Raw genomic sequence first — 72089 nt, 5'->3', positions numbered from 1 at the left:
TCATCCTGACATTAATGCGCCAGATTATGAAATCAAAGGACAAATTCTACACATGGTAACTAATCAATGCCAATTTAGTGGTGCGCCGAAGGAAGATCCAAATGAACATCTTCGTACCTTTAATAGGATCTGCACACTATTTAAAATAAGAGAAGTTGAGGATGAACAGATATATTTCATGTTATTTCCCTGGACTTTAAACGGAGAAGCCAAAGATTGGTTGGAATCGTTACCTGAAGGGGCGATTGATACATGGGACGTTTTAGTTGAAAAATTTCTTAAACAATTCTTTCCGGCATCTAAAGCCGTAAGACTTCAAGGAGAAATTGTTACGTTCACACAGAAACCGAATGAAACTCTATATGAGGCGTGGACAAGATTTAGAAAGTTATTAAGAGGATGTCCGTAACATGGTTTAGACACTTGTTAAATAGTACAAATATTCTACCAACGATGCGACATCACTACAAGGAAAGATATCGATATAGCAGCTGGTGGTTCTATTATGAAGAAAACAGAAACTGATGCTTACAAAATTATTGATAACACTGCTTCCCACTCACATGAGTGGCACCAAGAAAAAGATATCGTTAGATCATCTAAAGCAGCTAGAGCCGATTCTAGCCATGACTTAGATTCCATTTCCGCAAAGATAGATGCTGTCGAGAGAAGAATAGAAAAGATGACTAAAGATATTCACTCAATATGAATTAGTTGTGAGCAGTGTGGAGGATCACATTTGACAAAAGATTTTCTCAGTATTGAACTAACAATGGAACAAAGAGAGAATATTTCATACATAAACCAAAGGCCTGGAAATAATTATCAGAATAATTATCAACTGCCAAGACCGATTTACAATCAAAACCAGAATTATAATCGAAATGTTCCATACAACAACCAACAAGGTCCTAGTAATCAACAAGTATCCAACAATATTTACAACCAGCAAAGACCTAATTTTCAAAACAAACCACCACAAACCGATGATAAAAAGCCGAATTTAGAAGATATGATGACGAAGCTAGTTGAAACTCAAACACAGTTTTTCACATCTCAGAAACAAACCAATGAACAAAATGCTCAAGCATTTAGAAATCAACAAGCTTCTATTTAAAATCTGGAACAAGAAGTAAGTAACCTAGCAAGGTTAATAGGTGAAAGAAAACCGGGAAGTCTACCTAGTGATACAAATGCTAACCCCCGAAATGAAACAGCTAAAGCCATTACCACAAGAAGTGGTACAACACTTAAACCACCTGAAATACCTGTAATTTCTGATGAAGCTATTCCTACTCCACAAGAACCACAACCTGAACAAGATAAGGAAAAAGAACCGGTAGTTGAAAAGGTTAATGAAGATAACACAGTTAAGGCAAAACCTTATGTTAAACCATACCAACCACCACTTCCTTACCCGAGTAAAATGAAAAAAGAGAAACTTGAAGCCGAGCAATCCAAATTCTTGGATATGTTTAAACAGATAAATGTAAATCTTCCTTTTATTGATGTGATTTCAGGAATGCCTAGATATGCTAAATTTCAGAAAGATCTAATCATAAATAGAAAGAAAATGGAAGAACTCTCGGCCGTTACTATGAATGCTAATTGTTCAGCAGTGCTGTTGAATAAGATACCAGAAAAACTATCCGATCCAGGAAGTTTCACAATTCCATGTTTTCTGGATAGTCTTAGTTCAATAGAAGCATTGGCAGACTTAGGTGCTAGTATAAATCTAATGCCGTATTCACTATACGCTAAACTAGACCTTGGAGAATTGAAACCAACAAGAATAAGCATACAACTAGCCGATCGATCAATAAAATTTCCTAGAGGGATAATGGAGAACATGCTAGTTAAAGTTGGTACTTTAGTATTTCCAGTAGATTTTGTTGTGCTGGACATGGAAGAAGATTCACAAGTTCCTCTCATATTAGGAAGATCATTCTTAAACACGGCTAAAGCAATGATATACGTGTTTGGTAAGAAACTGACCCTAAGTATAGAGGATGAGAGTGTTACTTTTTCAGTTGATTGAGCTATGCAACAACCAGAATCTGCAGATGATACATGTTATTATAATCAAACTATAGATTCACATGCAGAATTATTAGAAGAATTTCCAGAATTACAAGGAACATGAGAATGTTCTTTAGGAGAAGGAACTGAACCAATTGATGAAACTGAAATGTTAGCTACACTTATTGCTAATGGATATGAACCAACAACAGAAGAAATTCAAATGCTAAACGAAGAAGACAGATATCGATATAAATCATCGATAGAAGAACCACCGATATTAGAGTTAAAGCCACTTCTAAACCATTTGGAATATGCTTATTTACATGGTGAATCTGAATTACCTGTAATAATATCGTCTTCTCTTACTGAAAATGAGAAATCTCAACTCATTTCTGTGTTGAAAGCTCATAAACCAGCCATTGCATGGAAGATTCATGATATAAAAGGAATAAGTCCTTCGTATTGCACACATAAAATCCTTATGGAAGAAGGTCATAAAACGTATGTGCAACGCCAACGAAGACTAAATCCTAATATGCAAGATGTAGTTAAGAAAGAAATTATTAAACTGCTTGATGCAGGTTTAATTTATCCAATTTCTGATAGTCCATGGGTAAGCCCAGTTCAATGCGTGCCTAAGAAGGGTGGCATGACTGTCATTACAAATGAGAAAAATGAGCTTATTCCTACTAGGACTGTAACAGGATGGCGTGTTTGTATTGATTATAGAAAATTAAATGACGCCACCAGAAAAGATCACTTTCCCTTACCTTTCATTGATCAAATGTTAGAAAGATTAGCCGAAAACAGTTACTATTGTTTTCTAGATGGTTTTTCCGGATATTTTCAAATTCCAATAGCACCCGAAGACCAAGAGAAAACCACATTCACGTGCCCTTATGGTACTTTTGCTTACAAACGCATGCCATTTGGACTTTGCAACGCCCCTGCAACCTTTCAAAGGTGCATGATGGCGATTTTTCACGACATGATAGAAGAATGCATGGAAGTTTTCATGGATGACTTTTCAGTCTTCGGTGATACATTTGAATCATGTTTAGTTAATCTTGAACGAATGCTTATTAGATGCGAACAATCAAATCTAGTGCTTAATTGGGAGAAATGTCATTTCATGGTTAAAGAAGGCATCGTTCTTGGTCATAAAATTTCAAAGGAAGGAATTGAAGTGGATAGAGCTAAAGTAGATGTAATTGATAAACTTCCACATCCCACCAATGTTAGAGGAGTTAGGAGTTTTCTAGGGCATGCCGGTTTTTACCGACGTTTCATTAAAGATTTTTCTAAAATTGCCACTCCTATGAATAAACTCCTAGAAAAGGATGCTCCATTCATCTTTTCAGAGGAATGTATCAAATCTTTTAATATTCTTAAAGGGAAACTCACTAATGTGCCGATCATGATAACTCCAAATTGGAATTTACCGTTTGAACTTATGTGCGATGCAAGTGATTTTGCAATGGGAGCCGTTTTAGGACAAAGGATTGAAAAACGATTTCAACCTATTTATTATGCTAGTAAGACATTACAAGGAGCACAAACGAACTACACAACTACTGAAAAAGAACTCCTTGCTATTGTCTTTGCTTTTGACAAATTTCGTTCATATCTCGTTCTAGCAAAAACGGTGGTCTATACCGACCATTCTGCTCTTAGATACCTATTTTCGAAACAAGATGCTAAACCACGATTAATCTGTTGGATCTTACTCTTACAAGAGTTCGATATTGAAATCCGAGATAAAAGAGGAGCAGAAAATCTCGCCGCTGATCATCTTTCTCATCTTGAAAATCCCGAATTAGAAGTTCTAATTGAATCGGCCATACAAGACAACTTTCCTGATGAATATCTATTGAAGATAGATTATAATGAAATTCCATGGTTTGCAGACTATGCAAACTACTTAGTATGTGAATTCCTTGAAAAAGGATTGTCGTACCAAAAATGAAAGAAATTCTTTAGTGATATAAAACACTATTTTTGGGAAGATCCACATTTGTCTAAAAGTTGTCCAGATGGAATAATACGCCGATGTGTATTCGGAGATGAAGCTAGTAAAATTTTAAACCATTGTCACACAGGACCAACAGGAGGGCATTATGGGCCTCAATTCACAGCAAGAAAAGTTTATGATGCTGGATTCTATTGGCCTACAATTTACAAAGACGCACACTTTCTTTGCAAATCCTGTGATGCTTGTCAAAGGGCCAGAAAAATAAGTCAACGTGATGAAATGCCACAAAATGTCATTCAAGTATGTGAAGTATTTGACATTTGGGGTATTGACTTTATGGGTCCATTTCCAAAATCTCATAATAATCTCTACATTCTCGTAGCCATTGATTATGTATCTAAATGGGCGGAAGCACAAGCTCTCCCAACTAACGATGCACGAGTTGTAGTCAACTTTTTAAAACGTCTTTTTCAAGGTTTGGAACACCGAAAGCTTTAATAAGTGATCGGGGTACTCATTTTTGTAATAATCAACTTGAGAAAGTTCATAAAAGATATGGAGTAACTCATAAAATCTCAACCGCAAACCATCCACAAACAAGTGGACAAGTTGAAAATACCAACCGAGCTTTAAAACGTATTCTAGAGAAAATTGTAGGATCAAATCCGAAAGAATGGTCCATAAAATTGTAGAATGCACTCTGGGCTTTTAGAACAGCCTACAAAACTCCAATTGGAACCACACCTTTTAGACTCGTTTACGGAAAAGCATGTCATCTTCCAGTAGAAATTGAACACAAAGCATTTTGGGGTTTGAAGACATGTAATCTTGATTTACATGAAGCTGGACGTCTACGGTTAAGTCAACTAAACGAATTAGAAGAATTAAGACATGAAGCATACGAAAATTCGTTAATCTATAAGGAAAGAACGAAGAAATGGCATGATAAAAGACTCAGAAGTTCAAAAGAATTTAAAGAAGGAGACAGAGTTCTTCTTTTCAATTGACGATTCAAGCTATTTCCTGGAAAATTGAAATCAAGATGGTCTGGACCATTCATAGTCAAAAGAGTTTTCCCATACAGAACAGTAGAATTAATAAATTCAAATGGGATTGAATTTAAAGTTAATGGTCACAGAGTTAAACACTACATAGATAGTCCGATGGAAGTCGACAACGAAGTTAATCACAATTTCGATACCACAGCTAACTAAGTGTGGGGAGAATCAAGTCTTTTAAAGGATAATATGTATTTCTGTTAGAGTTAGATTTTCTGTTTTCGTGTAGTTCTCGAAAATGGAACCCGAATGGTCTTTCCCTAGCAGACCCTAAAGAACTAGTCTTCTCCCCCCCATTCTGAATTTTTATTTTTTTAGGTTTTACGAAATGAAGACTTCCTGTGAACCAAACCATGGTCTAATGCTACACGCTTTGATTACTAAACGTAATAATGACACACTACCGAATGAACTTGTATCAGTAATCAGAGAAAAATTGGACGGAGTAAGAAAAGAATCCAGATGCGAAAATAATAAGTTACAATTTGGTAAAGGAAAATCAAAATCCGCAGCGAAAAGAAGAGCACGACACCTTGAAAAATGTCACAAATGCGGAAAATGGTCACACGAAGGTAAATGTTCAAATAATCAAACCTATTCAAATACCGAATTTGTTACTTTATGCAGAGACGGACCGTTTATATGTTTAGAAGAAAAAACATTAAATGCTCGAGGTTACGCCTATGTAGCCATGGAAAACTAATTAGCCCGACTATCTTATGAGTGGACTAGAGCATATCACTAAGAAATATATTTCACAGGTATGTTTGTACAGTTTTTATTTTTATTTTTATTTTTATTTTTAACCTTTTGATAATAAACGCTAATTTGTTCGCTATAAAGTATTAAATTGGTATTCGATGAAATTAGGTCTTGCGACCGAAATTGTTGATATCATACAAAAATTTATTACATCACTGCAAAATTTAACGTTTATTCTTAAGGTATAAATATCTTTAATCAATCAACTCAAAAATATTTCAAAAATTCGTCATGAGTTAAATTAGGTCATGGAACCGAAATTACTTTACCTAAAAGAGGGGCGTATATTTTTGATAATATTTGATTGATTAAAGTGGGATAAAAGACCAAAAAGATTTTAAATTTTATTTTTACCATGTTTTTTTTTAAAATTAATATATAAATATTAATTTAATATTGTAAACTTATTTAAAATTGTAAATATTTGAAAAATTAATATAAGTTTGTATGTATAAAAACAAAAATATAATTTAAGTTTGGTGTGAATTTAAAAACAAAAATTTACTTTATTTTGCTAAGTTAAAAATATGATTTTTAAAAATTCGTCGTAAGTTGAAGACTAGGTCGTTGAACCGAAATTGCTTTACCCGAGGGAGGGATGAGAACTTTTATTATCATTATTTTTAATCTTATTGAATTAAAGTATGCCAAAAATATTAAAAAACCCATAAATCTTTGCTTTTAAAACCGCGCTTTATATTGACAAATTTTAAAATTTTGTCGAGGGACGGACTAGGACATTGATCCGAAACGACCTCGTTCTAAATAACAAGGGAAACAAATTTTTAAAATTAGTTAATATTTATTTTATAAGTTAAAGATTTAGAAAAAAAAAATAAGCTCCGCGACTCGCGGAGTATGAAGGAAAACACCACCGCGACTCACGGAGGTTGCGAAATCCAGAAAAAAATAAAAGGGATCGAACAGACCAGTTTCTTCCCAACCAAACTCAAATACTGCGAAAAACACACACGAAAACACACACAAATTCGCAATTTTTGGCCATTTTTCATCAAATCTTTCACAAAATCATGTTGAGAAGGATGCTATCAAGGAATTACTCAAGGAAAACGGTAAATTTCTACACCAAATCACCCTTTAATACGAAAAATTAGTGTTCTTGAGCAATTTTATACCCAATTCGATTTTGATGCTTTTTAGTGTAATTATACTTAAATTATTTATGTATTATGCTTGTATAACCTAGATTGATGCTATTTAACATGATTAGAAGCCTTAAACTTCAAATTTTGAGTAATCTAGGGTTTGTGTTCTTGCGCAATTTGGGGATTTTTGATATAAACAGGTTATGGCCGATTTTTGTCATGAATTATTGCTAAATTAAGTAATGTAACATGTTTAGGTAGTTAAATGATACAAACTTTGAGCCTAAACAAGATTTTTGAGAATTAAAGTGGACTTTTTCAAGTCTAAAATTCATGAACTTAATTTTTAAGAGATAATGCCATCTGAAACTTGTTTAATTGCTAATAATGATTATTTTGACATGTTATTTGAGTTGAATGCTTATGAACTTGGCGAACAATTTCGTATATGCTTATTTGAAAAAGTGTAGATTTGATAAAAATATGAAAAAAGCATAAGTTTGATATAAATTGAACATGTCATTGTAATTATTTTGATTGATGATTTTCCCAAGCTCGCATTGCTCCTCCTGAGAATGCGGAACAACAGGATGTTGATAACTATTACAAACACGATATACCTCATCCAGTTATGACATTTTCAGATATGCACGTGGAAGATTTGCACCCGAACTTGAGATTAGACAGACGTTGGATAGATTATCCAAAATACCAAAGGCACTTGCACACTCTTCATTCTAAAGCTGTTGAAGTACCTAGGGTAATAGAATGGGAATCGTTAGAAGCCGTAGGATTGGGCGAACGGATTAGAGAATTACTTACACAGAGGTATGGTAATTATACTTTTAACGATTGGGTATGATTATTCAACATGCGTAGACCTGTATATAAAGTATGGTGTGAAGAATTATTGTGTAGTATAGAAATAAATGATCGGGTAGCTAGTTTAACCGATCGAACTTTTATTAGATTTTTGTTAGGAGGTTCGATGCGCCACATTTCTCTACTAGACATGGCTCAGGCCTTATGTATATATACGCCTGAGGAGCTAGCATCAGCCGATTGTCGAGGGTTGATATTAAATGGTAGGAAGATTGATGAAAATTTTGATACGCATGGTGTATGGAGTCAAATGACTAGCCATCACCGATTTAAAGGGGGAAATTACTCTTATCTTGATATTGATAGAGCTGAATTAAGAGTAATCCATCGGTTTCTAGCGAACTCGATTACACAGCGAGGTAAAAATAAGGAAAAGGTAAATGAGCAAGATTTATTTTACCACATGTGTATTCGAGACCCACAAAGCGCTGTAAGTATACCTTATTGTGTGGGTTATTATTTATTGGCTATGGTTAGGGGGATGAGACCGCACAGTATAATAGGAGGTGGTATAGTTATTACATTAATTGCTGAGTATCTCGATGTGGATATAAGTCAGGGGGGATTATTAATCGAAGAACCAGAACCCCACGATACAATTGGTTTAAATGTATATCATGGTGCTAAGGTTTTAAAGAGGCGAAATAACGCCGCAGTACAATATAATGGAAGGCATCCACAGGTTGAAAGAAATCAACAGCCAGGTAATGTGGGAGGGGGAAATGAAATGACAGAAATGCAAAGGTTTATAGCTTCACAAGAGTATGAAAATGCTACACATCGAGCATTTGAAGATTAGCAAGTTCATCAAAACCACATCATAGCTCATTGCCAACATGTAGGTAGAAACTATATTCCTACTCCAAAGCCCGTATTTCCTCCCTGGTCTATAGAGATCCAACCACCGTATCCTACTTATAACGCAGCTGAAGCATTCTATAACACATATGGTTATGCATGGAACCCCTACTGGTATCAGTATCAACCCTAGTTTATTTAGTTTTATTTATTTTATTTTTGTAATGTTACTACATTTAGCACTTATGTTGATATTGTAATAGTTTTTATAATTTTCTAACTTTTATTATTAGATTTTAATAATTTTTGAATGTGGGGTAATATACCAAACTTCAAAAATATGTATATATGTTTGCAGTTTATCTTATGTACACAACAGGGTAAAACAACGCATTTTCAAATACTGGCATTAAGTTCAGCAAAAGCAACTAATTTTGACGACAAGATGAAAAATAAATGTGATGTAACAACAAGACGGAATGAACAAATGATATGCACCATTTACCATTCAACACAAACAACAATATGTTTGGAAACTTTGGTAAAATTTAACCATTTTTCTACGCTAATCACTCTCAATAATTTAAATTGTTACTGATTTCTTGCAAATGAGGGCATTGCAAGATCTTAAGTGTGGGAAGGGGTTAAATTCTTTCGGATTTTAAAAAATTTTTATTTAAACACTTGGTTACCATTAAAAATACTAGTAAAGCAGTAGTTGTATTAGAATCTAGTGCTCTCTGATAATAAAGAACAGCCCTAGTCTTATATACTGACTTCCCAATTCTAGTAAAATTTTTCAAAATTTTCAATTAAATGAACTCAAAATCATGTTTATACATATTTATGAACGATAAAACTAGGTGTTAACACCGAAATTATTGTTACCTTGGAAAGGACATAAATTGAGAAATAAACCAAAATGTTAGAATTCATTTAAAATGGAATAGAGGACAATAAAAAGGAAAATAAAAGCCAAGTGTGGGAAAATTTACCAAGTTATTTTAAACATATGTCACATATTTCTGTAACAAATAATTGAAGATACTTTTGCTTTGGACTAAACTAAACAGTTTTACCCAATTTACTGTAATATATTTGAAAGTAAAGATGGATCTACACGATGAATCAATTCCATCATTAAAAGGAAGTAAAGTCTTCCGAAAAAGAAATGCGCTTCTTGATTTAGGTCAAGAAGTTGTCGTCCAGACCAGCTGTAGGTTGATGAAAAATCTAGAAAAGTCATCACTAAAATCAGCAGGAAATCCACGGACCTCAGCATCAAACAGGGTCGCCAAGTGGTCAGACTTATCCTAACCATGAGAGGATCTGTCTTGTAAAATGGGGAGGACGCCGTGAAAATTAGCTTGATAAGACTAATGAATCAGATCCCCAGAAAGGATAATCTCCTTAAAGATCAAAAATCAGCTTTTAAGACTGATATTACTCAATCCTAGAGATTGACCTTAAAGATTGAGAATTACAAACTCATGGAATTCGATGATATCTAAACTCGAGCTTGAACGAGAAAATATTTTGATCAAAAATAAAACCGATTTGTTTTCTGAAAACCCATTTTCAATGCGTTCATTACCATTGAACGTAAAATCTTAGGAATTCACCTGGAATTCATTAGGTCACCTGAACTAAATCGGGTGTCAACTGTAAGAACGGTGGTTGCATAGCATGGTCAAAGACAGGACCTTGTGCCAGACCGGAAAATTATAAGGGTGAGCTTTAATATTGCTCCTACAAAGGATAGTAATTGCGTCCGACACGTTATAGACCATAATTAAAAGTATGTCAGGGGACATTGCCTTAACAGTTGCTTGTTCAACGCTTTCCTTTACAACCGGATGGTAGTTTACCGAAAGGTAATATACGGGGCAAGTATACTAGACGTGTTGCTTACCTAATACAAGGTTAGCAAGTGGGTGACACAAAACCACAAGTTTTGAGCTAAAATTTTCAAATCTGAAACCCACCAAACCCACAAAAATATTTTGCAAACACTGGTGAAGGGTTATTCCGGAAAAATTATCTAGGGTAAAAAACTAGATTGAATTTTCAAAAAGATCAAATGTTTTCATAAAGATCCAATTTCCTTAATGGATCTAAATTTTTATAGTCATGTAGGACTGTAAACCACATCGTTACTACCATTGTTTATACCGCCGTATAGAAATCACTGATGTACAAAGAGTGAAGAAAAAAGAAGTGATTCTAGTATTTCAAGACTATATTGCTTGAGGACAAGCAACGCTCAAGTGTGGGAATATTTGATAATGCTAAAAACGAACATATATTTCATAGCATTATCCCTCAAGAAAGACAAACTTTTAGTTGCAATTGTCCTATTTACAAGTGATATTCGTTTAAATAATAAAATGTGAAGACAAAAGACAGTTTCGACGAATTGAAGACGCAAACGACCAAAAAGCTCAAAAGTACAAAATACAATCAAAGAGGTTCCAATTATTGATAAGAAACGTCTCAGAATTACAAGAGTACAAGATTCAAAACGTAAAGCACAAGATATTAAATTGTACGCAAGGACGTTCGAAAATTCGGAACCGGGACCAGAGTCAACTCTCAACGCTCAACGCAACAGACTAAAAATTACAAGTTAACTATGTATATAAATATAATATAATATATAATTGATTATATAAATTATATATATATATATATATATATATATATATATATATATATATATATATATTATATTTATATATTAAAATCGTCGGCAAAGAAGATCCAAAAAGGGATGAGCTGTAAAAGCAAACTCCGCGACTTGCGGAGTTTGAAGGGCAAAAATACCGCAACTCGCGGAGCCCCAAATTTTGAAAATGCCTATAAAAGCTCGCGCATTCTGAACATTTTATCCATCCTTTAATCTCTCTATCTAAACGTACATATATATATATATATGTATATATATATATATATGTATATATATATGTATATATATATATATTTATTTATTTATATTTTAATTTTAATTTTAATTTTAATTTCTAATAATAAGGGTATGTTAGCGAATGTTGTAAGGGTGTAACTCGAAATTCTGTCCGTGTAACGCTACGCTATTTTTAATCATTGTAAGTTATGTTCAACCTTTTTACATTAACGTCTCGTAGCTAAATTATTATTATGCTTATTTAATCCGAAGTAATCATGATGTTGGGCTAAAAATACTAAAATTGGGTAATTGGGCTTTGTATCATAATTGGGGTTTGGACAAAAGAACGACACTTGTGGAAATTAGACTATGGGCTATTAATGGGTTTTATATTTGTTTAACTAAATGATAGTTTGTTAATTTTAATATAAAGATTTACAATTGGACGTCCCTATAAATAACCATATACACTCAATCGGACACGATGGGCGGGGTATTTATATGTACGAATAATCGTTCAATTAACCGGACACGGGAATGGATTAATAGTCTATGGAATTATTAAAACATGGGTGAAATTATGTACAAGGACACTTGGCATAATTGATAACAAAGTATTAAAACCTTGGGTTACACGTAGTCGATAACCTGGTGTAATTATTAAATAAAGTAATAAAACCTTGTTACAGTTTAAGTCCCCAATTAGTTGAAATATTTAACTTCGGGTATAAGGATAATTTGACTAGGACACTCGCACTTTATATTTATGACTGATGGACTGTTATGGACAAAAACCAGACGGACATATTAAATAATGCAGGACAAAGGACAATTAACCCATGGGCATAAAACTAAAATCAACACGTCAAACATCATGATTATGGAAGTTTAAATAAGCATAATTCAATTATTTCATATTTAATTTCCTTTATTTTATATTTAATTGCACTTCTAATTATCGTACTTTTATTTATTGTTATTGTATTTAATTGCACTTTTAATTATCGTACTTTTAAATTATCGCACTTTTATTTTATCGCACTTTCATTTATCGCAATTTCATTATCGTTATTTACTTTACGCTTTAAATTAAGTCTTGTATTTATTTTTAATATTTTACATTAGGTTTTAACTGCGACTAAAGTTTTAAAATCGACAAACCGGTCATTAAACGGTAAAAACCCCCCTTTTATAATAATAATATTACTTATATATATATTTGTATTTTTATAAATTAAACTAATATAGCATTAAGCTTTGTTTAAAGATTTTCCCTGTGGAATGAACCGGACTTACTAAAAACTACACTACTGTACGATTAGGTACACTGCCTATAAGTGTTGTAGCAAGGTTTAAGTATATCCATTCTATAAATAAATAAATATCTTGTGTAAAATTGTATCCGTATTTAATAGTTTTTCCTAGTAAAATATAAGGTATTTCATATACACCTCGCATAACATCAATAATCCCACATAGAATGTAATTTCAAGTACTTGTGTCTATTTTGTAAAACATTTACAAAACTGTTGTATTCTCATCCCAAAATATTAGATAGTAAAAATGGGACTATAACTCACTTTCACAGATTATCACTTCGTCGGAAAATAACACTTGGCCACTGGTCGATTCACGAACCTATAACAAATATGTATATATATATATATATATATATATATATATATATATATATATATATATATATATATATATATATATATATATATCAAAGTATGATCGAAATATAATTATACCATATTTTATTATGTTTTAACGATTTAAGTTTTTTAAGTTGATAGTCCAACGTTTGTAGTCCACAAATAATTGTCCACAGTTAGTAGTATAGAAATAAATCAATATATATTTTCTCGAATCAATCCACAACCCAGTGCATACAAGTCTCAGACTTGATCACAACTCAAAGTATATATATTATTTTGGAATCAACCTCAACCCTGTATAGCTAACTCGATCATTACCGCATATAGAGTGTCTATGGTTGTTCCAAATAATATATATAGATGACGTCAATATGATATGTCAAAACATTGCATACGTGTCTATGGTCTATCAAGGTTACATAATATGTTAGAGTACATGTATAATACAATATAAGTTAATTAAGTTATGGTTAGTATAGATTTGTTACAAATTTCACGTAGCTATAACAAGAAAAATTATCCAATTTTGTTTTACCCATAACTTCTTCGTTTTAAATCAGTTTTGAGTGATTCAATTTGATATGGTTTCATAATGAACTGAAATTTATGAAACTAAACAGAAAAAGTATAAGTTTATAGCCATAAATACAGGTTATAGGTCAATTTTGTAAGAGGTAGTCATTTCAGTCGAAAGAACGACGTCTTGATGACTATTTTGAAAAATATACTTCCACTTTGAGTTTAACCATGATTTTTGGATATAGTTTCATGTTCATAAGAAAAATCATTTTCTCAGAAGAACAACTTTTAAATCAAATTTCATCATTGTTTTTAATTATCTAACCCAAAACAGCCCCCTGGTTTCACTACGACGGCGTATGTCCGGTTTTACGGTGTTCTTCGTGTTTCCAGGTTTTAAATCATTAAGTTAGCATATCACATAGATATAGAACATGTGTTTTGTTGATTTTAAAAGTCAAGTTAGAAGGATTAACTTTGTTGGCGAATAAGTTTAGAATTAACTAAACTATGTTCTAGTGATTACAAGTTTAAATCTTCGAATAAGATACTTATATATATATGAATCGATTGATGTTATGAACATCATTACTACCTCAAGTTTAGTAGGTAAACCTACTTGAAATGATCAAAAATAAACTTGAGATTCAAAGGTTCTTCGATGGCTTGGAAGTTCTTGAAGTAGAATCATGACACGAAAACAAGTTCGAGTAAGATTTTCTACTCGAATTAAGTTAGTTATAGTTATAGAAATTGAATCAAAGTTTGAATATAAGTATTACCTTAAATTAGAATGATAACCTACTGTAAATAATAAAGGTTTCTTGATCTTAGATGATTACTTGGAATGGATTAGAAATCTTGGAAGTAGACATGCAAACTTGAAAGTATTCTTGATTTTATGAAGCTAGAACTTATAGAATTTATGAAGAACACTTAGAACTTGAAGATAGAACTTTAGAGAGATTAATTAGATGAATAAAATTGAAGAATTAAGGTGTTTATATGTGTTTTAGGTCGTGATATATGGATTAGATATAAAGGATGTGTAAGTTTGTTTTCTTGTAAATAAGTCATGAATGATTAACAATATTTTTGTAATCTTGCTAAATAATTCATAGTAGATTTTAAAGAATGGTTCCCACATGTTTGATGACTCATTAAGAGTTGCTAAGATCTGATCATTGAAGTGTAAATACCAATAGTATGTACATCTAGGAGCTGTGTATTGTACGAGTAAGAATACGGGTGCATACGAGTAGAATTGTTGATGAAAATGAATGAGAATGTAAATGTAAGCATTTTTGTTAAGTAGAAGTATTTTGATATGTGTCATGAAGTCTTTCAAAAGTATACTAATACATCTTAATATACTACATGTATATACATTTTAACTGAATCGTTAAGTCATCGTTAGTCGTTACATGTAAGTGTTGTTTTGAAACCTTTAAGTTAACGATCTCATTTAATGTTGTCAACCCAATGTTTATTATATCTAATGAGATGTTAAATTATTACATTATCATGATATTATGATGTATGAATATATCTTAATGTGATATATATACATTAAAATGTCGTTACAACGATAATCGTAACATATATGTCTCGTTTCGAAATTCTTAAGTTAGTAGTCTTGTTTTACATATGTAGTTCATTATTAACATACTTAATGATATATATAATTATCATTTTATCATGTTAAATATAGTGTAACAATATCTTAATATGATACATATGTATTTAGTAAGACGTTGTTATAACGATAATCGTTATATATACCGTTTCGAGTTTCTTAATTCAACAGTTTCATTCTCATGAATATATCTCATTGTTAATATACTTAATGAGATACTTACTTATCATAATTTCATGTTAACTAAATATATATCCATATATATATCATCATGTAGTTTTTTTCAAGTTTTAACGTTCGTGAATCGCCGGTCAACCTGGGTGGTCAATTGTCTACATGAAACTCATTTCAAATAATCAAGTCTTACCAAGTTTGATTTCTTAAAATGTTGGAAACATTTATTCATGTAAATATTAATCTCATATAATATATAATCATGAAAAAGTTCGGGTCACTACAATGATCCACTTGCTCTCATTGCTAAGAAGAAAAGTCACTCCTACACAACATCAAAATGTTTTTCATAGAAAGTGATTGTTAAAGATTCTACTAACTATGAAGATCTTGATCTTTCAAATGTGCATGATTCTCACCTTGAACTAGTCAAGATGGATGCAATGTTCACCAATGCCTTCAACAAGTACAAGTTCAAAGGAAAATCACGCAATCAACGTAAGAATTTCTCTTCCTCCTCTTACTACAAGAAACCTCAACCTAACAACCTGAATATTCCAAGAAGGAAGATTCACTCTGTTAAAATTGTGGTAAAGCTGGTCATTATTCCAGTGAATGCAAAATTCCAAAGAATAAGAATGCAATAAACTACAAAAAGAAGATGCTGATGGCAAAGTTTATGGAGACTGGGGAGATCTGAAACTTATGGATGATTCTTGGTTTAACTGAACGGATAATTCAGAATTTGAGGAGGAACATGGCAATGTTTGCAAGGCGACCAAGCTTATCAAAGCAAAGGAAGCCATGGAGAACTATGACTCCACATCTAATGATAATGATTTACAATTTACTGAAATCCCAACTGAGTTTGTGAACATGCAAAACACACTGACGAAGAATTTAGTCTCAATCACAAAAGAAGTAAAAGGTTTGAAAAATGAAAACCATTCCTTTAAAGATAAAATCAAACTAAATGAGATAAAATATTCTTCATCATCAACTTCACAATCGGAAGTGAATCATTTGAGAACACAACTTAGTACATTAGATACTTGCTAGCGGCTAAAAAGTCACGTTTTTACCCCGGTATTGAGGCCCGAAAACAATAAAGTTTCAAGCTTTATCACGAAAATACCCGCTTTATCGGAAGAAATTGAAGATCAAGTGATTACAAAATCGGTGCAAAAAGAATCAAGAGAATCGGAGCTAAAACGAAGATTCTAGAGCGAAAACGGTGAAAGACGAGAAACCAAGCTACGATCAAGGAAATCAAGTTACAATCCAGTGAAATCAGCAAACCAGAACAGGCCATACGGCTTGCCATACGGCCTGCCATACGGCCTGCCATACGGCCTGCTAGTAGGTAAAACGTCCTGCCATACGGCCAAACCAAACGGCTAGGAAAAACGGCATGCCAAAGCAAACGGCCATCAAGAACAGCCAGCCATACGGCTTGGCAGCCATATGCAGGCCAAATTCCAAGTCTATTTAAAGGGTACTTGTCATCCATTTTCACAAACACTTTGATATCGCTCCATTTATACATAATATTACTCGTGATATCTTGTTCTTTTTGGGTATAAAATGATGAAGATTGAAGACTATGGTTCGTGGATACGGTAAAAATGATGGTTTCAGCTTAATTAGTCTTCATGTGGTTGTTTTAGATGTATTCGGTAAGTTTTAGTATTAAAAAGAACAAGTTTAAGTGAAAAAGGCAAAGTAAAAGTCAAGCTGCTGTTTCTGAACACCTCGGGGTCGGAATTCATCTCAATGCGTTTGCAATTATAATCTCGCGCTCGTAATATGCTAACAAAAGTTCGAGAATAAAGTTCAGCAAAATATCACGGTCGCATTAACTGGAGATGCGGTCGCAATTCGACCTAATGCGGTCGCGAGAGCATCTAATGCGACCGCAAGTTTTAGGTCGGCCAGCCAGTGAATTTTTTCCTATAAATAGGCTTTTATCCCCATAACTTTGGGCAGTTTTTGTTTTACGAAAAAAATTGTTAGGGTTACGAGTTTTTGAGCTTTCTAAGGTATTTTGGAGCATCTAAACACTAGGATTTCAATTGTTAATCATTGGTAAACTCTTGTCTTTTATCTTAATCTTTACAATGGTTGATTATTGTTTATCTCTTTGCTTGTGTGCTTTGATTATCATTATGAGTAACTAAATTCTTAGTATTTGCTTAGATGATTGAACCAAGGTGAAGGATGTAACATCCCGCATTTTTCCGTTAATTCATTTTAACGCCCGTTTTTTTTTAAATAATATATTTTGTCATCTATATTCGTACTTTTCATTAACTAATGTTCTTGATATTCCCGTTATTGGATTATAACATCTTCCGTTTACTCTCGCGCGTTTAAATTAATTCATTTAGTTAATTCACGCACCCGTTTCCGAACACGAGGGACCGAAGTTGCCAATGGACCAAAGAAGTTGACTAGTTGAACTAGTCAAACTCCTCACCACCACTCATTCATTTTCACCTCCTCATTCATGTTTTCTTCCATCTTTTTCTCTCATTTCTTCAAACAAAGATCCATCATCTAAATCATTTCAAGGAAGCTTACAACAAAACGATTTGTACTTTTGGAATCCTCTCTTCATCCTCTACAACTTGATACCAATTTCATCTCGTTTGGGTAACATTTCTAAAACTCTAGATTTCATGTTCTTAGTGTTTTTGACTTGAAATGGTGTTAATTAGTGTCTATGGCTCAAGTCTAGGATGAATATGTGTTTGGTTTGTTCGATTTTGTTGTTTTGAGTAACTAGCATTGTGACAACCCGGAAATTTATAACCAAATTTAAACTTTAATCTTTATATGTTTCCGACACGATAAGCAATATTTGTTAAGTTAAATTGCAAGAATTTTAAACTATGTTCATACATTCATTCAACCTCGACCAAGTTCCAACGATTCATGAACCATTAAACGAATATGATTATATATGTATATGTGTATATATATTATAACTTGAAACGTAAACAAAATATTAGATTAAATACTTTATATGATTGTATCTGTTTCAGAATGTTTATCAATGGAATTAGAAGATAAGATCAAATGATTGAATTATCAGATATATTGAATTATGATTACAAGTCTCTGTTGAAAGGCCCACGTTGATTTGAGAAATCTTTCCATTTTAACAATATTCGGAAAATGGTAAAGTGATTTATAAATAAGAACAAATTTTCAATCATTGAGAACTAGACAAAGGATAGTGGAAGATTGAATCTCATAAAGACTCGATTGATCTATTTAGTTCAAACGTATAAAAACGTTTTTAGTTTAAAAAGAACTTTATTATTAAAACGTATATAACTTTTATAAATATCTATAACCACTTTTGACAACTCATTACTTAACTAGTATGATAAAGATAACGATATTTATATTTTATTTTATTAAATATATATAACGATTTAAATTAATATTATATATATTTATACGCGTATTATACGTACATAGTTTTATACTTTTACTATACTTAAACTTTACATTTACTTTATTTTTACTTTACTTTAACTTTAATAATTCACTTTAATAATTCATACTTTAATAATTCACTTTAATAATTCATACTTTAATAATTCACTTTAATAATTCATACTTTAATAATTCACTTTAATAATTCATACTTTAATAATTCACTTTAATAATTCAAAAATCTATTATAAATAGAATTCAATAGGTTTCATTATTTCATAGAAACTTGAAAATATTTTTCTCTAAACTCTCTCAATCGATTTACATATATATATTTACTCCGTATTATTTCAAGATATTATTAGTATACATAAAATATTACGACGGAGTGCTGTCCGAGTGATTTCGAAATTGTTTTTCGAGTAGGATAGGATTAAGGAAATTATGGGTTATAGCTATGGAGGTGATTGAGTATGGTTCATGGGTATGCTCGTGAGGTCAATATAGTGTTTATCATTTCCATTGCGTCTGCGTACCTTTCCTGCAATATTGAATCTCAATATTGATACGTGAGTACTCATAATTTAACTTTTACATACTAATAGTGTATCCCCGACTAGTGCTCGAGTATTTATGATTATGCATGCTTGTACTTTTGATATTGCCCTTAGACAGGTTAGGTTGAATATTGAATTAGTTACACTTGCGGTTGAGATAAGGTATAAGATATGCATGTCCTTGGAAAGCTAGCGAAAAATTAAGAACTTTTCCTTTAGATATCGAATGGTTTCGATGAACGGATTAGAAGTTATAATCAATTGAATTTTTGATATTTTTATTAAAAATGATTATTATTATCGTCGTTCTAGTTTTATCTTATTTTATCATTATTATTATCTTTATCAATAAAAGGGATTTATCATTAAAAATTGTTATTTTTTTTATTATTACTATCGTTATTATCGTTAAAGTTATAATTAGTATTATTATTATTATCCAATTATTATTATTATTATTATTATTATTATTATTATTATTATTATTATTATTATTATTATTATTATTATTATTATTATTATTATTATTATTATTATTATAATTATTATTAGTATTATTATTATTATTATCATTATTAATATATATATCATTATTTAAAAATGGTTATTGTTATTGTTATTATTATTATTATTACTATATTATCAGTAAGATAATTATTAGTATTATCGTTAATAATGTTATAGTAACTATCATTATTAATATTAGTGTAATTAAAAAAAATATTTGTAACACCTAATTATTTTGATTACTATTATTATCATTATTATGAACACGATATAAAAGACGATTAAAAGCTATTAAACGAAACGATTAGGAAATAATGAGTAAGAGTATAATGATGAAATTAAAATATTATAAGATATTGATTTAGATAAAATTATCGTTCTTATTATTTTTATCATTACTATTATTATTAAAAGTATCGTTAGTATTAAAACTATCATTTTAACAAAAATTATCATTTTAATAGAAATGTCATTGTTACTATAAAATATCATTATTATTATTATTTTAAATAGAATTATTATTTTAAAGATAATATTGAAAATTATCGTTAATATTAAAGTTATCATAATTAGAATTATCGTTTTATCATAATGTCATCTTAGTAATTATAAATATTGATATTTTTATAATAATAATTATTATTACAAAATAATACAACTTTTACTTACTATCATTATAGATATTATTTTATCAAATAAATATGTGATACAAACATATTTTACTACGTGTAATAACTTACTTTAATAATACCTATCATATTATCTTTATGATATTAAATGAACCCTATAAATTTTATTAGTTAATATATATAAAAGTATATTTTATTACATAAATTTAATATAAAATTTTATTTATTAATAAATAAATTATATTATTACTCTAATAAATCTTTTAAAATATTTAAAAATATAAAATGACGATATTTAAACTATATATTAATCATGTATAGATTTTTGGAAATTATTTCGAGTCAAATTTACTTTTGTTGACTTTTGCATATTAGTCTCGAGCATTAGGATTGTGGTACACTATGACTTGACCTAATTTGTTAGACAAATATTGACCAACACATAATTATTTATAATTAATTTAGGTTCGTGAATCCGAGGCCAACCTTTCACTTGTTCAATGACGTTATATGTATTTTTACTACGAAATACAGTATGGTGAGTTTCATTTGCCTTTTTACCCTTTATATTTTTGGGACTGAGAATACATGCGCTTTTATAAATGTTTGACGAAATAGACACAAGTAATTGAAACTACATTCTATGGTTGAATTATCGAAATCGAATATGCCCCTTTTTATTAAAGTCTGGTAATCTAAGAATTAGGGAACAGACACCCTAATTGACGCGAATCCTAAAGATAGATCTATTGGGCCTAACAAACCCCATCCAAAGTACCGGATGCTTTAGTACTTCGAAATTTATATCATGTCCGAAGGAGGATCCCGGAATGATAGGGGATATTCTTATATGTATCTAGTTAATGTCGGTTACCAGGTGTTCACCATATGAATGATTATTTTTGTCTCTATGCATGGGACGTATATTTATGAGAACTGGAAATGAAATTCTTGTGGTCTATTAAAATGATGGAAATAAATGATTATGATAAACTAATGAACTCACCAACCTTTTAGTTGACACTTTAAAGCATGTTTATTCTCAGGTATAAAAGAAATCTTCCGCTGTACATTTGCTTGTTTTAAAGATATTACTTGGAGTATTTCATGGCATATTTCGAAGAACGTTGCATTCGAGTCATTAAGTTCATCAAAGATTACTATTAAGTTAATTTATAATTGGATAGTGGATATTATGAAATGGTATGCATGCCTGTCAATTTTCGATGTAAAGAAAGTTTGTGTTTTAAAAACGAATGCAATGTTTGTAATATGTATCATATAGAGGTCAAATACCTCGCGATGTAATCAACTATTGTGAATCGTATATAATGTATATGAACGGGTCCTTTCAGTTGGTATCAGAGTGGTGGTCTTAGCGAACCATGTCTGCATTAGTGTGTCTAACTGATAAGTCGTTAGGATGCATTAGTGAGTCTGGACTTCGACCGTGTCTGCATGTCAAAAGTTTTGCTTATCATTTTTAGTCGGAAATCATCTGCTTATCATTCTTAGGAAATTACCTGCTTATCATTACTAGTCTAGACACGTCTTGCTACATTAATTGCATGAGTAGTGTATAGACAAAATTCATATCTTAGCGTATCTGCTAAATCATATCTTATCGTATCTGTTACTTTAAACTTTACCTGACATATCCCGCAAATTCCTTCGTAATCTACGAAATCTTTTGTTCTATATCTATGGATATTCTATGTAATTAGAATACCATCCGATAACCGAAAATCATTTCATATCGAAAAATCTTTATTCAATCGTACGAAATGGAATTCATCATTAATTCAAGTTCCTCGGATTCCGAAATGGAATCCCACTCCAGCTCTGAAAGCAGTGTGACCGGAATGGATCAACCAATCAGCCATCATCTATTCTGGATGAATTGGGGATGGGTCCGTAGCCTCCTCAATCATTGGAGACAAGAAGAACGTGATCCCTTCCATCCACCCCATTGCCCTCTTAACGAAGAACCTGAAGCACTTACCGGCGAACCAATCCGAAACACCATTTTCTCTCTCATTTCTAGAGTATCTCGTCACGATTATATACTACATCAAATTCTAGATTATATTTATCCGCTCGTCCGAACCGACAATCACCCCGGTATAATAGAGGAAGTCAACGAGCTTCGCGCTCGGGTAGTGGCTTTGGAGAATATGGTGCAAAGATTACAAACACCAGCAGCAGCACCAGCAGCATAACCAGTACCACCATCATCAATGCCAATAGTACCATTACCACCTCCAACCACAACCGTGTCGTAAACCTCAACTTCACAATCTGTCCCACGAGCATCAACGTCATACGCACCATAGATACCAAGGAGTACCAACAACAATAACTGACGAAGTATTAATTCATAACTTCATTGGAGAAACATTCCGCGGCGATTATGTAATCTCTAAAGTCTTAGAGATTATCTAATCTAGCCCTAACCATAAATCAGTTAAACGAACTAAAATGATAGAAGGAAGAGTAGAAACCCTGACAAAAATGGTGTGTGATTAACAAGCTAAACTTGCTTTACCAACAACATCAACAGTACCGTCAGCATTACCAGCATCGTCAGTACAGTCAACATCTGAATCAACAACACCGATAACATCACAAACTCCGTCAGTTCAAGAATCAATGTGGACATCATTACGAATCAATAACGTGTATATTGTATCAACGAGTTATGAATAATTAACTCATTCCTTCCGAAGAAATTATATGTATATTATATATATATATATATATATATATATATATATATATATATATATATATATATATATATATATATATATATATATATATATATATATTTGAAATAAATCTTTTCGTGCTAAGCTATTGTGTGTGAATCTTAACTACTCGGTTAATTCATATTACAAATATGCAATAATGTACGTCCTTCGACCGTAACTTAACCAGCGTTAACTACAATCTCTGTCGCAATTCAACAAATTTCAATTTATAATAAATCAAGTATATATTTGATTTTACACTTTCATCATCGATGTACCCGAAACTTTTCAGATAACATCATTCGTGCTTTGCGAAATTCACAAGAATTCCACGAACCGAACATCATACATCAACAAATAACGAAGTATTGGTTCATAATTTCAATGTCATTAAAGAAATACTGCGTAAAAGTTATGTACTTTTTAAAGCCTTTAGGGATTATTCAATTCTAGTTTCAACCGTAAATCAAATGAGTTTAATTTAACATTAACTCATTAAATCTATGTTACATCTGAAGAAAATATACATATATATATTTTCATAAAGACTGTAATAAAATTCTTTTGTACAAAATATTAATTGTGAAATTTTTTTTTAACGGGTAGGTAATACCCGAGAGATATATAAATTCACAATTAATATGTTACATTCTTCGAATCTGATTTAGCAAATCATCCATTATACTCCCCACTTTCACAATAATATAAATTCTTTTATAGAAATCAAAACAACCATACTCATTCAAAATTTAATTACATATTCTGAATTTGAAATCTCAAAATTCAACTTGAGATATGACCAAAATCATCACTCTTAGATCCTTACATCTTTCACAAGCTATATTTTGACTTCAAAACTGTGTTAGAACATCAAATGTATGTTAACGATTACAATCTGTGTTCAAACCCTTCGAAAATTTCTGAAGACACTTCGAATGATGAGCAATCGAGATGATGATCCAACCACATGTTACCCACAGTTATGTACCCGAAAAACTCTTGAAACCAAAGTAAAAGTTTAAACAACGTATCCGCGTCAGATTCTTTGGCATTTATTAGTAAAAATAACTTTGCGACTCCTATTCAAAGTAGCCAGTTTTGTCACAGCTCCAGCAAGTCAACTTCGACTTTTCAGTCAGACTAACCTTATTATAACCTTGAGATATACACCATCGTTACTAGGGAATCTTTTACATTCCACCATATTATTAGCAGATGTACCAACAACTTCATTACCCTTTGACTTTAGCCTCTCCAAAAAGTCATTATAATTATTCATTGAAACCCCATCATTTACTCATTCGCATCTTGTAATGAGAATTGTCATACGAATCATTGGGAATTAGCAATCAGTATTTTGAAATCTCGCAGGATGTCTACGCCAACAGATATATGTGTATATATAACGTCTATCTTCTGGACTTAATTTGAATGTTAAGTTTCTGAAAAACACTCCGAACTACGAATTGGTTCTCCGAAAATGGAAGAAAAAAAAATGCTGATGAAGCAGAAAAAACTATAAACGACTTTAAACGGTAAAAGCTGGATTATAATGATGAAGTGTGCTGGCAAAGCTCAGAAAAAGAGAAGTTTTGGAACTGGAAAACGGATTGAGCAAAGTAGGAAGGAGGCTGTGGACAAATTACAAAGACTGAACCTGACTTCAAAGGATCCAAATGATTCAGTACCTACTGAAGTCATTAACGAATACCTTGCTCCTGACTCTAAACCCCTGCGGACAATATTATTCATCATCCTTTGATATTAGAAATTCTAAAATATCATCATATCTTTCATTATAAATATCCTCCATATTTCTGAAGATATTTTCTTAATTATTCTTATCCGAAATCATTTACCTCTTCGCGCTATCTGTATTACATCATTAAAGAAACTATTTTAGTTTCTAAATTCTAAAACATTCGAGTTTAAAATAGGAATATTTTTTTTTTTTGAAGTAGTGTTGGGAGCTGAAGCATGAGTTAGTATAATATAATGACACTTGATCAACGTGATTATATTACAGTAAGTCATGCTGAGTTTCTAAATGGAACGTGATGATTCACAGATCATAACATCATCATGTGGCATGTTATACGACTCTTGTATTCTATTTAACCTCTAAAATATGAAGAAAATATTTCTTGATGATTCGGCCTTTTCCAAGGTATTCTAGTAATTTGACAAGTCAAGATCGTGCCATCACAATTTCCTTCCTATAATATTAACAATGTTCATTCCGTAATTCATATCTGTGAATTCTGGACCATTACAAGCGGTGCTTAATCGCAAGAAGAAGAAAAGAAAGGACAAAACTCCGAAATAGAAATTGGGGTATAAATTGCAGCAAATAAAAGAGAGCATTAACTGTGAATGATAATGATTATAGAAGACAGAAGCAGAGACTTTGAAATATAAGGGAACATATAAATCCCAACGACAACCCAGAAATTATAAACCATATATATCGATGCATATAGCAATATAAAGACACGGGAGAACTAGAAACACTATAAACCCAAGAGTATAGTAGAAGTAAATAGATTCTTCCGGCGGTAGATGAAAAAGAAGAATGACCGATATGAAAGTTAGAAGTATATCGAGAATCAGAACTGGATGGAGCATATTGATGAATACTTTAAAATATGAGTTGAGGGGGAAAGAATAGAAGGTGATGAAACATGACTAGGAACTTAGAAATCAACAGATTTAACTCACACAATGGCGGAATAAGTGAATCAAACCCTCTAGTGAATAGGTTAAGTTTTTTTTTTTTGATTAATTTAGTCAAACCACAACTAAATCAAGTGTGATTAGATCAACACCTAGAGCTATTATTCACCACCTGGGTGATTTGGACTGAGAGAGAATCAGAGGAGCTCACTAGATCTGAGTGTGTGTAACAAATGAGAGGCTTAACCTAAAATGAAGAATATAAGACTTTATATACCCCTACTGTTGACTCACCCATACGATTCATTCATCACACGTACGAGTTGGCTTCATCAGCCGTACGGGTGATCACTCACTAGTGTCTTCTCATTTAGGTTGTAATTGTGACTTAGCTCAGCATCAACCATGCGTATGAGCCTGTCAGCCGTACTAGTGAGGCTTCACTCGTACGTCTGACTAAGTCTAATATAGTTAAACATCTAAATCTCGTTCCTGCAGTTCCTGTAACCACATACAAACACGGATAGGATAATAACGAGCAATCATGGTGGCCTGTAAACTGTTGTACCTGCAATGGACGTGGGTAGATGTCTAGGGAGTTGCATAAAATGCATCAACAGAAGGTGTGAGTTGTAAGGAAACAAAGGAGGTGAATTTATAAGAAAATCTTCTACAGAACAATTAAAATGGACTATCGCATTTAAAGCGGATCCTAATTCCCTTGATTACCGAATAGTCAAATCTTATTAAGAAGATTTTCTTCAAATCCCTTAAAATCTGGGAATCAATCATATCTACGTCAAATGATAAGATGAATCTACACTTACTCATTTCACTCTTCTATGTTAGCTTCATTCGTACTCTTCATATAAATGGATTGTTTATCCAAATTATTCCCTGATGATAAAACTCTAATTTTCAGCCCGTATGCATCATGAAAAATACTTATTATCATTCACGACCTTTCCACTCAAATTTCGGGACGAAATTTCTTTAACGGGTAGGTACTGTGACAACCCGGAAATTTCTAACCAAATTTAAACTTTAATCTTTATATGTTTCCGACACGATAAGCAATATTTGTTAAGTTAAATTGCAAGAATTTTAAACTATGTTCATACATTCATTCAACCTCGACCAAGTTCCAACGATTCATGAACCATTAAACGAATATGATTATATATGTATATGTGTATATATATTATAACTTGAAACGTAAACAAAATATTAGATTAAATACTTTATATGATTGTATCTGTTTCAAAATGTTTATCAATGGAATTAGAAGATAAGATCAAATGATTGAATTATCAGATATATTGAATTATGATTACAAGTCTCTGTTGAAAGGCCCACGTTGATTTGAGAAATCTTTCCATTTTAACAATATTCGGAAAATGGTAAAGTGATTTATAAATAAGAACAAATTTTCAATCATTGAGAACTAGACAAAGGATAGTGGAAGATTGAATCTCATAAAGACTCGATTGATCTATTTAGTTCAAACGTATAAAAACGTTTTCAGTTTAAAAAGAACTTTATTATTAAAACGTATATAACTTTTATAAATATCTAGAACCACTTTTGACAACTCATTACTTAACTAGTATGATAAAGAGAACGATATTTATATTTTATTTTATTAAATATATATAACGATTTAAATTAATATTATATATATTTATACGCGTATTATACGTACATAGTTTTATACTTTTACTATACTTAAACTTTACATTTACTTTATTTTTACTTTACTTTAACTTTAATAATTCACTTTAATAATTCATACTTTAATAATTTACTTTAATAATTCATACTTTAATAATTCACTTTAATAATTCATACTTTAATAATTCACTTTAATAATTCATACTTTAATAATTCACTTTAATAATTCAAAAATCTATTATAAATAGAATTAAATAGGTTTCATTATTTCATAGAAACTTGAAAATATTTTTCTCTAAACTCTCTCAATCGATTTACATATATATATTTACTCCGTATTATTTCAAGATATTATTAGTATACATAAAATATTACGACGGAGTGCTGTCCGAGTGATTTCGAAATTGTTTTTCGAGTAGGATAGGATTAAGGAAATTATGGGTTATAGCTATGGAGGTGATTGAGTATGGTTCATGGGTATGCTCGTGAGGTCAATATAGTGTTTATCATTTCCGTTGCGTCTGCGTACCTTTCCTGCAATATTGAATCTCAATATTGATACGTGAGTACTCATAATTTAACTTTTACATACTAATAGTGTATCCCCGACTAGTGCTCGAGTATTTATGATTATGCATGCTTATACTTTTGATATTGCCCTTAGACAGGTTAGGTTGAATATTGAATTAGTTACACTTGCGGTTGAGATAAGGTATAAGATATGCATGTCCTTGGAAAGCTAGCGAAAAATTAAGAACTTTTCCTTTAGATATCGAATGGTTTCGATGAACGGATTAGAAGTTATAATCAACTGAATTTTCGATATTTTTATTAAAAATGATTATTATTATCGTCGTTTTTATCGTCGTTCTAGTTTTATCTTATTTTATCATTATTATTATCTTTATCAATAAAAGGGATTTATCATTAAAAATTGTTATTTTTTTTATTATTACTATCGTTATTATCGTTAAAGTTATAATTAGTATTATTATTATTATCTAATTATTATTATTATTATTATTATTATTATTATTATTATTATTATTATAATTATTATTAGTATTATTATTATTATTATCATTATTAATATATATATCATTATTTAAAAATGGTTATTGTTATTGTTATTATTATTATTATTACTATATTATCAGTAAGATAATTATTAGTATTATCGTTAATAATGTTATAGTAACTATCATTATTAATATTAGTGTAATTAAAAAAAATATTTGTAACACCTAATTATTTTGATTACTATTATTATCATTATTATGAACACGATATAAAAGACGATTAAAAGCTATTAAACGAAACGATTAGGAAATAATGAGTAAGAGTATAATGATGAAATTAAAATATTATAAGATATTGATTTAGATAAAATTATCGTTCTTATTATTTTTATCATTACTATTATTATTAAAAGTATCGTTAGTATTAAAACTATCATTTTAACAAAAATTATCATTTTAATAGAAATGTCATTGTTACTATAAAATATCATTATTATTATTATTTTAAATAGAATTATTATTTTAAAGATAATATTGAAAATTATCGTAAATATTAAAGTTATCATAATTAGAATTATCGTTTTATCATAATGTAATCTTAGTAATTATAAATATTGATATTTTTATAATAATAATTATTATTACAAAATAATACAACTTTTACTTACTATCATTATAGATATTATTTTATCAAATAAATATGTGATACAAACATATTTTACTACGTGTAATAACTTACTTTAATAATACCTATCATATTATCTTTATGATATTAAATGAACCCTATAAATTTTATTAGTTAATATATATAAAAGTATATTTTATTACATAAATTTAATATAAAATTTTATTTATTAATAAATAAATTATATTATTACTCTAATAAATCTTTTAAAATATTTAAAAATATAAAATGACGATATTTAAACTATATATTAATCATGTATAGATTTTTGGAAATTATTTCGAGTCAAATTTACTTTTGTTGACTTTTGCATATTAGTCTCGAGCATTAGGATTGTGGTACACTATGACTTGACCTAATTTGTTAGACAAATATTGACCAACACATAATTATTTATAATTAATTTAGGTTCGTGAATCCGAGGCCAACCTTTCACTTGTTCAATGACGTTATATGTATTTTTACTACGAAATACAGTATGGTGAGTTTCATTTGCCTTTTTACCCTTTATATTTTTGGGACTGAGAATACATGCGCTTTTATAAATGTTTGACGAAATAGACACAAGTAATTGAAACTACATTCTATGGTTGAATTATCGAAATCGAATATGCCCCTTTTTATTAAAGTCTGGTAATCTAAGAATTAGGGAACAGACACCCTAATTGACGCGAATCCTAAAGATAGATCTATTGGGCCTAACAAACCCCATCCAAAGTACCGGATGCTTTAGTACTTCGAAATTTATATCATGTCCGAAGGAGGATCCCGGAATGATAGGGGATATTCTTATATATATCTAGTTAATGTCGGTTACCAGGTGTTCACCATATGAATGATTATTTTTGTCTCTATGCATGGGACGTATATTTATGAGAACTGGAAATGAAATTCTTGTGGTCTATTAAAATGATGGAAATAAATGATTATGATAAACTAATGAACTCACCAACCTTTTGGTTGACACTATAAAGCATGTTTATTCTCAGGTATAAAAGAAATCTTCCGCTGTGCATTTGCTTGTTTTAAAGATATTACTTGGAGTATTTCATGGCATATTTCGAAGAACGTTGCATTCGAGTCATTAAGTTCATCAAAGATTACTATTAAGTTAATTTATAATTGGATAGTGGATATTATGAAATGGTATGCATGCCTGTCAATTTTCGATGTAAAGAAAGTTTGTGTTTTAAAAACGAATGCAATGTTTGTAATATGTATCATATAGAGGTCAAATACCTCGCGATGTAATCAACTATTGTGAATCGTTTATAATGTATATGAACGGGTCCTTTCAAGCATGAACACTTGAAATGGGTGTGCTTAATCTTGAGTTTTGGTTAATTAAATGTTGTTATTATGTTAAAGCTCATGTGTTAAAAGTGTTACTAGCATCATTAGCTTCTTTTTGGTATGTTGGTTGACTTAGAAAAACTTCATAAACAAAATTGATGAATTCATGATTCTTGGTTAGGGTTTGATGAACTTTAAAATGGATTTTTTGATGCATTGCACGCTATGTAATGTTGTTAGTAAGTGTTTAGTTGCAATGTATGTTTAATTACCTTCGAAATGGCATATCGTATGTGTAAATTAGATTTCCGAATCACCATTTGCATTTTTGAGCTTGAAACGTTAAATAATGACCTTTCGGCGAGATTCCGATTATTGTAAATGATGTTTTTGTTTAATGAAATGTATTTAGTTGTATTCGTTGTTAAATTACCTTTCCAACGATATAAGATACGTGTTTTGAATGTTTACGGTTCATAAGTTATGTTTGTTTGAAGTTTGGTTCGAGCATATACATGAAACAGCCCAGCATTTTTTTTAGTGTTAAGCTGCGGCGCGGCTCCTCTAGCCACGACACGGCTTAAAGAATGAAAATGGGGCTGTCCAAAATTATCAATTTTCCTAAAATTCTAACTATGCTACGCAACTCCGATTGACATGAAACTTGGCCAACATGCTTATATATGACTTCTAAGCTTAGAAAAATTGTCCGAGACCCGACCCGAGCACGTTGACTTTTTTTTGACTTTGATCAAAGTTTGACTTTTAGTCAAACTTAACCAAATACTTATGCAATCATTCTAATCTTCTTTTATACTTGATTTTTGCATGAAACTTGACAACGTGATTCACATACTATATATTCGAGTCTTAACGAGCCATAGGACTAATTGAACACATTTCACCCAACCTTGTGTCGTAACCAGTTAATTGATATAACTTACTTATTTAGGTCAAGGCTAAGCAACTTTCATGCATACATTTACTTTGTGAAGTACTTTTATACTGCACTCGAGGTGAGATCATAGTCCCATCTTTCAACAACTTTTATACTTTCAAATCATGGGATGAGAAACATATACAGATTTATACTACATACTTTTATACTTTGAACACAAGTACGAAGAAACAAACATTCCACAGCGAGTTTGAATAAAAATCCTAAATTCGATTATCATTAGTTACACTTGCCGGGTGTAAGCGAGAACTTATGTTGTATGGCCATACGGGTTTGACAAACCCTCATTCGAACGGTTCACTACCGTTGTGCGGATGAAATATATTTTCGAGAAATAGTGTATGTTCTAACACTATTGTGATGGGGTTCTATTGAAGGAAAGTTAAGTCTTGATAATTGGGTGCTCGCGAACATACTTTTGGAATGCAAACGATTTGGATAATCAACGTTATGGAAATACAAAATCTTGTGGTTCAAAAACAACATTTATTAATACACCTATGATTTCACCAACGTTTTTCGTTGACAGTTTTCTATATGTTTCTCAGGTTCATACTTGGCTACTTGATACATGCTTCCGCACACTTTGATTACTTGCTTGGGGTCAAGCATACATGCATACGCTAGTGATATCACCTTTGGATTTAAGCATACTGTTTACATACTTACGCTATTTATAGCAACCGTGATTTTTAACTCATATTATGTCGCAAGTTATTTCATTTATACTTTACTACTTTTGTAAACTTAACTTGTTGTCGAACCATTTGATAAACTAAACTTTGTAAGTCTTGTACGTTTCAAATGAATGCGACATAATTTTGGTCAAACGCGTCTCATATAGGGACTATGACCACGTAACGGGACCTAAGTTAACGGCGCCGTCAATGACGATTTTGTCTGGTCGTTACAGATGGTATCAGAGCGTTGGTTGTAGGGATCTAGGGTATGCATTAGTGTGTTTGACAGAGTCGTTAGGACGCATTAGTGAATCTTAACTACAATCGGATAGTTAACCATTGGATTCTGACTTGCATTTGCTATAGATAGCACTTACTTGACTACTTGTGCATTTACACTTGAATCTTCCTAGGTGAACTCCATAATGGTACCAAATTTCCATCATACGAACCTGTACTCTACCACTTTCTGGTAACACACATAAATTCATGATTCGTACGCGTAAGGATGACGACGACTTCATTAGTTATACTAGTTCGGGAACTCTGTCTCCCAGGTTGTTATTCACCACCGTCCCAGCTTACTATCCACAAGTACTATAAAGTTTCCACCTCTATGGCAATCACTAGCCACTACCGATGTTACACCGGTGTTCTTCACTATTTACCACTTCTTGTTACTACCACCAATACTCTAGGTGAGTATCGTCATCAATACTTATCACTACGGTTGCGTACTACTCGTTATCATGATTCGTTATTCGTTTCGTACCTAAAGACATTATTGTCTGACTTGAACCTCATTGACGTGAACAACCAGTTATACACTTTTTGTAATGACCCTGGATTTTCCAACGTTAATTTATTAATAATTATTATTATTAATACGTGTGATTAAACAAATGTATGTTATTACATTTACATGTTGCCATGATTGCCCGTACTTGACTTTAATTGCCCGAAACGTCTTTGTGACACCCAAGACTTACACGAATAATATTTTTAAATATTATTTACATTCATGATTGATTTTATTAATCATTTTAATTAACTAAGGTTATTAGTTAATTACTTGAGCTTTAATTAGTTTAACATGTGAATTAATGGAACTTGGGCTTGTTTAGTGTAATGGACTCATGAATTTAGATTTGCAAGCCCATCCTACATCTTCATGGACTTCATTAGCCCATGTCTTTCATATGTAAGTATCATTTTAAGATGTAACTAGTTGGTTAAGGCTTTTAGAATCTAGTTCTACCATAATCCCCATGCATGGCCATCTATTAACCACCTTTAAGGACAACTTCATGCTAGTAACCATAAAACAACTCATTCCCTCTCTTTTTTGCTGCTGCAGGCCGTGGCCTAGAAGGCCATGGTGGGAGTTTTTGGTTCATTTTTGTATTATCTCTTAACTTGTATTCTCTCATATTCAAAACACACACTACTTGCATTTCATTCTCTCTCACTTTTCTCTCTTTCTTGTAAGTGTTTTGAACAACTTGTTCTTCCTTTTTTCTTGATGAAAACCGTATGCCAAACACCCCATAATCATCATCATCTTTTGTTACTTGTTGTTGTTACTTTGTTACTTTGTTACTTACTTACATATACAAGAATCAAACTCATTAGTTTCATTCTTCATAATATCTTGAATTTTCAAGAACACAAGAACATAAACTTATTAGTTTATGATTCTACATTTATTGTTTCAAAAGTTTGTAAGTTCATGTGTTGTGAAAACATACTTGTAATTCATGTTAGTAAACCTTAAAGTTTACTTTACTTAAAGATCAAACCTTGGTTGAATCTTTAAAAGTATGAACAACCATGAACCTTTTACTTATTTACTTAGTTTATCTCTTTATATCATGCACTTTAATTTCATGTTTGTTAGTTAAATGGTCAAGTACTACAAGTTAGTCTTGATCTCATTAATCTTGAACTAAAAGTTTACTTGAAAGTTCAAGAACACATAAATAAGCTTTCTTTAACTATAACTTTGTACACTTATGCTTGAACTAGGCTTTTGAGTCTTGGATCTTCAAGATCTAACTAAGAACTATGTTCTACTACTTAAGATCTTGATTTCAAAAGTTTACTTCAAGTTTGTAACTTGTTTTTTTACTTTTAAAGTTCATGTAAGTGTTAGATCTAAGATCTTGATGTAACTTTGGTTCATCAACTTCATACAACTCTTAAGTGAGTTGATCTACATGTCTTAGACTCACACTTGTGTCATAATTGTCAAAACTTAGTTAGTATTACTTTTACATTTCATGTATGTGCTAAATCTAAGACTTTGATGAAACTTTGGTTCATCAAAACACTTGCAACACTTAAGTGAGTTGTGCTTCATGTCTTAGACTTGCACTTAGGTTATGATGGTCAAACCATGGTAAAGATGATGTAAACACATCAATGAGTTGTACACTTGAAGCTATATGCATCAATGATGAGAACCATGATGAACATCAAGCACCAAAACCCACCGGAACCCACTTATCTTTCTGTTTCTGTTTACAGCCTACTGTTCTGCTGTTTCTGTAACAGACCAGTAAAGCTGGGCTGCTGTAACCTTGATTTTCAAATATATCTGTTCGAGTAGATAACTTTTCATATAGGACTCGTCTTAATCGGAGTTACGGTTTAGGAATTATGGCCCTCTGATCGTCACTATGTCCTTTAACGATGTGCAGAAATTTTCTGACCTACTCGCACTTAGACCGTCGCCACGGTCAAACGAAGACGAGTTTGCTTCTGTAAATTTTACCACACTTAAAGGACTCATATACGGAGCCATGGCCACTGGTCTCACCTTATTTACATACTTTTAAACCTATTGAGATGATTTACTGACTTAGTACTATTTGACTTAGGTTGAGGACTCGTTGGACCTTTCGGACCGATTACTTGCACCTTTTCCCGACTCGACTTTTACCGCTACTTTATCATTGTGAGTTATAGCATTTCCTTTTAACTTTAACTTATTTTGGGAACTGAGAATACATGCAGATTTTATGTTTTACATACTAGGCACGAGTACTTAAACTTTATATATGTGTGGGTTATATAACGGCAGAAACATTCCCTTTAGCTCGATAACGTTTAATCATTGGTTTTTGAACCGGTGAACGTGAATCTTAGATATGGATCCATAGGGTTTGACATCCCCACTCGGGCTAGCAGCGCTAGCATTTAATGAGTGTTTAATACTTCGTAGACATACGCACTTGCCAAGTGTACTTTCAGGGGGTATAAACGTTAAGTTAGTTACCAAGTGCCCACGGTTAACATATACTTTATCATACTGTTTTGAAATGCTCTTTGTAGCACTGAAATCTCGTGGCCTACCTTACATACTGTTATACTTAAACTATAGCTCACCAACCTTTGTGTTGACGTTTTTAAGCATGTTTTTCTCAGGTGCTTGAGGTTAGCTTCCGCTGTGTACTAGTCGTGCTGTAGACACCTGCTGCTTAGAGTTGTCATCACATGAACTACTTTACCTTGCATTCAAACTTTAGTACTTTTGAACTATGACTTGTAATGACCATTGTGGTCACATACACTTATTATTTGCTTCTACTTAGTGAAGCATGCTTTTAGATTGTAAAATATTCGATGTTGGTTTAGACATCACTTTATTTATGAATGCAAACTCTTTTTGAAATCGCATATAGTACTTAACCTTGTAATGATCCTGTTGTTGATGATTCATACACGATGGTTTTGTACGGGGCATCACATTTGGTATCAGAGCATTGGTTGTAGGGAATTAGGTTGCATTAGTGAGTCTAAGACCGACCCGAGTAGGATTCACTAATAGGACTAATCTACAACTTGCTAGTTTACGGGTTTCTGCTGAACTTACTGCATGCTGCTGCTTACTTTCACTGCTATATGCCATATGCTACTACATGTTTTCACTACTGTATGATATTACTTGCTTCCGATTGCATACTACTTCTATACGATTCGTTATTATTGCCATGCTACTTATTGTTATACATGATTTAAGCTGTTGGCCTAATACGTGCTTGCTTTATGACTTACTGACATGGAAAATTTATTTTTCCTTGTTCAGATGTCGGATGTACCACCTGCTATCATTTTGGACAGTTTAGACTCTTCAGCTACTCCAACTACCACCGTTGTTGATCCACCGATCCCGATACGCACAAGTGACCCCGGCGCTTCATCTTCCGGGACTAGCAGCCAGCCGCCTGCACCAGTGACTACTTCTGATGGACACGTGGGCCCTACGGAGATTCCAGCTCCGTCTGCTCCCGGACCCTCGGGGTCAAAGCCCCGCATCGGTGGTGTTGTGATCCCCGCAGATTTCGGGGAAGGGCCATTCCGTAACCATATGAGCATGCCGTGCCGACGCGCTCTAGATGGACGTTTAGTGCCGATTCCACCAGGCCGATACAGATAGATGATGGCCGCTCATGGATGACCAGTTCATCCACCCGTGTCACCACCACATGATTCTGATGATCCTTCATCTGATGACTCCTCTACAGATGACTCCAGTGACTCCGACGAAGAGAACCTTGATGACGTGCCTATACAGGCACCCTCCACCCCGCCGAAGAAGCGGTACCATCCTGATGGCACCGTCATTCTAGGGGTGAATGGAGGTCGTGCTTTCACTGACGCTTTTGGTCGGCGTCGGAGGGTTACTGCCCGTAAGCGGCTTGTGCCGTACCCTGCCGACCCACTCATACGTAAGGCACCTCGTTACGTGCTGACTATTTCTGGAGCCGGGACATCTGCACCCCGTTTCGTGTGGTCTGCACCACTCGTTCCACCAGTACCATCCGCTCTACCGGCCCCACCTGCACCACCGGCACCGCCTGCCCCACCAACTCCCACTGTCGAGGAATTGACAAGGGAGGTAGAGATCCTCCGAGCTCGGGTAGCTGAGCTTGAGGAGCAGATGTCTCAGGTTATGGACATCCTTCACCCCTCTTCACCATAGGGCTTTTGTATTTAGATTTCATTATGTAATCTAGTTGTAGTTTATTGTATTACTCATGTATTGTACGAACTTATTCAGATGTATGAAACTTATTATTATTAATTCTTGCACGATGTTCTATTTACATTACTGTACGATGATTCTGTGGTATTTATATCTAGATGCGTTATTTAATAACATGTGATGTTTTGATTCCATGTGGGTTACTATATACTGTATTATTACTACTTGCATACTGGATTTTGACTTGAGTCAAAATTTTTGTTTAGAACATCATGGCTAACGGTCGATCCACACCTACTGCTGCTCAAATTGAAGAGATGATCCAAGAACGTGTAGCCGCAGCCCTTGCAGAAAGAAACCTCCAAGCTCCACCGCCACCACCATCGGTTATCCCACCCGTTCGAAATGGGTGTACTTACAAGGAATTCCAGAGCTGCAAACCACATAACTTCAGTGGAACCGAGGGACCGGTTGGTCTCACCAGATGGTTCGAGAAACTTGAATTAGTATTCTGAGTTAGCAACTGTTCGGAGGACAACAAGACCAAGTTTGCATCTTGCACGCTATCTGACGGCGCACTAACATGGTGGAACACGTTAGCTCAAGCGAAAGGCATTGATGAGGGGTATGCTACACCACGGGGGGAATTCAAAGCGGCAATGATTGATGAGTATTGTCCGAGAACCGAAATACAAAAGATGGAGATGGAATTCATGCAGTTAAAGGCCGTTGGGAATGACCTTGATGGTTACAACAGGAGATTTTTGGAACTAGCCCTGATGTGTCCGACCATGGTCACTCCGGAATTCAAGCGTACGGAGAGATACTTCTAGGGACTCCCTAAGTCCATCAAAGGAAACATCACCTCATCCAAGCCACCGAATGTTCCCGAAGAAATGCGCATGGCGCATACTCTCATGAACCAAATCATTATTGATGAGCCGGAGAAGGCTAAGTTTGAAGCTGGTAGTAGCGAAAAGCCAAAGTGGGATAACAACAACAACAACCACAACAACAGGGGGAGAACCTATGACCAGACCCCCACCAAGAGGCACAACAACGGTGTAAACCGTAACCCCAACAACAACACCAACACGAACCCGAACTACAAAGGAACCTTACCGCAATGCAAACGGTGCTACAAGCACCATACTGGATATTGTAATGTTGTTTGCGAAAAGTGCCAACGGACTGGGCATATCGAGAAAGACTGCAAGGTCTCCACTTTGAATGGGAAGCCCAACATCAATGGGCCGAAAAAGTGCTACGAATGTGAACAGATGGGCCATTTCAGAAATGCATGCCCAAACAAGCGAAAAGACGGCGGACCACCCCGTAGTAGAGCTTTCAACGTTAATGCAAGGGACGCCCGAGAAAAACCCGACTTGGTGATAGGTATATTCAAAATCAACAATCTTTTAGCTTCTGTCTTGTTTGATACTGGTACGGATAGAAGTTATGTATGTAGACATTTTTGCGATAAGATTAATTGGTCATTAGTCCCGTTAAAAGAGAGTATGCTTGTCGAGGTCGCCAATGGTAAACTTGAAAAAGTTGACCACATTAGTCGAGGAGCTATTATCAACATAGCTGGTGCAGATTTTGAAATTGATTTGATACCTATCAAACTGGGAAGTTTTGACGTGATCGTCGGTATGGATTGGTTGAGCAAGATAAAGGCCGATATTATCTGTGGAGATAAAGCACTTCGCATACCACAAGGAGATGGCGAACCACTGGTTATCTACGGAGAGAGATGTACCTCGAAGCTGAACCTCATTAGTTGCGTGAAAGCGCAAAAGATCATGAAGAAGGGACGTTTTGCTGTCCTAGCACATGTGAAAGCAGTAGAAACTGAGGTGAAGAGCGTGAACGACGTTCGAATTGTGAACGAATTTTCCGATGTCTTCCCAGAGGAATTGCCTGGATTGCCACCGCAAAGAGCAGTAGAGTTTCAGATTGATTTAGTGCCAGGAGCTGCACCTGTAGCTCGCGCACCTTATAGACTCGCACCTTCCGAGATGCAAGAATTACAGAGTCAACTACAAGAACTACTTGACCGTGGATTTATCTAACCAAGTTTCTCGCCTTGGGGCGCACCTGTGTTATTTGTAAAGAAGAAGGATGGATCCTTCCGTATGTGTATCGACTAACGTGAACTCAACAAATTGACTATCAAGAATCGGTATCCTCTTCCACGAGTTGATGATCTTTTTGATCAACTACAAGGATCAAGTGTTTACTCAAAGATCGATTTGCGATCCGGCTATCACCAGCTGAGTGTGAAAGAAAGTGACGTGATGAAAACTGCATTCAGGACCCGTTATGGTCATTATGTGTTTCTTGTGATGCCATTCGGGTTGACAAATGCACCTGCCGTGTTCATGGACCTCATGAATCGTGTCTGCAAGCCGTACTTGGATAAGTTTGTTATCGTCTTCATAGATGATATCCTCATCTACTCTAAGAGCGAAGAAGAACATGAGCAACACCTCCGACTTGTGCTAGAACTCTTGAGACAAGAGAAACTTTACACCAAATTCTCCAAGTGTGAATTTTGGTTGAAGGAAGTTCAATTTCTGGGTCATGTTGTGAGCGACCAGGGTATCAAAGTTGATCCCGCCAAGATTGAAGCCATTAGCAAGTGGGAGACCCCCACTACTCCGACTCATATTCGCCAATTCCTAGGTCTCGCCGGTTACTACCGAAGGTTCATTGAAGGATTTTCTTTGATTGCGCGTCCTTTGACCGCGCTGACTTACAAGGGTAAGAAGTTCATTTGGGAACCCACACATGAATCAGCATTCCAAACTTTGAAGAAGAAGTTAACCACCGCACCTATCCTATCACTTCCTGAGGGCAGTGACGACTTTGTTGTTTATTGTGATGTATCGAGGAGTGGTTTTGGTTGTGTACTGATGCAACGATCAAAGGTTATCAATTACGCCTCCCGCCAATTGAAGATTCACGAGCGGAACTACACTACTCACGATCTTGAACTTGGAGCCGTTGTCTTTGCACTCAAATTGTGGAGACATTATTTGTATGGAACTAAGAGCACTATCTTTACCGATCACAAGAGTCTCCAGCACATCTTTGATCAGAAGCAACTGAATATGAGACAGCGTCGATGGATCGAGACGCTCAACAACTACGATTGTGAACTCCGTTATCATCCTGGTAAGGCCAATGTTGTATCTGACGCTTTGAGCCGAAAGGAGAGGACGGCACCTCTTCGTGTTAGGGCACTGAACATCACCATCCATTCGAACCTCAACAGCCAGATCAGAGTAGCCCAAGATGAGGCTCTCAAGGAGGAGAACATATCTCACGAACATTTGAACATATTTATCTCTCGATTCGAAGTTAGGGAGTCGGGACTCCGATGTTATGCCGGAAGAATTTGGGTACCTTATTATGGAGATCTACAAAACCTGATACTTGATGAAGCACACAAATTGAGATATTCGATTCATCCTGGAGCGGGCAAGATGTACCATGACCTTAAAGAACAGTATTGGTGGCCGAATCTTAAGAAGGACGTTGCGACTTATGTTGGTAAGTGTTTGACTTGCTCGAAGGTTAAAGCCGGGCATCAGAGACCTTCTGGTTTACTTCAACAACCAGAAATCCCACAATGGAAGTGGGAACGGATAACAATGGATTTCATCACCAAGCTACCCAAGACAGTGGGAGGATACGATACTATTTGGGTTATTGTTGACCGCCTTACTAAATCTGCACACTTTCTAGGGATGAAGGAAACGGATACAATGGAGAGACTTGCTCAACTATACATCAAGGAGGTTGTATCTCGTCATGGTGTACCTTTATCGATCATCTCCGATCGCGATCCCCGTTTTGCTTCTAGATTTTGGCGTTCTTTGCAAGAAGCCATGGGAACTCGTCTTGACATGAGTACTGCTTATCACCCTCAGACTGACGGGTAAAGTGAATGAACGATTCAGACCTTGGAGGACATGTTGCATGCATGTGTCATTGATTTCGGAAAGGCCTGGGAAAGGCATTTGCCACTCGCCGAATTTTCTTACAACAACAATTATCACTTGAGCATTAATGCTGCACCTTTTGAAGCATTGTATAGCCGCAAGTGCCGATCTCCTATTTGTTGGGCCGAAGTAGGCGAAAAGCAAATCACCGGACCCGAGGTAGTCCATGAAACCACGGAGAAGATTGCTCAGATTCAAGCTAGACTTAAGACTGCCCGCGATCGTCAGAAGAGTTATGCCGATCTTAAACGTAAGGACTTTGAATTCAACGTGGGCGACCGTGTAATGTTAAAGGTTGCACCTTGGAAAGGTGTGATCCATTTTGGAAAACGTGGAAAGTTAAACCCACGATACATTGGTCCTTTTGAAATCTTGGAACGTGTTGGACCCGTTGCATACCGTTTGGATCTACCAGCACAATTGAGCTCAGTTCATCCTACCTTCCACATGTCAAACTTGAAGAAGTGTCTTGCTGCACCTGAACTTATCATACCACTTGAGAAACTTACAATTGACGACAAACTCCACTTCGTGGAAGAGCCTGTTGAGATTATGGATCGTGAGATCAAAACTTTGAAACACAACAAGATTCCGATCGGCCGAGTACGATGGAATGCCAAACGAGGACCTGAGTTTACTTGGGAGTGAGAGGATCAAATGATGCGGAAGTATCCTCACCTTTTCCCGACTCCTCCATCTACCTCAGCTTAAATTTCGGGACGAAATTTTATTTAACAGGTGGGTAATGTAACGACCCTGGATTTTCCAACGTTAATTTAAAAATAATTATTATTATTAATACGTGTGATTAAACAAATGTATGTTATTACATTTACATGTTGCCATGATTGCCCGTACTTGACTTTAATTGCCCGAAACATCTTTGTGACACCCGAGACTTACACGAATAATATTTTTAAATATTATTTACATTCATGATTGATTTTATTAATCATTTTAATTAACTAAGGTTATTAGTTAATTATTTGGGCTTTAATTAGTTTAACTTGTGAATTAATGGAACTTGGGCTTGTTTAGTGTAATGGACTCATGAATTTAGATTTGCAAGCCCACCCTACATCTTCATGGACTTCATTAGCCCATGTCTTTCATATGTAAGTATCATTTTAAGATGTAACTAGTTGGTTAAGGCTTTTAGAATCTAGTTCTACCATAATCCCCATGCATGGCCATCTATTAACCACCTTTAAAGACAACTTCATGCTAGTAACCATAAAAGAACTCATTCCCTCTCTTTTTTGCTGCTGCAGGCCGTGGCCTAGAAGGCCATGGTGGGAGTTTTTGGTTCATTTTTGTATTATCTCTTCACTTGTATTCTCTCATATTCAAAACACACACTACTTGCATTTCATTCTCTCTCACTTTTCTCTCTTTCTTGTAAGTGTTTTGAACAACTTGTTCTTCCTTTTTTCTTGATGAAAACCGTAGGCCAAACACCCCATAATCATCATCATCTTTTGTTACTTGTTGTTGTTACTTTGTTACTTTGTTACTTTGTTACTTTGTTACTTAATTACATATACAAGAATCAAACTCATTAGTTTCATTCTTCATAATATCTTGAATTTTCAAGAACACAAGAAAATAAACTTATTAGTTTATGATTCTACATTTATTGTTTCAAAAGTTTGTAAGTTCATGTGTTGTGAAAACATACTTGTAATTCATGTTAGTAAACCTTAAAGTTTACTTTACTTAAAGATCAAACCTTGGTTGAATCTTTAAAAGTATGAACAACCATGAACCTTTTACTTATTTACTTAGTTTATCTCTTTATATCATGCACTTTAATTTCATGTTTGTTAGTTAAATGGTCAAGTACTACAAGTTAGTCTTGATCTCATTAATCTTGAACTAAAAGTTAACTTGAAAGTTCAAGAACACATAAATAAGCTTTCTTTAACTATAACTTTGTACACTTATGCTTGAACTAGGCTTTTGAGTCTTGGATCTTCAAGATCTAACTAAGAACTATGTTCTACTACTTAAGATCTTGATTTCATAAGTTTACTTCAAGTTTGTAACTTGTTTTTTTACTTTTAAATTTCATGTAAGTGTTAGATCTAAGACCTTGATGTAACTTTGGTTCATCAACTTCATACAACTCTTAAGTAAGTTGATCTACATGTCTTAGACTCACACTTGTGTCATAATTGTCAAAACTTAGTTAGTATTACTTTTACATTTCATGTATGTGCTAAATCTAAGACTTTGATGAAACTTTGGTTCATCAAAACACTTGCAACACTTAAGTGAGTTGTGCTTCATGTCTTAGACTCGCACTTGGGTTATGATGGTCAAACCATGGTAAAGATGATGTAAACACATCAATGAGTTGTACACTTGAAGCTATATGCATCAAGGATGAGAACCATGATGAACATCAAGCACCAAAACCCACCGGAACCCACTTATCTTTCTGTTTCTGTTTACAGCCTACTGTTCTGCTGTTTCTGTAACAGACCAGTATAGCTGGGCTTCTGTAACCTTGAATTTCAAATATCTCTGTTCGAGTAGATAACTTTTCATATAGGACTCATCTTAATCCGAGTTACGGTTTAGGATTTATGGCCCTCCGATCGTCACTATGTCCTTTAACGTTGTACAGAAATTTCTGACCTACTCGCACTTAGACCGTCGCCACGGTCAAACGAAGACGAGTTTGCTTCTGTAAATTTTACTAAACTTAAAGGACTCATATACGGAGCCATGGCCACTGGTCTCACCTTGTTTCATTAAGGGTAGAGGCCGTGGTGACTGACTGAAATCAGCCTTTGTTTTAAACTACTTTCATAAACGAAACTTACTTTACGCCTTATGTTTGATGATGAATGATGATGACCTTTAAGACCTTATTTACATACTTTTAAACCTACTGAGATGATTTACTGACTTATTACTATTTGACTTAGGTTGAGGACTCGTTGGACCTTTTGGACCGATTACTTGCACCTTTTCCCGACTCGACTTTTACCGCTACTTTATCATTGTGAGTTATAGCATTCCCTTTTTACTTTAACTTATTTTGGGAACTGAGAATACATGCGGATTTTATGTTTTACATACTAGGCACGAGTACTTAAACTTTATATATGTGTGGGTTATATAACGGCAGAAACATTTCCTTTAGCTCGGTAATGTTTAGTCATTGGTTTTTGAACCGGTGAACGCAAATCTTAGATATGGATCCATAGGGTTTGACAACCCCACTTGGGCTAGTAGCGCTAGCATTTAATGAGTGTTTAATACTTCATAGACATACGCACTTTCCAAGTATACTTTCAGGGGGTATAAACGTTAAGTTAGTTACCAAGTGCCCACGGTTAACATTTACTTTATCATACTGTTTTGAAACGCTCTTTGTAGCACTGAAATCTCGTGGCCTACCTTACATACTGTTATACTTAAACTATAGCTCACCAACCTTTTTATTAACGTTTTTAAGCATGTTTTTCTCAGGTGCTTGAGGTTAGCTTCCGCTGTGTACTAGTCGTGCTGTAGACACCCGCTGCTTAGAGTTGTCATCGCATGAACTACTTTACCTTGCATTCAAACTTTAGTACTTTTGAACTATGACTTGTAACGACCATTGTGGTCACATACACTTATTATTTTCTTCTACTTAGTGAAGCATACTTTTGGATTGTAAAACATTCGATGTTGGTTTAGACATCACTTTATTTATGAATGCAAACTCTTTTTGAAATCGCATATAGTACTTAACCTTGTAATGATCCTGTTGTTGATGATTCGTACACGATGGTTTTGTACGGGGCATCACACTTTTCTCGGGAAACACATCTTCAGAGTTGCACTAATTCTTTCGATCCAATACGAGCCACGTTAGAGACGTCGTTACACTTTGTTCATTTTAAATCTTCACGATTACACGAACTTGAATCTATGGAGTGATGTGGGAATGGAGGTATGAGTTAGTATAATATAATGACACTCGATCAACGTGGTTATATTATAGTAAGTCATACCAAAGTTCTAATGACACGTGATGGTGATTGGACTCGATCAACCTAATCACCACCATGTGCCATGTACATGACTTCATTTTTCTTGTTGGATATTCGAAAACTCCGAGAATATTGATAACAACCATACCAGGGACACATCTTCGATTATTGCCGAACCATACTTATGATTCTGAATGAATGGCAAATTCTTTCAACTTCAAACATATGTTGCACGTGTATACTATCTCGTTTTCGCACAGTTTTATCGACAAACTACAATATGCTTGTCATGCTCACATCGAGGCGGAAACTTCTCTCGCATTACACTCGTACTTCCGTTTAAGGAAATCTTTTATCTAAATTTTCAATGGAGAGAGAGACTCTTCACGTTATACTAGTATTCACCACGAGGGTAAATAGTCCTAACGAACATTTTCAGAACCCGATAAGAAACTTGCTCTAACAAACATTTTCGGTAACCGATAAATCTTCCACGACGCAAATTTCTTGAGAAACAAAAACTTGTTCAAACATATCTTAAAGAAATGTACCTCGTTTTAGATCGAGATGCTCATTTCACTTCTAAATTTTTGGGGTTCCTTACAAGAAGCCTTGGGACCACGTTTAGACATGGGTACCGCGTATCACCCACAAACCGACGAACAAAGCAAATGTACGATTCGAATCTTAGAAACCATAATATGAGTTTGTGTTATCAACTTCAAATTTACTTGAGAAAAGTATTTGCCTTTAACCGAATTCTCATACCATAATAGTTATCACCCGAGTATTAACGCCACACCTTTCGAGAACTCGTATAGCCGCAATTGTCGTTTTTCTTAATTGTTAAACCGAAGTAGGTGACAAGCAAACCACCGAACCCGAACTCATTCATGAAATAACCGTTAGGATCGTTCAAATCCAAAAAAGACTCAAGACGGCCCATAGTCGCCAAAAGAGCTACGCCGATGTTAGACGTAAACCTTTCGAATTCCAAGTGGGTAACCGCGTAATGCTAAAAGTCCCACCTTGGAAAGGTGTAATCCGTTTCGGGAAATGTAGAAATCTAAATCCGCGATATTTTGGTTCTTTTTAAAATCTTGGGGCATTTTGGACCCATTGCTAGCCGTTTAGATTTTTCGACTCATTTGAGTCTCGGTTCATCCTACATTCCATGTATCAACATAAAGAGGTGTCTTGCCAAACAAGAACTTGTTATTCCTTTTGATGAACTTACTATCGATGACAAACTTCACTTCATAGGGAAAACCGGTTGAAATTGTGAATCGTGAAACCAACTCTAAAACGTCGTAAAATCCCGACCGTCAAAGTTCGTTGGAATGCCCAAGGAAGTACCTTCACTCATTCGTAGAATTGGCAACGCAAGATTTCGAGGAAGAAACAACGACTACTACTTCCAACTAAATTTCGGGACGAAATTTCTTTTAAGGTGTAGGTAATGTAACATCCCGCATTTTTTCGTTAATTCATTTTAACGCCCGTCTTTTTTTTAAAAAAAAATAATATCTTTTGCCATCTATATTCGTACTTTTTATTAACTAATGTTCTTGATATTCCCGTTATTGGATTATAACATCTTCCGTTTACTCTCGCGCATTTAAATTAATTCGTTTGGTTAATTCACGCACCCATTTCCAAACACGAGGGACCGAAGTTGCCGATGGACCAAAGAAGTTGACTAGTTGAACTAGTCAAACTCCTCACCACCACTCATTCATTTTCACCTCCTCATTCATGTTTTCTTCCATCTTTTTCTCTCATTTCTTTAAACAAAGATCCATCATCTAAATCATTTCAAGGAAGCTTACAACAAAATGATTTGTACTTTTGGAATCCTCTCTTCATCCTCTACAATTTGATACCAATTTCATCTCGTTTGGGTAACATTTCTAAGACTCTAGATTTCATGTTCTTAGTGTTTTTGACTTGAAATGGTGTTAATTAGTGTCTATGGCTCAAGTCTAGTATGAATATGTGTTTGGTTTGTTCGATTTTGTTGTTTTGCGTAACTAACATGAACACTTGAAATGGGTGTGCTTAATCTTTAGTTTTGGTTGATTAAATGTTGTTATTATGTTAAAGCTCATGTGTTAAAAGTGCTACTAGCATCATTAGCTTCGTCTTGGTTTGTTGGTTGACTTAGAAAAACTTCATAAACAAAATTTATGAATTCATGATTCTTGGTTAGGGTTTGATGAACTTTAAAATGGATTTTTTGATGCATTGAATGCTATGTAATGTTGTTAGTAAGTGTTTAGTTGCAATGTATGTTTAATTACCTTCGAAACGGCATATCGTATGGGTAAATTGGATTCCCGAATTACCATTTGCATTTTTGAGCTTGAAACGTTAAATAATGACCTTTCGGCGAGATTTCAATTATTTTAAATGATGTTTTTGTTTAATGAAATGTGTTTAGTTGTATTCATTGTTAAATTACCTTTCCAACGATATAAGATACGTGTTTTGAATGTTTACGGTTCATAAGTTATGTTTGTTTGAAGTTTGGTTCGAGCATATACATGAAACAACCCAGCATTTTTTTTAGTGTTAAGCCGCGGTGCGGCTCCTCTAGCCACGGCACTGCTTAAAGCATGAAAATGGGGCTGTCCAAAATTATCAATTTTCGTAAAATTCTAACTATGCTACGCAACTCCGATTGACATGAAACTTGGCCAACATGCTTATATATGACTTCTAAGCTTAGAAAAATTGTCCGAGACCCGACTCGAACACGTTAACTTTTTCGTTGACTTTGACCAAAGTTTGACTTTTATTCAAACTTAACCAAATACTTATGCAATCGTTCTAATCTTCTTTTATAATTGATTCTTGCATGAAACTTGACAACGTGATTTACATACTATATATTCGAGTCGTAACGAGCCATAGGACTAATTGAACACATTTCACCCGACCTTGTGTCGTAACTGGTTAATTGATATAACTTACTTATTTAGGTCAAGGCTAAGCAACTTTCATGCATACGTTTACTTTGTGAAGTACTTTTATACTCGTGCACTCGAGGTGAGATCATAGTCCCATCTTTCAACAACTTTTATACTTTTAAATCATGGGATGAGAAACATATACAGTTTTATACTACATACTTTTATACTTTGAACACAAGTACGAAGAAACAAACATTCCACAGCGAGTTTGAACAAAAATCCTCAATTCGATTATCATTAGTTACACTTGCCGGGTGTAAGCGAGAACTTATTGTGTATGGCCATACGGGTTTGACAAACCCTCATTCGGATGATTCGCTACCGTTGTGCGGATGAAATATATTTTCTAGAAACATTGTATGTTCTAACACTATTGTGATGGGGTTCTATGGAAGGAAAGTTAAGTCTTGATAATTGGGTGCTCGCGAACATACTTTTGGAATGCAAACGATTTGGATAATCAACCTTATGGAAATACAAAATCTTGTGGTTCAAAAACAACGTTTATTAATATACCTATGATTTCACCAATGTTTTTCGTTGACAGTTTTCTATATGTTTCTTAGGTTCATACTTGGCTACTTGATACATGCTTCCGCACACTTTGATTACTTGCTTGGGATCAAGTATACATGCATACGCTAGTGATAGCACCTTTGGATTTAAGCATACTGTTTACATACTTACGCTATTTTTAGCAACCGTGATTTTTAACTCATATTATGTCGCAAGTTATTTCATTTATACTTTACTACTTTTGTAAACTTAACTTATTGTCGAACCATTTGATAAACTAAACTTTGTAAGTCTTGTACTTTCAAATGAATGCGACATAATTTTGGTCAAACGCGTCTCATATAGGGACTATGACCACGTAACGGGACCTAAGTTAACGGCGCCGTCAATGACGATTTTGTCGGGTCGTTACAAAGGATTGCATGATCTTTTATATGTATTGATAATTACTTTTGATTGTGATTCTTAATTACTCCCATTAATTGATCCCATTGATTACTAGTTTGTTGGTTGATGTAACGAGAGTTACTAGATCAATTAATTTATCTAGGTTATTCAGAAATAAATAGATAAGTTGAATTACATATGGGAGACCGATGTAATTAGATTAATAATTAATCCCATCAATTGAGTAGATAATTGTGAAGCCTAAATAGGGACGCCGATTTACCCTTTAACTGAATCATAATCTTGAGTAATTAATATTGATTGATTGTGTTCTTTAGAAGCTTATGGGAGACCAACGTGAAAAACTGACACTTTCATGATAGAATTAGTATCTAAGTGAAGGACACCAGCTTATCTTACTAATTGATTAATGAACTTAGTTAACGAGAGTTATACTTAGGGATTTAATTACACTGTTCTTAATAAAAGCAATCCGGAACCTAGGGAATTGAATCTAAGTGAATACCCCTTTATCTATTGAATTCGTATTTTCTTTCTTTGTTTTAATTAATTTTAAATCAAAAACCCATTTTACAACTTAAATCTTTAGAATAATTATTAGTTTTCAAATACTAAACTCTGCTCCATGTGAACGAATTCGTAAGTATATTACAATAAGATTAGGTGTGTTTTCCGCATATAAAATTTTTGGCGCCACTGCCGGTGAGTGGTATGTCTTAGGATTTTACAAGCTCTTAGTTATTCGATCCGTTTGTGGAAACTTGTTTTCGCAAAAGTTACTTTTCTGTTATTTTATTTTCAGTTTTACGCTTTGGTTTTGTGATGGTGTGGACGCATGTTAGGTACTAATAACTCTTGAACCATTTAGAGTTTATCATACACGTAGCAAAGTTAAAGTTGAGCAAGAAATCGCCGAAGGTTTCTTAGAATTACCTTTTTATATTCCGGACTTTGAGTATATTAAGGAAGAAGTTAAGATGGGTGAACCAGCGCGAGGTCAATCCATGGAAGCGATGATGAAAGCCACGAGGGCTGCTAATGGACATGACATTAACCAACTGGTAGATGATAAAGATTTTGAGGTTAAGGGACATATTTTAAATATGATCACTCATCAATGCCAGTTCAGGGGCACACCGAAAGATGATGCATTTGAGCATCTTTGAAACTTCAAAAGCATCTGTAATTTGTTCAAGATTGCCCAAGTTGCAGACATGGTTATCTATTTGAGGGTTTTTCCTTGGTCTTTGAAAGACGATGCAAAAGATTGGTTAGAATCATTGCCCGAAGGTGAAATTAACAGTTGGACGGTTATGGAAGATAGATTTTTACAGCGTATCTTTCCAGCTTTAAAGGCTGTGAAACTACAATGTGACATTAATCACTTTGTTCAAAACTCAAATGAGACACTTTATGACGCTTGGACCCGTTTCAGTAAAATGCTTCGAAATTGTCCTCAACACGGGTTGAAAAATTTTAACAAGGTCCAAATCTTTTACAAGGGTGTTAATGTGCCGAAAAGGAAAGAAATTGACATTGCTGCATGTGGTTCTTTGATGAAAATGACTCCAGATGAAGCTTACAACATCATCTCCAAAATAGATATGCACTCTTATGATTGGCACCAAGAGATAGATGTTTCACTTTCTTCTTATGTCGCTAGTACCGAAACTAGTGATGAGCTCGCATCGGTTAAGGCACAACTTGCAACTGTTAAAAGACAAATGGAATCGATGACTAAAGAGATGCACGCTATGAAAGTTGGTTGTGAGTTATGTCAGGGGCAACATCTTACAAAGGATTGTAATCAAGCAACTATGGAAGAGCAGGTGAACTACTTGGGTAATCAATACAATAATTAGAATCAATGAGGTAGTTCGGGTTATCAAAGGAATGGACCACCAGGGTTCGTTAATCGAAATTAGAATCAATCATATGTGGATAAGGCTCTTTCATTAGAGAAGTTATTGTGGGATTTTATAATAAAGATGGATGAAAGCATCACGGCTTTGAGGAAATATAGTGAATCAACAAAACAATAAGTGAGAAGTCAGCAGGCCTCGATTTAGAATTTAGAATGAGATGTCAGGCTTATAGCTCAATCGCTAACAGAGAGACCACCGGGTTCCCTCCCTTCGAATACGCAAGCTAATCTGAATTTCAATGGGTTGCCTCGAACAATCTTGACTAATAACAATCGAAGTGATGTGAAGAATAAAGATCCGAAGGTTTCTACTTTTTCGCAGGTGAATGCTATCTCTAGCTTTGAGGGTTATGATTCCGATGAGGTTGTTCCAACTTATACTCATAATGGTGAAGATGGTTGGATCCCTGTTAGTGATATAATTCCTACATATGGTAATTACTTGATGAGTTTGATGACGGGGAGTTCTTCTAATTCGATTAATCAAGAGTCGAAAGTGAAAAGTGTTGAGACTACCGAGTCTCCTGAGTTTAGTGTTGATGAGATTAAAGTGGAAGAAGAGGTGAAACCTCCACCTAAGTTGAAAGTTTACAAGCTGCCCATTCCATATCCGAGAGCTATTCAATCTGAGCAACAAAAGGACACTGTTTGTAAGTCTATTAATTCTAATGAAAATATTTGTGTGCATGTACCTTTGGTTGATGTTCTTGCAGGTATGCCCAATTATGGGAAATTTTTAAAGGATTTAATGGCGAAGAAGGGTGAGCATGAGCAGGCCTCTTCCGCGATTCTTGAAGTGGAATGTGCTACTATTTTGAAGAAGAGTGATATGCCACCAAAGTTAGGTGATCTCGGGCCATTCATAGTGCCCTGTAAGATTGATGACTCTAAAATTTTGAAGTGTTTAACTAATTCAGGTGTGAGTATCAATCTTATGCCGTTATCTGTTTATTCACGTTTGGGTTTGAATGAGCTTAAGTAAACTAATACTGAAGTTAGGTTGGTTAACCGGTCAGTTAGTAAACCCATAAGGATTGCTGAAAATTTGGTGGTTAAAATAGGTGAATTAGAGTTCTCAGCTGACTTTGTAGTTGTTGATATGCCGAAGGATAAGGTTGTACCCATTATTTTAGGTAGACCATTTTTAGCAACTGCAGGTGCATTGACTGACTGGTGGACTTGTAAGCTAATTTTGAGGGATATAGGTATAACTTTGAGTTTTAAAACAAAGTTTAGTGTTAAACCACCACCCACATCCGTTGATTCTGTGAATGTTCTTACTAGTAGTGAAATTGTTAATGTTGAAACTGAGACTAGTAAAGAGCCTAAGTGTGGGGGTGGAGTTGTTAAAGAAAAATATGTGGTTAAACCGCCCGATGATAGTGTTGTTGATAGGTCTATGAGAAGGTTATTTGGGCGCGTTAAGAAAGCTATGAGTGAGAAGGATGAGAATGTTACTCCGGTTAGCTTCTAATTTATCAGAGAAAGAGCAAGAAAAGTTAAGAGAGTTGACAAGGGAGTCAAGGGCCACGGATGATTGGTTGATAAGTATGATCGGTAATGGTATTGAAAGTGTTGGTTCCCATGGTTTGAAGAAGGAGGGAACTCACCATCCCGGCATTAGTTGAGAAGAATATGGAGTCTAGTGAAAGACTTGTTAATAAACTTGCATAATGTATAATTTATATAATGTGTGTGTTTTAAAAATAAAAACCTAAAAATTTGAAAAAACCCAAAAATCCAAAAATATTTTTCTTTTTGTGTTTTGTTCTTGTTTATCATTGCAGATACGATAATGTGATGAAAATCGAGGAATGGCCGTTAGTGCAGAGCTATCTGTCACTCCGTTTTGCGATTATGTTGCTCTACATCCGGTTATGTTTTTCCCAATCACTCTAATGTCCTCTCGAATTTATACGTATTTATATGATTTCATGTAAATGAGGACATTAGGGAGAGATATAAATTCTCAAGGATGTAATGCACTTGGCTTGAGTCTTATTTTTGTCTAAATTGTTGAATTTGAGGAAATTTTAAAATTTTTGACTCGTTAAAAAGCCAAGTGTAGTTTTGTAATTAAGCAAATTTTATCAATATTGTAAGTTAAATTGTGCAGGTAGCTCAATGATTTTGGTGATTTTGATATTCTGTAATTTCTTTTGCGCGAGTGTGTGTGTAATAAGGAAGCAATGTCTTCCAGGGTATAAAAACCCAAAATTGTAGGATGATTTAAGTCCATCCATAAAGGAAGTTGAGTCTTCCGAATGCCCGTCTTACTTGGAGTGGAAAACTTCCTAATCTACATCATTTCATACTGACATTGGTTGATGCATCATTTCACGATGTATTACACTGATGTATCGCACTGTGGGAAGAGGAGCCTTGCGCTTCAACATATGTTGTCTTCTTGAGGAAGAGCAATGGCTTCGTGCTAGTGTTGCTCAGACAACACACGCCATGGCCAAAAGCAATGGTAACCTTTCAAATATGGAAATGTAGTATCTACTTCCTACATTTTCTTAAAACTAGCATAAAAGCAAGATGCGTGGGAAGTGGGGTCCAAGGACCTTAAATAATTTTAACAAGTGTTTAAACACTTCCGGGAGAATCGTGTCCTCCCACTTTGTTCTTAGGAAGTAAAGTCTTCTGAAACTTATAAGTAAAGTTAAGTTGAGTTTCAAAAGACCATTGCTTGAAAGTAAAGTCTTTCAGGTTTCGTGCAATAGACCCCCCGAAAAATTTACAACCAAGGTAGTTGCTTCCTCATCGCCTTCGAACCGGAAGGTAGTTCACTTCGGTGATATACTGGGTTAGCAACTACCCGTGCGGCTGTCCCACAACCGGGAAGGCTTGTATGCACACCGCCTTTTGAGCCCAAGACAATTGTTATCTCGTCGCTTTTGAACCGGGAAGTAGTTTATCCTATATAATATACCGGAGTAACAATTGCCGTGCAGCTGTCTCAAAACCGAGATGGCTTTGAAAGCACATAACCTTAAAACCCAAAATTTCCGGAAAACTGGTTTAGTGTAAAAACTTAACTATTTTTCCCGTTCTTAAAAAAGTAAAAAATGGTTTCCTTAAGGTCTTGTTTTCCCTAAGGCCAAATTTTTCTTGGTTCCTGATAATGCTAAAAACGAACATATATTTCATAGCATTATTCCTCAAGAAAGACAAGCTTTTAGTTGCAATTGTTCTATTTAAAAGTGATATTCGTTTAAATAATAAAAGGTGAAGACAAAAGACAGATTCGACGAATTGAAGATGCAAACGACCAAAAAGCTCAAAAGTACAAAATACAATCAAAGAGGTTCCAATTATTGATAAGAAACATCTCGAAATTACAAGTGTACAAGATTCAAAATGCAAAGTACAAGATATTAAATTGTACGCAAAGACGTTCGAAAATCCGGAACCGGGACCAGAGTCAACTCTCAACGCTCGACGCAACGGACTAAAAATTACAAGTCAACTATACACATAAATATAATATAATATTTAAATAATTCTTATAATTATTTAATATATTATATTTATTTATAAATCCGTCGGTAAACAAAGAGCCAAACTTGTGTGAGCTGTAAAAGCAAACTCCGCGACTCGCGGAGTTTGAAGGCAAAATGGGCCGCGAGTCGCGGAGCCCCAATTTCTGAAACTCCCTATAAAAGCAACCGAATTCTGATCGCAAAACCATCTTTTTTTTCCTTCTTCTCTCAATATATACGTAATATATATTTATAATTTATATTTTAATTTTAATTTTAATTTTAAATCATAATAATAAGGGTATGTTAGCGAATATTGTAAGGGTGTAAGTCGAAATTCTGTCCGTGTAACGCTACGCTATTTTTAATCATTGTAAGTTATGTTCAACCTTTTTAATTTAATGTCTCGTAGCTAAGTTATTATTATGCTTATTTAATCCGAAATAATCATGATGTTGGGCTAATTACTAAAATTGGGTAATTGGGCTTTGTACCATAATTGGGGTTTGGATAAAAGAACGACACTTGTGGAAATTAGACTATGGGCTATTAATGGGTTTTATATTAACTAAACAATACCTTGTTAATTTAATATACAAACTTATAATTCGACGTATTTATATATAACCACATACGCTTGACTGGGTACGGTGGGCGGGATATCTATAAATACCAATAATTATTCATTTTACCGGATACGGAACTGGATTAATAGTTAATAGACTTGTTGAAACAGGTGTGAATTACATTCAAGGGAAATTGGTGTAATTGTTAACAAAGTAGTAAAACCTTGGTTTACACGCAGTCGATAACCTGGTGTATTCATTAAACAAAGTATTAAAACCTTGTTACAATTTGAATCCCCAATTAGTTGGAATATTTGACTTCGGGAATAAGAATAATTTGACGAAGGCTTTCGCTCTTTATATTTATGACTGATGGACTATTATGGACAAATCCGTATGGACATATTAAATAATCCAGGACAAAGGACAATTAACCCATGGGAATAAACCTAAAATTAACACGTCAAACATCATGATTACGGAAGTTTAAATAAGCATAATTCTTTCATTTCATATTTAATTTTCTTTATTTTATATTTAATTGCACTTCTAATTATCGCATTTTTATTGTTATTTTATTTAATTGCACTTTTAATTATCGTACTTTTTAATTATCGCAAGTTTATTTTATCGCATTTTTATTAATCGCAATTTCATTATCGTTATTTACTTTACACTTTAAATTAAGTCTTGTATTTATTTATTATTTTACATTTGGTTTTAACTGTGACTAAAGTTTTAAAATCGACAAACCGGTCATTAAACGGTAAAGACCCCCCTTTTATAATAATAATATTACTTATATATATTTGTATTTTTATAAAAGTAAACTAATATAGCGTTAAGCTTTGTTTAAAGATTTCCCTGTGGAACGAACCGGACTTACTAAAAACTACACTACTGTACGATTAGGTACACTACCTATAAGTGTTGTAGAAAGGTTTAAGTATATCCATTCTATAAATAAATAAATACCTTGTGTAAAATTGTATCGTATTTAATAGTATTTCCTGTAAAAATATAAGCTATTTTATATACTACTCTGCTAAAACATCAAGTATTTTTGGCGCCGCTGCCGGGGATCGAACCCGGGTCACCCGCGTGACAGGCGGGAATACTTAAACGCCGGAAGCGCAACGCTAATAAAAAAAAAGATTTTTAGTTTACTTTTATTAAAATTCGTTTTTTATATAAAAATACGTTTTAAATATTCGAAAATATAAAAAGAAAAACAAAAATATAAGTATTTTTAAGATTTTGTTAAATATTTAAGTTTTATAAAGTTTCTTTATTTTTATTTTATAAAAATATAAGTCTTATTTAACTATTTGGTTTTTATTTAAAACAGAAAATATAAAAACAGAAAATAAAAAAAATAAAAAAAAATCGCGTCGAATTTTATTTAACCTGTCAGTTGAATTCTGGAACCCCGCGAGTCGCGGGGGTTTGATGCTTTGAATACCGCAAGTCGCGGAGATACTCTGACATGCGACAGAACCCTAATTCTGCATTTATTACGGGTAATTAATTATTATTATTATTATTTAACCCTAATTATTATTATTATTATAATTAGTTTTATTTTAAGTTTTACTTTTTATTTAATTTGTTTTATTTAGTTAAATTAGTTTAATTAAATTGTAAAATTAATAGTTTTATAAAATAAATAATATAAAAATAATATTTTTATAAAAATTGTACTTTTTACAACTTTTTGTATATTTTTATATTTTGTCCCTTTTAATCGTTTTAACGTAATATTTGTATTTTTAGCTCATATTTAGTTTTAAACTTAGTTTTTGCCATAGTTATTTTTACTTCTAGATTTTTAGGCTTTGCCGTAGAATTCCTTAAGTGCTTTTTCTTTAGACTAAGATTTAGGTGCTTTAGAATTTTGCGACTCCTTTTTAATTTTTAGTTTCTTTTTAAGTTATTTCCATTTGGGATTTAGTTTTTCCTGTAAGCTTTAATATTTTTAGACGACCTTTACCTATGTATCAATTATCATTCCAATTAGTAATCTCAATTTGCGATTATAATTTTAAGTTAGTTGTAGTAATAAGGTTAGGTTAGTCAAGTATTTTTAAGTTTTATAAGTTTCTTTTATTTTTCCGTCACCTTTTATTTTTCAACCATTTTTCTTTTTCGACCTTTTTCGACAAACTCTTTTTCTTTCTTATTTCTCGCTATTCTAGTTTTAGGACATAGATCTTTATTCAACTTCTTATCTAAATTTCTTAAAATTACAAAAATTTATTTTAAGTGGTTAAATTGATAGACATCAAAATTTTATGGTTCGTAGTAATAGTTGGATTTGTACGTGGACCGGGTTATTGGAGCTAAACAGTCCTCAATTATATTGAGACCAAACGAATCCTGCCCCTCTGCTGCATCTTTTGGCTATTCGAAACGTGGGCAAAATCAGAAAAGTCTATTGATTGGATAACTTATTATAATTTTTCTTTCCTTTTAAAAACTAATAGGATATTCAGTGAATGCACCGAGCAAGACGTTCACCACCTTTTGTACGTTCACCACCTGTAACTAGATCAAGACATTTAGCAAATATTACTGCCGTTGATTTTTCTTTAGAATCGTCATCCAGTCGACCAAGTACTTCAGTTCAAATTTCTTATAATCCATTTTTTGAACCCGACCTCACAATTGAGAATCCGGAGAATATTCAGGAACGATTCGTAGATCCTGAACCACTAAACTTTCCTCCGGAACCACCAATCATTCAAATAGAGATTGTTGAGGAACGAACCATTAAATCAGAATCCTCTAGTGATTCCGATTCAACAAATTCAATTATGGAGAATCTGGAACCTTTAAGTATGGAAGACCGAACGATAGCTAAACGAACTGTCCAAGGTCACGCAATTACTCATCCAGACATTAATGTGCCAGATTATGAAATCAAAGGACAAATTTTACACATGGTGACTAATCAATGCCAATTTAGTGGTGCGCCGAAGGAAGATCCAAATGAACATCTACGTACCTTTAATAGGATGTGCACACTATTTAAAATCCGAGAAGTGGAGGATGAACAGATATATCTCATGTGATTTCCCTGGACTTTAAAGGGAGAAGCCAAAGATTGGTTGGAATCGTTACCTGAAGGGGCGATCGATACATGGGACGTTTTAGTTGAAAAATTTCTTAAACAATTCTTTCCGGCATCTAAAGCCGTAAGACTTCAAGCAGAAATTGTTACGTTCACACAGAAGCCAAATGAAACTCTATATGAGGCGTGGACAAGATATGGAAAGTTATTAAGAGGATGTCCGCAACATGGTTTAGACACCTGTAAAATAGTACAAATATTCTACCAAGGATGCGACATCACTACAAGGAAAGACATAGATATAGCAGCTGGTGGTTCTATTATGAAAAAAATCGAAACTGATGCTTACAAAATTATTGATAACACTGCTTCCCACTCACACGAGTGGCACCAAGAAAAAGATATCGTTAGATCATCTAAAGCAGCTAGAGCCGATTCTAGCCATGACTTAGATTCCATTTCCGCAAAGATAGATGCTGTATAGAGACGAATGGAAAAGATAACTAAGGATATTCACTCAATACGAATTAGTTGTGAGCAGTGTGGAGGACCACATTTGACAAAAGATTGTCTCAGTATTGAATTAACAATGGAACAAAGAGAGAATATTTCATACATAAACCAAAGGCCTGGAAATAATTATCAGAATAATTATCAACCGCCAAGACCGATTTACAATCAAAACCAGAATTATAACCGAAATATTCCATACAACAACCAACAAGGTCCTAGCAATCAACAAGTATCCAATAATACTTACAATCAGCAAAGACCTAATTTTTAAAACAAACCACCACAACAAATCGATGATAAAAAGCCGAATTTAGAAGATATGATGACGAAGCTAGTTGAAACTCAAACGCAGTTTTTCACATCTCAAAAACAAACCAATGAACAAAATGCTCAAGCATTTAGAAATCAACAAGCTTCTATTCAAAATCTGGAACAAGAAGTAAGTAACCTAGCAAGGTTAATAGGTGAAAGAAAACCGGGAAGTCTACCTAGTGATACAAATGCTAACCCCCGGAATGAAACAGCTAAAGCCATTACCACAAGAAGTGGTACAACACTTAAACCACCTGAAATACCTGTAACTTCTGATGAAACTATTCCTACTCCACAAGAACCACAACCAGATCAAGATAAGGAAAAAGAACCGATAGTTGAAAAGGTTAATGAAGATAACACAGCTAAGGCTAAACCTTATGTTAAACCATACCAACCACCACTTCCTTACCCGAGTAAAATGAAGAAAGAGAAACTTGAAGCCGAGCAATCCAAATTCTTGGATATGTTTAAACAGATAAATGTAAATCTTCCTTTCATTGATGTGATTTCAGGAATGCCTAGATATGCTAAATTCTTGAAAGATCTAATCTCAAATAGAAAGAAAATGGAAGAACTCTCGGATGTTACCATGAATGCTAATTGTTCAGCAGTACCGTTGAATAAGATACCAGAAAAATTATCTGATCCAGGAAGTTTCACAATTCCATGTTTTCTGGGTAGTCTTAGTTCAATAGAAGCATTGGCAGACTTAGATGCTAGTATAAATCTAATGCCGTATTCACTATACGCTAAACTAGACCTTGGAGAATTGAAACCAACCAGAATAAGCATACAACTAGCCGATAGATCAATAAAATATCCTAGAGGGATAATGGAGAATATGCTAGTTAAAGTTGGTACTTTAGTATTTCCAGTAGATTTTGTTGTTTTGGACATGGAAGAAGATTCTCAAGTTCCTCTCATATTAGGAAGACCATTCTTAAACACGACTAAAGCAATGATAGACGTGTTCGGTAAGAAATTGACCCTAAGTATAGAGGACGAGAGTGTTACCTTTTCAGTTGATAGAGCAATGCAACAACCACAATCTGCAGATGATACATGTTATTATATTCAAACTATAGATGCACATGCAGAATTATTAGAAGAATTTCCAGAATTACAAGGAACAGGAGAATGTTCTTTAGGAGAAGGTAATGAACCAATTGATGAAGCTAAAATGTTAGCTACACTTATAGCTAATGGATATGAACCAACAACTGAAGAAATTCAAATGCTAAAAGAAGAAGACAGATATCGATATAAATCATCGATAGAAGAACCACCGAAATTAGAGTTAAAACCACTTCCAAACCATTTGGAATACGCTTATTTACATGGTGAATCTGAATTACCTGTAATAATATCGTCTTCTCTTACTGAAAATGAGAAATCACAACTCATTTATGTGTTGAAAGCTCATAAACCAGCCATTGCATGGAAAATTGATGATATTAAAGGAATAAGCCCTTCGTATTGCACACATAAAATCCTTATGGAAGAAGGTCATAAAACGTATGTGCAACGCCAACGAAGACTAAATCCTAATATGCAAGATGTAGTTAAGAAAGAGATTATTAAACTGCTAGATGCAGGTCTAATTTATCCAATCTCTGATAGTCCATGGGTAAGCCCAGTTCAATGCGTGCCTAAGAAGGGTGGCATGACTGTCATTACAAATGAAAAAAATGAGCTTATTCCTACTAGAACTGTAACAGGATGGCGTGTGTGTATTGATTATAGAAAATTAAATGACGCCACCAGAAAAGATCATTTTCCCTTACCTTTCATAGATCAAATGTTGGAAAGATTAGCCGAAAACAGTTATTATTGTTTTCTATATGGATTTTCCGGATATTTTCAAATTCCAATAGCACCCGAAGATCAAGAGAAAACCACATTCACGTGCCCTTATGGTACTTTTGCTTACAAACGCATGCCATTTAGACTTTGCAACGCCCCTGCAACCTTTCAAAGGTGTATGATGGTGATTTTTCATGACATGATAGAAGAATGCATGGAAGTTTTCATGGATGACTTTTCAGTCTTCGGTGATACATTTGAATCATGTCTAGTTAATCTTGAACGAATGCTAATTAGATGCGAACAATCAAATCTAGTACTTAATTGGGAGAAATGCCATTTCATGGTTAAAGAAGGCATCGTTCTTGGACATAAAATTTCAAAAGAAGGAATTGAAGTGGATAGAGCTAAAGTAGATGTAATTGCTAAACTTCCACATCCCACCAATGTTAGAGGAGTTAGGAGTTTTCTAGGGCATGCCGGTTTTTACCGACGTTTCATAAAAGATTTTTCTAAAATTGCCACTCCTATGAATAAACTCCTAGAAAAGGATGCTCCATTCATCTTTTCAGATGAGTGTATCAGATCTTTTAATATTCTTAAAGAGAAACTCACTAATGCGCCGATCATGATAACACCAAATTGGAACCTACCATTTGAACTAATGTGCGATGCAAGTGATTTTGTAATGGGAGCCGTTTTAGGACAAAGGATTGAAAAACGATTTCAACCTATATATTATGCTAGTAAGACGTTACAAGGAGCACAAATGAACTATACAACTACTGAAAAAGAACTCCTTGCTATTTTCTTTGCTTTTGAAAAATTTCGATCATATCTCGTTCTAGCAAAAACGGTGGTCTATACTGACCATTCTGCTCTTAGATACCTATTTTCAAAACAAGATGCTAAACCAAGATTAATCCGTTGGATCTTACTCTTACAAGAGTTTGATATTGAAATCCGAGATAAAAGAGGAGCAGAAAATCTCGCCGCTGATCATCTTTCTCGTCTTGAAAATCCTGAGTTAGAAGTTCTAAATGAATCGGCCATACAAGACAACTTTCCTGATGAATATCTATTGAAGATAGATTATAATGAAATCCCATGGTTTGCAGACTATGCAAACTACTTAGTATGTGGATTCCTTGAAAAAGGATTATCGTACCAAAGACGAAAGAAATTCTTCAGTGATATAAAACACTATTTTTGGGAAGATCCACATCTGTTTAAAAGTTGTCCCGATGGAATAATACGCCGATGTGTATTTGGAGATGAAGCTAGTAAAATATTAAACCATTGTCACACAGGACCAACAGGAGGGCATTATGGGCCTCAACTAACAGCAAGAAAAGTTTATGATGCTGGATTCTATTGGCCTACAATTTACAAAAACGCACACCTTCTTTGCAAATCCTGTGATGCTTGTCAAAGGGCCGGAAAAATAAGTCAACGTGATGAAATGCCACAAAATGTCATCCAAGTATGTGAAGTATTTGACATTTAGGGTATTGACTTTATGGGTCCATTTCCAAAATCTCATAATAATCTATATATACTCGTAGCCATTAATTATGTATCTAAATGGGCGGAAGCACAAGCTCTCCCAACTAACGATGCACGAGTTGTAGTCAACTTTTTAAAACGTCTTTTTGCAAGGTTTGGAACACCGAAAGCTTTAATAAGTGATCGGGGTACTCATTTCTGTAATAATCAACTTGAGAAAGTTCTTAAAAGATATGGAGTAACTCATAAAATCTCCACCGCATATCATCCACAAATAAGTGGACAAGTTGAAAATACCAACCGAGCTTTTAAACGTATTCTAGAGAAAACCGTAGGATCAAATCCGAAGGAATGGTCCATTAAATTGGAGGATGCACTCTGGGCTTTTAGAACAGCCTACAAAACTCCAATTGGAACCACACCTTTTAGACTTGTTTATGGAAAAGCATGTCATCTTCCAGTAGAAATTGAACACAAAGCATTTTGGGCTTTGAAGACATGTAATCTTGATTTACATGAAGCCGGACGTCTACGGTTAAGTCAACTAAACGAATTAGAAGAATTAAGACATGAAGCATACGATAATTCGTTAATCTATAAATAAAGAACGAAGAAATGGCATGATAAAAGAATCAGAAGTTCAAAAGAATTTAAAGAAGGAGACAGAGTTCTTCTTTTCAATTCACGATTCAAGCTATTTCCTGGAAAATTGAAATCAAGATGGTCTGGACCATTCATAGTCAAAAGAGTTTTTCCATACGGAATGATAGAATTAATAAATTCAAATGGGATTGAATTTAAAGTTAATGGTCACAGAGTTAAACATTACATACATGGTCCGATGGAAGTTGACAACGAAGTTAATCACAATTTCGATACCACAGCTAACTAAGTGTGGGGAGAATCAAGTCTTTAAAGGATAATATGTATTTCTGTTAGAGTTAGATTGTCTGTTTTCGTGTAGTTCTCGAAAATGGAACCCGAATGGTCTTTCCCTAGCAGACCCTAAAGAACTAGTCTTCTCCCCCCATTCTGAATTTTTATTTTTTTTTAGGTTTTTACAAAATGAAGACTGCCTGTGAACTAAACCATGGTCTAATGCTACACGCTTTGATCACTAAACGTAATAATGACATACTACCGAGTGAAATAGTATCAGTAATCAGAGAAAGAATGGACGGAGTTAGAAAAGAATCCAGATGCGAAGATAATAAGTTACAATTTGGTAAAGGAAAATCAAAATCCGCAGCGAAAAGAAGAGCACGACACCTAGAAAGATGTCACAAATGCGAAAAATGGTCACATGGAGGTAAATGTTCAAATAATCAAACCTATTCAAACACCGAATTTGTTACTTTATGCAGAGACGGGCCGTTCATATGTTTAGAAGAAAAGACACTGAATGCTCAAGGTTACGCCTATGTAGCCATGGAAAACCAATTAAACTGACTATCTTATGAATGGGATAGATCGTATAACTAAGAAATCTATTTCACAGGTATGTCTGTACAGTTTTTATTTTATTTATTTTTATTTTTAACCTTTTGATAATAAACGCTAATTTGTTCGCTATAAAGTATTAAATTGGTATTGAATAAAATTAGGTTTGGCGACCGAAATTATTGATATCATTCAAAAATTTATTACATCACTGTGAAATTTAACGTTTATTCTTAAGGTATAAATATCTTTAATCAATCAACCTAAAATATTTCAAAAATTCATCATGAGTTAAATTAGGTCTTGAAACCGAAATTACTTTACCGAAAAGAGGGGCGCATATTTTTGATAATATTTGATTGATAAAAGTGGGATAAAAAGCCAAAAAGATTTTTAATTTTATTTTTACCATGTTTTTAAAATTAATATTTAAATCTTAAATTAATATTGTAAACTTTGTAAAAAAATATATTTAAAATTGTAAATATTTGAAAAATTAATATAAGTTTGGTGTGAATTTTTAATGTTATGCATTTTAAATTGTAAGTTTGGTGTGAATTTATAATATGAATTTTTAAATTAAGTTTGGTGTGAATTTTTAATTTTTAAAATATGAATTTTTAATTTTATGCATTTCAAATTTTAAGTTTGGTGTGAATTTTTAATATTAATTTTGAATTTTATATTTAAATTGTGTGAATTTAAAAATAAAAATTTACTTTATCTCATTAAGTTAAAAATATGATTTTTAAAATTCGTCGTAAGTTGAAGACTAGGTCTTTGAACCGAAATTGCTTTACCCAATGGAGGGACGAGAACTTTTATTATCATTATTTTTAATCTTATTGAATTAAAGTATGCCAAAAATATTAAAAAACTAAAAATCTTAGCTTTTAAAATAATCGCTACAAAAAGAAAAATTTTAAAATTTTGTCGAGGAACGGACTAGGACATCGATCCGAAACGACCTCGTCCTAAATAACAAGGGAAACAAAATTTTAAAAATTAATTACTTAATTATTTTATAAGTTAAAGATTATAAAAAAAAAAAAAAAAAAAACTCCGCGACTCGCGGAGTTTGAAGGGGAAATCTCCGCGACTCGCGGAGGGACCAAAACCCAGAAAAAAATAAAACGTAAAAAACAGATCAGTTCACTCCCCACACCAAATACTGCGAAGAACACAGCGAAAAAACCCGAAAATACACGCAAAAACACCCCCAAAATCACAATTTTTAACCGTTAATCATCAAATCTTTTACTAAAATCATGTTGAGAAGGATGCTATCAAGGAATTACTCAAGAAAAACGGTAAATTTCTACACCTAAACACCATTTAATCCGAAAATTAGTGTTCTTGAGCAATTTTTTCCCCAATTTGATTTTGATGCTTTTTAGTGTAATTAGGCTTAAATTGTTTATGTATTATGCTTGTATAACCTAGATTGATGCTGTTTAATATGATTAGAAGCCTTAAACTTCAAAATTTGAGTAATCTAAGGTTTGTGTTCTTGAGCAAATTTGGAGCTTTTTAATATAAACAGGTTATGGCCGATTTTTGTCATGAATTGTTGCTAAATTAAGTAGTGTAACATGTTTAGGTAGTTAAATGATCCAAACTTTGAGCCTAAACATGATTTTGAGAATTAAAGTGGACTTTTTCAAGTCTAAAATTCATGAACTTGATTTTTGAAGATAATGCCATTTGAAACTTGTTTAATTGCTAGTAATGAATGTTTTGACATGTTATTTGAGTTGAATGCTTATGAACTTGGCGAACATTTTCGTATATGCTTATTTGAAAAAGTGTAGATTTGATAAAAATGTGAAAATGAGCTTAAGTTTGATATAAATTGATCATGTCATTGTAATTATTTTGATTGATGATTTTGCTGACACTAATGCATATTTGGATGCACAAAAATTGTGTTTGATGTGTTTTGCATACTGAAAGGGGTGAATCTTCATCCCAAGCTCGTAATGCTCCTGCTGAGAATGCGGAACAACAGGAGGTGGATAACTACTACAAGCAAGATATACCTCATCCAGTCATGACATTTTCTGATATGCACTTGGAAGATTTGCACCCGAACCTGAGATTTGACAGACTTTGGATAGATTATCCAAAATACCAAAGGGGTTTGCATACTCTTCATTCTAAGGTTGTTGAGGTACCTAGGGTCATAGAATGGGGACCATTAGAAGCTGTAGAATTGGCCGGGCCAATTAGGGAATTACTTGTACAGAGGTATGGTAATTCTACTTTTAATGACTGGGTACGTTTATTCACCATGCGTAGACCTGTATATAAAGTATGGTGTGAAGAATTGTTGTGTAGTATAGAATTAAATGATCGGGTAGCTAGTTTAACCGATCGATCTTTTATTAGATTTTTGTTAGGAGGTTCGATGCGCCACATGTCTTTACTAGACATGGCTCAGGCTTTACGTATATATACGCCTGAGGAGTTAGCATCTGCCGATTGTAGAGGGTTGATACTAAATGGTAGAAAGATAGATGAAAATTTTGATACACACGGTGTGTGGAGTCAAATGACAAGCCATCACCGTTTCAAAGGGGGAAATTACTCTTATTTGGATATAGATAGAGCTGAATTAAGAGTGATTCATAGGTTTTTAGCTAATTCGATTACACAAAGAGGTAAGAACAAGGAAAAGGTAAATGAACAGGATTTGTTTTACCATATGTGTATTCGCGACCCACAAAGCGCTGTAAGTATACCTTATTGTGTGGGTTATTATTTATCAGCTATGGTTAGGGGGATGAGACCGCATAGCATAATTGGAGGTGGTATTTTTATTACTTTGATTGCTGAATATCTCGGTGTGGATATAAGTCGGGGGGATTATTAGTCGAAGAACCAGAACCCCGCGATACTATAGGTTTAAATGTATACCATGGTGCGAAAGTTTTGAAGAGGCGAAATAACGACGCAGTACAATACCATGGTAGACATCCACAGGTTGAGAGAAACCAATAGCAAGGTAATGTAGGAGGGGGAAATGAGATGCAAGAAATGCAAAGGTTTATAGCTTCACAGGAATACGAAAATGCTAGACAGAGAGCATTTGAAGATTGGCAAGTTCATCAAAACCAAATCATAGCTCATTGCCAACATATAGGTAGAAACTATATTCCTACACCAAAACCCATATTCCCTCCCTGGTCTATAGAGATGCAACCACCGTATCCTACGTATAACCCTGCCAAAGCATTTTAAAGCACCTATGGTTATGCTTGGAACCCCTATTGGTATCAGTATCATCCCTAGTCTACTTAGTTTTATTTATTTTGTAATTTGTAATGTTGATACGTTTAATACTTATGTTAATATTGTAATGGTTTTTATAATTTTCTAACTTTTATTCTTAGATTTTAATAATTTTTGAATGTGGTGTAATATACCAAACTTCAAAAATATGTATATATGTTTGCAGTTTATCTTATGTACACAACAGGGTAAAACAACGCATTTTCAAAGACTGGCATTAATTTCAGCAAAAGCAACTAATTTTGACGACAAGATGCAAAATATATGTGAAATAACAACAAGACGGAATGAACAAATGATGTGCACCATTTATCATTCAGCAAACAAACGCCAATATATTTGGAAACTTTGGTAAAATTTAATCATTTTCACACAAATCACCCTCAATAATTTAAATTGTTACTGATTTCTTGCAAATGAGGGCATTGCAAGATCTTAAGTGTGGGAAGGGGTTAAATTCTTTCGGATTTTAAAATTTTTATCTTAAAACACTGGGTTACCATTAAAAATACTTGTAAAGCAGTAGTTGTATTAGAATCTAGTGCTCTCTGATAATAAAGAACAGCCCTAGTCTTATATACTGACTACCCAATTCTAGTAAAATTTTTAAAAATTTTCAATTAAATGAACTCAAAATCATGTTTATACATATTTATGAACGATAAAACTAGGTTTTAACACCGAAATTATTGTTACCTCAGAAAGGACATAAATTGAGAAACAAACCAAAATGTTAAAATTCATTTAAAATGGAATAGAGGACAATAAAAAGGAAAATAAAAGCCAAGTGTGGGAAAATTCTCCAAGTTATTCAAAACATATATCACATATTTTTGTACAAATAACTGAAAATACTTTTGCTTTGAACTAAACTAAAAAGTTTTACCTGATTTACTGTAAGAAAGATGGATCTACACGATGAATTAATTCCATCATTAAAAGGAAGTAAAGTCTTCCGAAAAAGAAACGCGCTTCTTGATTTTGGTCATGAAGTTGTCGTCCAGACCAGCTGTAGGTTGACGAAAAATCTAGAAAAGTCATCACTAAAATTAGCAGGAAATCCACGGACCTCAGCATTAAACTGGGTCACCAAGTGGTCAGATTTATCCTAACCATGAGAAGGATTTATCTCGTACAATGGGGGGGGCACCATGCAAATTAGCTGGATAAGACTAATGAATCAGATCCCCAGAAAGGATAATCTCCTTAAAAAGATCAAAAATCAGCTTTTAAGCCTGATATTACTCAATCCTTGAGATTGACCTTAAAGATTGAGAATTACAAACTCATGGAATTCAATGATATCTAAACTCGAGCTTGAACGAGAAAATATTTTGATCAAAATTACAAACTGATTTGTTTTCTGAAAACCCTATTTTCAATGCGTTCATTACCATTGAACGTAAAATCCTAAGAATTCACCTGGAATTCATTAGGTCACCTGAACTAAATCGAGTGTCAACCGTAAGAACGGTGGTTTCATAATGGTCAAAGACAGGACCTTGTGCCAGATCGAAAAATCATAAGGGTGAGCTTTACTATTGCTCCTACCAAGGATAGTAATTGCGTCCGACACGTTATAGACCATAATTAAAAGCATGTCAGGGGACATTGCCTTAACAATTGCTTGTTCAACGCTTTCCTTTACAACCGGACGGTAGTTTACCGAAAGGTAATATACGGGACAAGTAAACTGGACGTGTTGCTTTCCAAATACAAGGTTAGCAAGTGGGTGACACAAAACCGCAAGTTTTGAGCTAAAATTTTCAAATCTGAAACCCACCAAACCCACAAAAAAATATTTTGCAAACACCGGTAAAGGGTTATTCCGGAAAACTTATCTAGGGTAAAAACTAGATTTAATTTTCAAAAGATCAAATGTTTTCATAAAGATCCAATTTCTTTAATGGATCTAAATTTTTATAGTCATGTGGGACTGTAAACCATATCGTTACTACCATTGTTTATACCACCGTATAGAAATCACTGATTTACAAAGTGTGAAGAATAAAGAAGTGATTCTAGTATTTCAAGACGATATTGCTTGAGGACAAGCAACGCTTAAGTGTGGGAATATTTGATAATGCTAAAAACGAACATATATTTCATAGCATTATTCCTCAAGAAAGACAAGCTTTTAGTTGCAATTGTTCTATTTAAAAGTGATATTCGTTTAAATAATAAAAGGTGAAGACAAAAGACAGATTCGACGAATTGAAGATGCAAACGACCAAAAAGCTCAAAAGTACAAAATACAACCAAAGAGGTTCCAATTATTGATAAGAAACGTCTCGAAATTACAAGCGTACAAGATTCAAAATGCAAAGTACAAGATATTAAATTGTACGCAAGGACGTTCGAAAATCCGGAACCGGGACCAGAGTCAACTATCAACGCTCGACGCAACGGACTAAAAATTACAAGTCAACTATGCACATAAATATAATATAATATTTAAATAATTCTTATAATTATTTAATATATTATATTTATTTATAAATCCGTCGGTAAACAAAGAGCCAAACTTGTGTGAGCTGTAAAAGTAAACTCCGTGACTCGCGGAGTTTGAAGGCAAAATGGGCCGCGAGTCGCGGAGCCCCAATTTCTGAAACTCCCTATAAAAGCAACCGAATTCTGATCGCAAAACCATCTTTTTTTTCCTTCTTCTCTCAATATATATGTAATATATATTTATAATTTATATTTTAATTTTAATTTTAATTGTAAATCATAATAATAAGGGTATGTTAGCGAATATTGTAAGGGTGTAAGTCAAAATTCTGTCCGTGTAACGCTACGCTATTTTTAATCATTGTAAGTTATGTTCAACCTTTTTAATTTAATGTCTCGTAGCTAAGTTATTATTATGCTTATTTAATCCGAAGTAATCATGATGTTGGGCTAATTACTAAAATTGGGTAATTGGGCTTTGTACCATAATTGGGGTTTGGATAAAAGAACGACACTTGTGGAAATTAGACTATGGGCTATTAATGGGTTTTATATTAACTAAACAATACCTTGTTAATTTAATATACAAACTTATAATTTGACGTATTTATATATAACCACATACGCTTGACTGGAACGGTGGGTGGGATATCTATAAATACCAATAATTATTCATTTTACCGGATACGGAACTGGATTAATAGTTAATAGACTTGTTGAAACAGGGGTGAATTACATTCAAGGGGAATTGGTGTAATTGTTAACAAAGTAGTAAAACCTTGGTTTACACGCAGTCGATAACCTGGTGTATTCATTAAACAAAGTATTAAAACCTTGTTACAATTCGAATCCCCAATTAGTTGGAATATTTGACTTCGGGAATAAGAATAATTTGACGAAGGCTTTCGGTCTTTATATTTATGACTGATGGACTATTATGGACAAATCCGTATGGACATATTAAATAATCCAGGACAAAGGACAATTAACCCATGGGCATAAAACTAAAATCAACACGTCAAACATCATGATTACGGAAGTTTAAATAAGCATAATTCTTTCATTCCATATTTAATTTTCTTTATTTTATATTTAATTGCACTTCTAATTATCGCATTTTTATTGTTATTTTATTTAATTGCACTTTTAATTATCCTACTTTTTAATTATCGCAAGTTTATTTTATCGCATTTTTATTAATCTCAATTTCATTATCGTTATTTACTTTACACTTTAAATTAAGTCTTGTATTTATTTATTATTTTACATTTGGTTTTAACTGTGACTAAAGTTTTAAAATCGACAAACCGGTCATTAAACGGTAAAGACCCCCCTTTTATAATAATAATATTTCTTATATATATTTGTATTTTTATAAAAGTAAACTAATATAGCGTTAAGCTTTGTTTAAAGATTTCCCTGTGGAACGAACCGGACTTACTAAAAACTACACTACTGTACGATTAGGTACACTGCCTACAAGTGTTGTAGCAAGGTTTAAGTATATCCATTCTATAAATAAATAAATACCTTGTGTAAAATTGTATCGTATTTAATAGTATTTCCTGTAAAAATATAAGCTATTTTATATACTACTCTGCTAAAACATCAGTTCCGCACGTGGTGTTCTTGATTCTGGGTAGTGAAGCTTGTGGGTATTCATGAAGTTCGATATTGAAAGATTGAGTTTTGTTAAAGGCTTGAACCTTGCGATTGCTTGTTGAAGTTTGCACGTTTGGTTATTTGCTCATGAAGATTTTAACGGTGTATCTTAACTTTATTTTTATTGAAGACGCTTCGGGTATGTTAATTTTGTATTAAGTTTTACTATTTTGAAGATAAGCTTACTTGAGGACAAGAAAGGTTCAAGTGTGGGGGAATTTGATATCGCTCCATTTATATATAATATTACTCGCGATATCTTGTTCTTTTCGGGTATAAAATGATGAAGATTGAAGACTTTGGTTCGTGAATATGGTAAAAATGATGGTTTCAGCTTAACGAGTCTTTGTGTGGTAGTTTTGGATGTATTTGGTGAGTTTTAGTATTAAAAAGAACAAGTTTAAGTGAAAAAGGCAAAGTAAAAGTCGAGCTGCTGTTTCTGAACATCTCGCGGTCGCAATTCATCGCAATGCGGTCTCAATTCATCTCAACGTGGTTGCAATTCATCTCAATGCGGCCATAATTATAATCTCGCGCTCGCAATATGTTAACAGAAATTCGGGTATAAAGTTCAACAAAATCTAGCGGTCGCATTAACTGGAGATGCAGTCACAATTCGACCTAATGCGGTCGCGAGAGCATCTAATGCGGCAGCAAGTTTTAGGTCGGCCAACCAGTGAATTTTTTCCTATAAATAGGCTTCTATCCCCATAACTTTGGACACTTTTTGTTTTACGAAAAAAATAGTTAGGGTTACGAATTTTTTAGTTTTCTAAGGTATTTTGGAGCATTTAAACACCAGGATTTCAATTGTTAATCATTG

General features: G+C 33.7%; 1 protein-coding gene across 1 annotated transcript; it reads left to right on the top strand.

The window, feature by feature from the left end:
• Positions 1-50553: 50553 nt before the first annotated feature.
• Positions 50554-53063, top strand: LOC139859756 (uncharacterized). Its single transcript, XM_071848531.1, has 5 exons — positions 50554-51082; positions 51353-51814; positions 51878-52126; positions 52226-52571; positions 52952-53063. The coding sequence occupies exons 1-5, from the start codon at positions 50554-50556 to the stop codon at positions 53061-53063; spliced, it is 1698 nt and encodes a 565-aa protein (XP_071704632.1).
• The last annotated feature ends 19026 nt before the right edge of the window (positions 53064-72089 follow it).

Source organism: Rutidosis leptorrhynchoides, chromosome 7, assembly GCF_046630445.1.
Source record: "Rutidosis leptorrhynchoides isolate AG116_Rl617_1_P2 chromosome 7, CSIRO_AGI_Rlap_v1, whole genome shotgun sequence".
In the NCBI taxonomy this organism is placed as follows: Eukaryota; Viridiplantae; Streptophyta; class Magnoliopsida; order Asterales; family Asteraceae; genus Rutidosis; species Rutidosis leptorrhynchoides.
This window is presented reverse-complemented; position numbering and strand designations above follow the sequence as displayed.

Excerpts from the sequence above, each read along its gene's own strand:
- LOC139859756 (XM_071848531.1), top strand. The coding sequence starts at position 50,554 with ATGGAAGATAGATTTTTACAGCGTATCTTTCCAGCTTTAAAGGCTGTG. Across the intron at positions 51,083-51,352 it reads AGAGCAGGTGAACTACTTGG|AGAGACCACCGGGTTCCCTC; the intron begins GTAATCAATACA and ends AATCGCTAACAG. Across the intron at positions 51,815-51,877 it reads GCAACAAAAGGACACTGTTT|GTATGCCCAATTATGGGAAA; the intron begins GTAAGTCTATTA and ends ATGTTCTTGCAG.